General features: G+C 27.5%; 2 protein-coding genes and 1 long non-coding RNA gene across 3 annotated transcripts; all 3 read left to right on the top strand.

Moving 5' to 3' along the window:
• The first annotated feature begins 24720 nt into the window (after positions 1-24720).
• LOC136074802 (uncharacterized) lies at positions 24721-27477 on the top strand. The gene is made up of 2 exons (XR_010635452.1): positions 24721-24878; positions 27281-27477. It is a non-coding gene; the product is annotated as an uncharacterized LOC136074802 (long non-coding RNA).
• A 9099-nt stretch (positions 27478-36576) lies between these two features.
• On the top strand, positions 36577-40421 carry LOC136075151 (uncharacterized). The gene is made up of 2 exons (XM_065787501.1): positions 36577-36914; positions 38618-40421. The coding sequence occupies exons 1-2, from the start codon at positions 36617-36619 to the stop codon at positions 38695-38697; spliced, it is 378 nt and encodes a 125-aa protein (XP_065643573.1). The 5' UTR covers positions 36577-36616; the 3' UTR covers positions 38698-40421.
• Positions 38741-40247, top strand: LOC136074165 (general transcription factor II-I repeat domain-containing protein 2-like). Its single transcript, XM_065786470.1, has 3 exons — positions 38741-38747; positions 38789-39552; positions 39666-40247. Exons 1-3 carry the CDS (start codon positions 38741-38743, stop codon positions 40245-40247), a joined length of 1353 nt encoding a protein of 450 aa, XP_065642542.1.
• Positions 40422-72089: the final 31668 nt, after the last annotated feature.

The raw sequence follows: 72089 nt of genomic DNA, 5'->3' as shown, positions 1-72089 counted from the left end.
AAAAAATTTTAACCAAAATAATTACTTAATGAAAATTATAAAAAATTTACTAAATTTATTAATTTAAACATAATTTTAATGTTATTAAATTTTATTATAAATGTTGTATTATTTATAATTTATAACATAAAATACACATATATAATATACATTTCACTTTATATAATATAAAACAGATTGATAATTTTTTTAAGTTAGAAAAAATACTTGAATTAATTCATATTATTATTATAATATTTTATTCATGTCATTATTCGAAAAAACTATCCTCATTTTTTTGACATAAGCAGATGAAAAAAAAACGTTTTCAGTGTTTTTATAAACCGAATATCTAAAGAACTTGGTTAAATTTAGGATTTGCAATCGAAAATCTCCTTTAACAATCTTTTACGAGATAAGTTCTGTAAATAAATCGAAAAAAAAAAACAAAAAAAAAAAACGTCAAAGAGTAAGGGTTTAATTAATTGATGATTCGATTTCGACGTCGATTGGAAACATTGAGGAAATTCAATGAAAAAAGAAGATTCAATTATATCTTAATATAATTGCTTCAGAAAACGTTTAACGTTTAATGTTTAACGTCGTTTCATTGGTTACCAGCCTTTGAAAGAGTTCTCAAAATGCACGCGGTCATTGGAGAAAGATCTCTTAAGCGAGGTAAAACTTTTTTACTTTTAGAATTTAGTTATTAATTCAGATATATTACATAAAGAATCATATTAGAATAATTAACCATTGTTAAGATCATATTATAATTGAAGTAAGTATATAAAACAGTTATATATACATTTTTATTAGATAAAATAGAAAGGATTTAAATTTTTATTAGATAAAGTAGAAGGGATTTAAAGTAGAAAGTATTTTAATTTTTTATATACTCTACATTTTGTTTGTTTTAGTTTTTCTTTTAGCAGTTTTATTTTCATTTTTTAGAAGAAAAATAGAGGTGTGGATGTTATTTAAAGATATACTAATGCTTATTGTTTAGCATATATGTTTTTTAATGTGTATCTGTATGTGATAATAAGTGCTCAATAGTTGTTTTATCAATTTGTTTTTATAATAATGTTAAGTGTTTTTTTATTGTTTGTGTATGTGTTAATATGTGTTTTTTAATTGTTTTAGAAATGTGTTTAAATATGTATATAAGGTATATATTTAATCTTATATACATATTTAAATACACATTTATTGTGTTTATAGTTGGTACATATATTTATGTTATGTTGTTTCCGCGTTTTCAAAGTGCTGTGACTTGGTAAACGTTTAGAGCAAGATTTGTCGATACACGATAGTGTATCGACAAATCTTGCTCTAAACTTGCTTGCTTACACGATAGTGTTTAGTGTCAAACTGTTACTGCTTTAGGTCTAACTGTTTTTAAGCCTTTATTATTAATTATTCTAAAAATACATAATAATGTATTTTAATAACATTTTGCGTAATGTTGTTACTTTTCTTCTGTTATATATGAATGTTATCTTACATAAGTTATGTTATATACATATTATATAACCTTATGGTGTGTGCTATTATGTGTTGTTGCTAAGATTTTTTGTTATCTTTTGAGTTGATAGACATTTGGCTTACCTTCACGTTGGTGCCTATTGTTAAAAATAATAAATAGGTAATTTATTAAAAATCACTGCTTTTAATCATTCACTAAAAGCCAATATAAATTATTTTGCCATTTATACAATTTGTTTTATCTCAATTTGATTTTTTGTCTTTAGCGCTGTTTACTACATGATTTTGCTATAAATATTTTGGAATCATGATGTTCCAGCATAAATTATTTTGTAAAAGCTAACATAAAATAGTAATATTTTACAACTACTACTCTGGTAAATCAGAACAGTTTTTTTCTATAAGGTACATTGATTTTCATTTTTTGTATGTAATGTTTTTCTTATTTATTTACTTATTCGTTACATTTTTTGTTTTAGAATTATCAGATGATGTACTTATGTGGTATAGAAGAACAAAATATTGTAAAGTTTTGTGAATTTTTTAAAAACGTCTACTAATAAATTTTTAAGAAGTAATATTTAAGTTTTCAATAAAGGGTTTACAACTTATTTTTTTAATTTTTCTTTGTATGTTTATCATTAGAATTGCATGTTTTTAATAATTTTTTTAATTATTATTTGCTAAGCTATTTTCTAAGCAAATATCTCATAGCTGATATATATATATACATATATATATATATATATATATATATATATATATATATATATATATATATATATATATATATATATATATATATATATATATATATATATATATATATATATATATATATATGTATATATTTTTAAAGAAATGAAAGAGATAGGCTTAGGCGAGATGAAATTAATAGTCAACAAAATGCTAGAAGTGGTGGACGGCAAGCAGCAAATAATTCAAACCCGGATGAGGAGAGTTTGGTTAGGCGAGTTGAAAATAATTGTCGCAGAAATGAAAGAAATTTACTTTGGCGAAATGAAATTAATAATCGACAAAATGCTAGAAATGCTGCTCGGCAAGCAGCAAATAATTCCAAACCAAATAAGAGCTTGGTTAGGCAAGTTGAAAATAATCGTTGCAGAAATGAAAGAGATAGGCTTAGGCGAGATAAAATTAATAATCAACAAAATGCTAGAACTGCTGCTAGAAACAAAAGAATGCATTGTAAAGCAAGTGTTAATACTATTATTAATAAAAAAAATATTAGAATTTATAATGCCTGTCTTTCTTTTGCTTTATTTAAAGCTAATGTAGTTCAACCCATGAATCATGGGCCGCCACGTTTTAGAATATGTGGTCAAGTTTTTTATCGTTAAGGTAATCTTAGGCCAAATCAAGATTTTCCGCCGACATATTGTCAACCATACATCTATGATCCACGTGTAGCAGTAAATTTTAGAATGCAGCAACGTGGTAATGATTTTTGCTTTAATGATTTAATGTTTCGATTGCAAACTATTATTAGTGAAGAGAACCCATTTGCTCTTGCATTTAAAAACATGGCTGAAGTGGAAGATGAAGAAATTAGTCGAGCAGCTCTAAAAGGTTGCGCGGTGTCAGTTGTAAAAATGTTTTTAGTTAAAGGGCAAGACAGACGTCGCTATAATCTCCCTTCTCATAATGAAGATACAGGTGCATTTGTTATTGAAGATGGTGCACCACCTGCGTTTATGGAAGTTATTATTTAACCAAGAGGTCATCCTCTTAAAACTATATCGAGTATGTCTGCCAACTTAGATCCTATGGTTTCTCCTCTATTTTTTCCAAGGGGTGATGCTGGTTAGCATAATCAATTGGTTCACAACCCTGAACGTGCTACATTGGTTTGAAATCGTGTTACATTATCTCAGTATTACAATTATAAGCTTTCAGTTAGACAATTTTTTTCTTCACTCTTTTATGGCAAAAACTGTTTCAGCAATATGCTATTGATTTCATTCACCGCTCAGTCCCACTTCTAATAGCTGACCAAGCTACTCTTCGTCAAATTGAAAATATCATTAATCAAAGTGGTAAAACGCTTGCTGATTTTAATCTGCCTGTTATTGATGAGTTTGTAAGTTTAAATCTAGAAAATTTTGATGAAAATGTTCAACAATCTATTGACAAAGCCAATCGAATGAGACTGTTGCTTAATGTCAACCAACTAAATGTATGTAATGCTATCCATGCTGCACTGAATGAGCAACCCAAATGAGCAAATTCTGCCTGTTGTGAAAAGAGGACAACCAGCTGAAATAGTGGAATCATGTATAAAATTTTTTTTATAGTGGCAATAGGTGCAGAAGTTTGCATTAACTGAAAATATGATAGTACAAGATGGGGAAGGTGAACTTTCCCAATGGCTACTAAAACTTGGGAATGGAACAATACCTGTCAAAGAGGAGGATCCATTTAAAGGATGCATTGAAATACCAAATCAGTACATTATTAGATAAAATGAATCGATTGTTGAAAAAATGTTTTGGAGATGCTGAACAAAATGATTATTCTAAACGCGCGATTTTAACACCAACTAAAGTTGATCACATTTTGTATGTATAACTTTATTACTTTAATTTTTTTCATAGTTTTTGATAAATATATCTGTCATTATATATTGTTATAAAATGTGTTAATATGTGTTATATAAAATTATATTTGTTTACATTTGTATATATGTTAAAATTATGTTGTTTCCATGTTTTCAAAGCGGTGTGACTTGGCATTATGTTGAGCAAGATTGATAACTTTGCCAGCCACGCGGTGTACTTATAGCAGAAGTGTGACTTGGCAGCATTTAGTGCTAGACGATGTTACTGCTTTGGGGCTAGATTGTGTTGTCTAGCCTTTTTTAATTATTCCGGAAACACATAATAATGTCTGTTAATGTTTAGCGTAATGTAGATGAAAGGTTTGCAACCTTTATCTTTAAATCTATGGTGTTTTAATGTCCTAAATTTGAAGTAATTGAACAACTAATGATAAATATAAAAACAAATATACTTTTATGTATTTATATGTTTAGTAAAAAGATAAATATAGTTAACTCTAAATTGGTTTTTTAATATTGCTTTTCATATTTTAATTTGGTTTGTTATTTTCACTGGATTATAGGATCTAGGGTGCAAATATGCTATTGCTATGTGTTATTGTTGTGATGTTTTGTGTTGATAGACGGCTTGGCTTACTTTCCCGTTGGTGTCTATTGCTAAAAATGAATAATAGGTAGCTTCGTTATTGGAACTTACTGATTTTATTTATTTACTAAAAGCCAAGACAATGTTTTGCTGAAAATGCAATTTATATCTAATTTGATTTTCTTTTTTTTTTAGTATTGTTAATTCTTTTCTACTTCGCAAGAGATTTTATTGTTAAATTTTCGATAAATGTTTTTATTAACTGCAATGTCAAAATATGTTACTATAAATAGGTAAATCAATTTTCAGTTTTTATGCGGTGTTTTTTTTGTGTCTCTATGACATCATAATTTTTTATGATGTCATACTTACACAAAAATTTTGACATATATTGACTCCATTATTTTATTTATTTTAGATTTACCATTGACGCATTTATACGATTTATAAAAAAAATAACCTCATTTCCTTTTATTGTATATTTTTGTTAGTTAAAATGATATAAATATGTGCAATTAGTTAAATTTTTTAAAACATTTTCTCTATTTTATGCCTAATAATTTTTTGTACGTAAGTTAGGAGATCTTTTTAAACGGGGATCGTAACTAAAATATTCTAAAAACCTTTAAAAACATTTTATTATTTTGGTAAAAGGTCTTCATCAAAAACTTGATTACTCCTAATAAAATAAACTCTATTCACCTGGCTACCATTAAGGCAAAAAGGGACCTCTTTGTTAGTGTCAAAATATTTAAAAAAATTAAATTTCGAGTAACAAACGGAATTTTTAGTGAATGGTAGCAAGTTACCGTTTACTAAAAACTATTGAAACGAAAAGGCCATACAAATAATATAAAAATTAACTGTGTTGAACAGACTTAACAAGACCCAGGTGTGGTCTGCTTGGTTTACAAACATTAAACTATGTCACGTTGAAAACTATGAACGTAACATAACCTTAAAAAGCTAATTTAAAACAAAGATCAAAGCTTACATGTTTTTTTCAATTTGTTATACACATGTTTGATTGTAAACTAAATTTTTTTTTTGTTTCAAACGTTTTTGTACTCAGTTGCTTAGTTATTTTTAATAAATTTATTTAGTTGTGTGCATTTAACGTTTTAAAGATAATTTTCTTTTTTAATGAAAAATCACGGGGATACCAAAAAACTAATAACTCATGTATAATTTACGTTCACTTATTATTATTTAATTATTATTAAATCTTATTAATTAATTAAGGTTCATGTTATAAATAATATAACAAAAATTAGGCTTTAGTAGTTTGTCACTTAAAAAATAAAAATGTATTGTGTTGAACTTAGTAATGTCGAGGAAAATGGCTCTGCCTTACACACTGATGTGACCTATGTCAGTTGTAAATTACTCAAATAATGTTTAATAATTGGTAAATTATTTTACATCCTCATACTTTTTATGTTAATTTGACAGATGGTTTAAATTTTTTCTATTTGAAAGTGTAAAAAGGTAGGGGAAAGCGTGCATATTTGATCATAAAATCCAGGGCGCATTATGTTAATAACATTCTCCTAAATATATAATAATTTTAAAACTAATATTGACTATAAAAAATATATATATACTTTCTTAAAGTTTATTAGAATATTGAAAACTATATAAATATAGAAAACTTTCTATATAAATATAGAAAACTCTTAAAAAGTTTTATAATTTTGTCTTTCATAAATTTTTGTTTAGTTTTTTTTCCCCTGGATTTTCGGATCAAGGGTGCATACTTTACCCTATTAGTTAATGTTTTGCAACTTTAAATTGTGGAAAACAGCCACTATAAATTAATTACGTAACAGACCAACCATAACCCGTATACGGGTTGCTTTCTGCTAGTTTTTATAAAATTTATAAAATAAAGTATGTGATGCATTTTGCGTTATTTTAAATTAGACTGAGAAAAGTGCTTTTTTCATAGGTATTCAGAGAAATACGAAATACTTATGAAAAAAATCTACCTTGGAGAATAATTAGAACAAAAAAATAAAAAAGTAAAAAAGAGCAGTTGTTCATAAAAAACAAATATTCATATTATGGAGACATATTCGCAGGTCATAGTCAACAGTAGTTTTATCGTAAAAGAATAGGTACAAAATGTATAAATGTTTAAATATAAAAAAAGCAACTAACGTCGCTAAGAGCAACCGATAATCTAATCTATGAATTTTAAAATTTTTTATAAATTATATTGTATGCGTGTTTGTTATAAAAATTTGATAAAATTTTGTTTTAAAAAGAAAAAATTATATTCATGTAACAGTATTTATAGCATAACCAAGATTATAGTTCCGTATTTTGTGGCCAAATAAACATAAATTGTAGCAGGAAATTTAACTTCCGCTGTAAACAAGAAAAAAACCTACTATTAACTTTAGTGTCGCAGTTAGTATTAAAACTCGGAAGATCTGTTGAAATGCAAAAAAAAGTACTCTATTATAGAAATATTTTATATATTTATTCGAATGAAAAAAAAGTCGAATAAAGTTGGTTAAAGTTACACTCTTATAATAAAATAATTTTATATCTTGAAATCAAATTAATATCAAAAACGTTTATATTAATTTAAATGTTTTTAACACTTTTCCTTGTATTTATATAAGATAATTTACTTAATATATCGATATAAAAATAAAAAATAAACTTGTATATAACCCAGTAGGCACGCAACGTTTTATTCACGTTTCAATCACGTGTATTTTAAGTGACTTCGTCCAGCTTACTACTTTACGTGAAAGTTACGCTGAAGTTAAGTGCCAAAATATTGCTCCTTTCGGAATTTTTTTTATTCTCAATAAAAACCTGTGATAAGAAATGTGAAATAATACTTTTTATTATATTAATTATTTTTTTATAGTATAGTTTTTGTAACCATTACATTAGTTATAATTATTTTACTGTTATGATAATATAATTAACTTTTTTTGTAGTTTTATCATAATTGAAAAAAAATAAATTGGTCAATATAATATCTTATAACACAATGCATTTAAAACAGAACTAAAAAGTCCTATATATTTTAAGTTGTAATATCTAATATCCAAGTTATATCAAAATAAGTTAAATAATTTAGTACCAAGCGTCCCTATTTGCCACACAAATAAGATTAAACGCAAATACAAGGTATACTTTTTTTCTACTTTATGATATAACATTTTAGACTGGCGAATTTGTCCATTTTGCTTACTTAATTTAGTATAAAATAAGTTATGTTATAACAAAATTAATATCAAATTAAGTAATGTGGCTTACTTAATTTGATATTAAATTTGTTATAACATAACTTTTTTTGTACTAAATTAAGTAAGCAAAATGGATAAATTCGCCGGTCCAAAATATTATACCATAAAGTAGAAAAAAAGTCTACCTTGTATTTGAGTTTAATCTCATTTGTGCGGCAAATAGAAACTTTAGGAAAATTATAAGTTCTGCTAGAACTTATAATTTGTCCATGTAGCTTACTTATTTTGATATTAAATTTGTCAGCAATAATGTCATTATTTATTGATATTAAATTTTTCAGCAATAATGTCATTATTTATTGATATTAAATTTGTCAGCAATAGTGTCATTATTGGTCAAGAGTCGTTTAGATAAAAACCAAAATAGATTTTCTTCCTTTATTTGGTTTTTATCAACAAAGTTAAAGAATTTATTCAAATAATATCAATAAATAAATGTGTTATGTTATTTATTATTGATATATGTATATATTATTATTAAATAAATTTCTTTTTGTAATATATGACATCTTGATCTCGTACTTTACTTGTTAAAAAAGGTTAATACTTATTTATTTCGTTTTTTTATATTATTTAAATATTATATTATTAATATATATATATATATATATATATATATATATATATATATATATATATATATATATATATATATATATATATATATATATATATATATATATATATATATATATATTATATAACTTTTATTACTATTGTTATTATGTATAATATAAAACAGGTTATTAACGCGGATTTGTTTAATGTTTTCCCTACAAAAGATGATTATGATGCTATTGTATTTGAAACTGCATTATACTTATCTTTCAATGTTGACGAACTTCCACTATGTAAAGCAAGATTCTCTCAAGTATGGGTAATTGCAATATTTTATTTGTTTATTTGTTCATATACTATATAGCATTGCTGTTTTAAAAATTGTTTCATGATTTAGATCAAATAAATAGCAACACCATAAAATCTTGTTACAAAACAGTTGGCGACTCACCATGTAAGATTTGTGTTAAAAATTTGTGATTTAAGATAACTATTTAATAATCATATTATTATTTAAGATTGATAAAAGTTCCAAAATATCGTGTATTTTGGAACTTTTTTTATTCACAATAAAAACCTATGATTAGAAACTTGGAAAGATATTCTTTATTTTATTTACTACTTTTTTTCTAATTTAGTTTCAGGAATTACCTTATTTGGGGTTTTCCCATAGTACCGAATATTTTTCTGAAATTTATTTTTTTCTAAATATGTGAAAAGTTTTCCAACATACAAGTTAAAGTATATATTATTGTCATCTATTTGTTTTTATGTTGTTTTAGTCATCATTCATACAAAAATAAAGAAATGTTTTTAAAAAATTGAGAAACAACTTGGTAGAATGCTAAATTAAGAGAAAAATGAAGGAAAAAATATTCTGAATTTTTTCAGGATATTCTCCGCAAATGATTTTCCTGATCTTTTAAATATAATGATTAAATGAAATATGTAGTTTCTATATTCATTATTGTAATTACTTTTTTTTTTACTTTTATAGTAATATAATTATTTTGCATTGTAGTTTTATAACAATTAATAAAAAAAAGTTATTTAGGGAATAAGATATCTTATAACGTCACAATGCATTTTTGAAAAAAATCAAATGTCACATATATAATATTTTATCTAAACATATTATACTATCTAATATCTAAGTTTTATCAATTTAGGTTTAACAAATAGAGTGCAAAGCTTAGTTCAAAATCGTGTAACGATATGTCAGATAATTCTCATATTGAAACATGCAATATAAACCCTAGTACAAGGTATGCTTTTTTTTCTACCTATGATATATTATTTTAGACTGTCAAATTTGTCAATGTAAGTAATTTAATAATAAATAAGTTATTATAACTTATTTAATATTAAATTCATTAAGCTAGATGACAAATGATAAGTTCTGCTTAAAATATTATTGACTAGGAAGACCCAATGGTATTGTTATGTTACAGGAATATAATTCTGTAGTAAGGCTCAATAACCTTTTAACTTTTAAAGTTTGAGAAAATTCACTTTTCCCTTTCTTCGTTTTCTTTTGTGATCGCACCCTGTAGCAAGAATTTAATTTAGTTCACATCTTGTTGGAAAATGCAACTTGATTCTGAGTTGAATTTTCAGCATTCGGTATTTATTGGTGACAATACTTTATTATACATACTTTTAGTTTTATAATTAATATATTATATATAATTATAGTGGGTAAATATATTAATATATATTATATAATTATAAGTGGGTAGATAAGGCTCCATGCCGTGGTGAATGTTTCCACAGCAAAAGGAGCCTCAAGGTAAAAATTTGACCATGGGTAAGGAAAAACATGATATAAAATCCCCACAGTAATGTTGTGTGGTTTTGTGGTAACACTTACATTTTTATAAATTGCTTTAATTTTACTGTGTGCATTCTAAAATGACATCTAATGTTGTTCAAAACTTTGTAGATTACTTATTTAAAGCAACTTCGTGGGCTGTCAACTTTGCATCTAGTAAGTTAATGTATAAACACGGTAATGCTGAAACAGATGCACATATAACAAGATGGAAAACAAAGAAAACAAATTGTTTAATGTTATCACATTGGTATATTGGTAACAATACCCAATGGTATTGTTATGTTATGTTATCACACAAGGTGAGTACAGGTCTTTTTCTAACCACGCGCATCAGCTAGTAACTTTATATATAGATAGAGATATAGATATATCTATAGATAGATATAAGATATAGATATATATAAATAAACAATATTTTTTTAAACTTGTATTTTTTATTTTGTACTTCTTTTTTTCATTGTCTGTCGACTTTTTTGTTATATTTTTTTTTTATTAAATCCTTTTTTATTTTTTAGCAATCATAGTATAAAATTAAAAGACAAATAACTTTTTTTATTTTTTTACATTGTGTGTAGTATTGTTTTCTTAAACTTATTTAATGATTTAGATAAAAGAAAACAATTAGCAACACTAGAAAGTGTTGTTGCCAAAATAGTTGGCGACTCACCAAGTAAGATTTGTTTTAAAAGTTTGTGAATTAGATAATTATTAAATAATCATATTATTGTTTAAGATTTTATTTGTTTCTTTTTAGCTAAATCTGGTTCATTAGATAAAGTTTGATGCGTGCTATTATTGGAGAAAATATCGACTGGTTCGTTAGATTATGTTTGAAGCGTGCTTTTATGGGAGAATATATCGACTGATTCGTAAGATTAAGTTTGAAGTGTGCTCTTTGTGGATTAAAGCGCGCTCTTCGAAAGTTGCAGATCTATGGCTTTGTACTTATTACTTATTAGATACAAGGAGGATATTTTAGCTTTTATTACAAATTCAAAATGTTTATGTCAAGAACTAATATACTGACTAATAAAACCATGTAATTTAATACGTCTTTAATATTTCGTAGGCGATGAGTTTTTTTTCTTTACACGAATCTAAACACTTTGTAATTATAAAGCAAATTTATTTCCTAAATATTACGTGCCAAATTTAACGTAAAAAGCACGTCTTTTGGACAGTTCATGGGGACCGAAAAATCACTTAAATATTACGTGCCAAAAGTAACGTGAAAAACACGTCCATAAATCACGTGAATTGGTCATTTTATGGGGACCAAAAAGTCACCTATTTGTTACGTGCCAAAATAACGTGAAACTCACGTTTTTGTCTCGTCGCTGTGCCTACTGGGTATCATCAATTCTATTCAAGAGATTATTCAATTTAAGCTTCAAAATATAATTTTTTTTTAAAAAAACAAATAATTAAATATAAAAACTGAAGTATACTTGCGAAAATTTACAAGTTTTGTTACCAGTGAGAAATTTTATAAACAATGGTAAGAAAATGATTTTGTAAAACCTTTTCAGAAAAAAATCAAAAAGTGAGAACTTTTGTATATAAGACTCGATCATCGGATTTCAAAAAATCTTACTATAAACTCGAAAAAAGTAATAGCAGTATACAAACAAACGCATAACTTTCGTAATGATATCGTAACTATCGCAATCATTTGATAATGGTAGCAGATCGTTAAAGACAAAAGTTTAAAAGCGAAAAGAATTTATTTTTTCTTAATCATGTTGGTTTTTATCTTTGTTAATAAAACGTTGCATTAGTTTTATTAGCTTCAACTTTTTATTAATTATTTAGATTATTACTTATTTTTAATAATTATTTAGATTACTATTTATTTTATTAATTACATTAGATTATTAGAAGTTTTATTATATTAATTGTACTACTCCCGACATATTCAATAATGCTAAATTTATATTTGTTTAAATAATCTCACTTATTAAATGGTAGTAGACTCTATTAACTTTTTTGCTCTTACGGGTCGTCCGTTAAGTACGTATGCCAAAAATTTAGAAATTTTACTTTCCCCTTCCTCTGTTGCAATGCGTACATTATAAGTACTTTACCCCCCCCCCCTCTCCCACCTCCTTAAAATACGTACGTTTTTGCCTTTCTTTTTTTTTTTTATAATTCAAAAAGTTTTAGTTAAGAAAATATTTTATAAATGAAAAAATATTTTTTAAAATAGAGCGTGCGACTTTTCAAGTTCATTATACCCCTTCCCTCATCATTACTTTATTGAATGCCTTTTGCAGATCACCACTCCTCTTAAGACATATGTCTTAAAAGTTGGGATTACTTAAAAAAATGTCTTTAAAGTTGGGAGCCTCTGCCACGGATCCTTGGAACCTCGGCACAGAAACCCAACATTGAAAATATGTCTTTAAAGACATATGTCTTCAATGGAGGACCTTTTTTTTTAATGGAGACGCAAATGTGATACAAAATACAAAAATAATTCAACATTTTTTTTTTCTTATGAACAGTTCTACAGCCATCTTTCAAAACACCTTAAATTGCTTTTGAAAAATATATCGATGTATGGAAATTTCTTTGAAAAGTAATATTATGACTTTTATCAAAGTTAATATTTATTTAATTTCAAAATGTAGCTATTTTGGGGTTATATTTTTTTAAAAGACCACACAACATTTGGAGCAATTATTACAGCTAGCTCCAGATATTTTGCAATCTTTTTATAAATTTTTACACTAAAGTCATCTATTTAAATCAGCCATTCAAATATAACAAAAAGACCACACAAGATTTGGAGCAATTATTTTACATGTAGCTCCAGATGTTTTGCGGACTTTTTATCAAACAAAGGATAATTTTAAACAAATCCTATTGGTTGTTAGTGGCAAACCAAACAACTTTTTATTTAATAATATTTAATTTATGTACACAAAGTATTCTTAATTAATAGGAAAAACAACCGGAGCGTCTGATATAACAGTTTTGCAGGAGATATATCAAAATATTTATAAAGATATCTTGAAGTGTTTGTTTGACATAATTTATGAACCTATTTACAATTTCATACATTTGTGTTGGTATATTTTAAAAAAATATGCTACTTTTAAAAGCAGTTGGAATAAATTATGTAATACATATTTAATTTTGCGCTGTGCTAACAAATATATATTACATAACTAAAGTCACATTCATTGGAAAAATCAAATCCATAGACTTTCATTGAAAACTAACACCAATACGTGTTTTTATAAAAAAATCAAATCGATCTTAACTATAACAAAGCCCTAAGGTACTTTATTTTGAAAACTATATATTTTCTAAATAAAACTGCGCTTGATAATTTGTTAGAACCCCATTATTTTAACCAGTAATTTGTTTGTGTCGCATTACTTTTACCAGATTATAATAGTGGTTAAAATAATATTTTCAAACATACCAAATACGTCATACTTTTTGATGAAAAAACTGATATTGTAAATGAAAAAACGGTGTGGCGGAATAGTGTCGCAAAATTTTTACTGTCACGAATTTGATTGTCGAAAATGTAAAAAAGGAATAGTGTCGCAAGTTGTCGCATGATTGACTGTCAAATAACAGAACAAGGAATAGTGTCGCAAATGAATTTAATGAATCGTGTCAAAAATAGAAAAAGCAATAGTGTTGCAAATGAATTTAATGATTAGTATCAAAAACAAAAAAAGGAAAAGTGTGGCAAATGAATTTAAGGAATAGTGTCGAAAATAAAAAAACGGAGCACTGTTGCAAATGAATTTAAGGAATAGTGTCGAAAATAGAAAAAAGAATAGTGTTGCAAATAATTTAATAAATAGCGTCGAAAACAAAAAAAAGGAAAAGTGTCGCAAATGAATTTTATGAGTAGTATCGAAAACAAAAAAACGGAATAGGGTCGCAAATAAATTTAAGGAATAGTGTCGAAAACATAAAAACGGAAAAATGTCCAATAATTATATTTACTTTAACAGATAAAAAAACATTTCGCTACAATTTCGTTTTTACTATTTCAACACTATTCTGTTTTTACTATTTGCGACCCAATTTCGTTTTTACTATCTGCAACACTATTCCTTTTTCACTACTTGCGACACTATTCCTTTTTTATGTTTACAACACTTTTCCAATTTTATTTTTTGCGACACTCTTCCTTTCAATATTTGCGACACTATTCCTTTTTTTTTTGCTTTTGACACTATTCATTTAATTCTTTTGCCACACTATTCCTTTGTTTTATTTTCGACACTGTTCATTAAATTTCTTTGCAACATTATTCCTTATTCGACAATCAATCATGCGACAAATTGCGACACTATTCCTTTTTCACATTTTCGGCAATCAAAATTTTGCGACACTATTCCGCCACACCAAATTTAGTTAGCGCGCTTCTGTTTTACGTTTTACATCTTATTTGCATTAACAAGCAAGGAGAAATATCGCTGAAAAGGTAGTAGAAAAAATGCGAACCACAAACCGCTAAAAAGCGAATTTTTTTGCGAATCTGTTTATGAAAAACTTAAATTCTGCAATTAAAAAAGCTTTATCTAAATTAATCATTTTCCTTATAATCTCTCTCATTTATATTTACTTGTATATATATATATATATATATATATATATATATATATATATATATATATATATATATATATATATATATATATATATATATATATATATATATATATATATATATATATATATAAATATATATATATATGTATATATATATAAATATATATATATATATGTATATATTTATATATATATATATATATGTATATATATATATATATATATATATATATATATATATATATATATATATATATATATATATATATATATATATATATATATATATATATATATATATATATATATATACCAGGTCTATAAGTATGAAATTTCAATATATAACACTTTTTCCTAAGGAAAAGTAAAAATTATTTTATTGAAAGTGTTTGCCATTGCTTTCTACACATTTTGATCACCTTTCTGGCAATTAGTTGATACGACGCCAATAAAACTGATCGTTTTTCGAGGCAAACCATACGGAGACTCATTTTTCGACTTCTTCGTAGAAATTGAAGTGTTGCTCATTCAATGCTTATCCTATCGATTAAAACAAATGGTTGTCGAAACGAGCCAAGTCTGGTGAATACGGCGGGTGAGGTAACTCTTCCCAAGCTAAGTGATGTTATTGTTTTCTTGACCGCTTTTGCTGTATGACTCGGAGCAATATCATGCAACAAAATTACCTTTCCGTGTTTTCTGGCCAATTCTGGTCGTTTTTCGATCAATGCATAGTTCAAATTGATCATTTGTTGTCGGTAGCGTTGTTTATCAACAGTTTTGCCAGGTTTTAGAAGTTCATGATACACCACTCCCTTCTGGTCCCACCAAACACAGAGCATTGTCTTTTTTCCGAACCGATCAGGCTTTGCAGTCGATGTTAATGTTTCTCCTGGATTTACACATAATCTTTTGCGTTTGGTATTCTTAAAATAAATCCATTTTTCATCACCAGTCACGATTCGATGCAATAGCTTACAACATTCAGCAACAATTTACATGTGGTTTTTCGTTTTTCCATCTTCCTTTCATTCAAATCATGTGGCACCCATTTCTGCACTTTTGGATCTTTCCCATAGCTTTTAAACGGTCAGATATTGCTGGTTGTGAAACATTTAACATTTCTGCCACTTGACTGGTTGTGAAACATTTAACATTTCAGCCTGGTTGTGAAACATTTAACTGGCTGGTTGTGAAACACTTAACGTTCCTGCCACATAACTTAAAGTGTCATCTTCATCCAGTATTCTGTGTCTTCAAACATTTCTGGTGGTCTTCCACGTTCTTCATTTCGCACATAAAAATCATTATCTCTGAACCGTTAAAACCATCTTTTGCATGTTGCTTCCGATAGAGCATGATCACCATAAGCTTGGACAAGCATTCGATGGATTCTGAACACTATTCTTCAAATGAAAACAAATAATTAGTGCTTTCCGCAAATCATCATTTTCTGGTACAAAATTCGACATTTTTAACACGATTAAAAAGTATGATGTTGTTTATACAATTACTTGATTTTTACTAAATATGTTTGACAGATGTCATAATGAAATAATAATAATAATAGCTTGGTAAAAAAGACAATATTGTATAACATTGTTCAAGACCATTGTTGGTAAAACTAGTAAATTATTGTCAAAAAAACTTTGTAATAAAGAATCTGAGTAAATTTGCAGATGCTAAGATATAAATCAATCAAAGAGCTTCATAATTTGACAATAAAAGAAAACAAAGATCTTGAAATTCTAGTAGCTGAGGCAAAGGAATAACAGCAAAAAAAATGTAGGGGAACAAATAATTGTGGTAAGACAGATCAGAATAAATGAAAACTGAATTCAAGCAAAAATTGTATAGTGTAAACACATTATTGGAATAACTTAGAGTTGAGCTATAGAAAACTCTATAGAACTCTTAACTTAAATGTCACTAGTTGTCATTAGTTGAACAATAATATTTTATGAAGCTAACAAATTCTAATAAACTAAAATTATCATTTTAGTAAGATGTCATATATATATATATATATATATATATATATATATATATATATATATATATATATATATATATATATATATATATATATATATATATATACATAATTTTAAAAACACTTATCAAAATGTTTTCTACAGTTTGTTTCACCTTCAGCAGGTTTATCAAGAAGCTTCCTGATGATCCTGCTGAAAGTAAAACAGACTGTAGAGGATATTTAGATGAGTGTTTTTAATAATTTAAAGCAAAAATATCTTTTAAGTCACCCACAGTGACTTAAAAATTACCAATGGAAAGGAGATTCTGGTACAGTTCAGGATGTTGCTCAATGCAATGATTTGTCAAGTCTTGTGTATCAGTTATTCACTTGCAAATTTTCTGATGGATATTTTGTTAAGCTTGGAATTTATGGTGTAAAGGTTTTCTCAAGTTTTATCTAAGCATTGTTGTACTACATTAAGAGTAGATAGCAGCTTACCACCTCAAAATCAACCTCTCATTCAAAGGACTGGTAAAGACACTAGTTAAGAGATATATTGTTGTTGTGGTATCAGAAATTTGCCAGAAATTTACTCCAACATTGAACAAATCTAGTCATTGAAAAATGCAAATAGAGTCAAATTTTAGAATACACTAGCTTACATAGTGTATTTTACAGTTAGATCGCTCAATATTTTTTGAGAAGAGATAGAGATTCAAAGAAAGATCTTGGCAGTAAGATAATATTTGTTGACATCCTAATAGTAAGATAAAATTTAGTTATAGAAAACTACATCATTTAAAAACTTAATTTAATTTTAACTTTTGACCTACATGTATTTAACTTTATTAGTTAATAAAACAATTTAATAGAGAATCATTAGTTAAAGAATATAATTTTATGAAGCATATCAATTTAACTTTTAATTTTATTTTGAACCAACAAACCTCTGATTGAAATTATTGCCATAGCTTAGAATGTAAAAGTATTGCCTTAGTAGTAGCGTGTAAAAAATTGTGTTGCTTTGTTATTGTAAATGTATAATAATACATGTTAATTATTGTAAATGTATAATAATACATTTATAATAATTAATCTGAGTGTTACACACAGGTTAATTATTAAATGCAATAATGTAACAGGTAAATGTAATAGGTAAGTGTATTATAATACACTTACCTATTACATTTACCTATTACAAACCTGTGTGTAACACACAGGGTAACTATTGCAAATGTATTATAGTACATTTACAATAACAAAACATATTATTATACAATCAATGTGTTAATAAAAAACACTGTATTTTAATAAAATACAGTTATAAATATATAAAATTTTTTATTATTTAATTATTTATAAAATTAATAAAATAAAAATTAGTTAATAAAAATAAAATTTTTATTTACACATTGAATGTATAACAAAAAATAATATAATTTTATGTTTTACTCTCTGTACATGTTTTACTTAACACTCTCGGTATATGTTTTACTTAAGAATAACATAAAAACAAATTAACAAAGTTAGTAAACTATATTACTATAAACAAATTAAAAACAATAGCGGTAAATAAAGTTCAGGTAAATAAAACCTAAAAGGTTGATGCATGTTTCCATACCGCAAAGTCAGGTGTTGTCTTTAGGTCCGCAAATTTCGAAAATATTTTCAACATAATTATTTTAAGCCTGAATAATAATTTGTTTTGATACAGTTACAGTATTTGCTTTTGTATAATTACGGTACAGAAACATTCACTACGTAACGAAATAACATTGTGAAAAACGTAATTTTCATATTTTTTCATAAGTTTGCCTTTAAATTTTTGAATTAATGAACTTTAATGTAAATATTTATTTGGATTTATGACGAAAAGTATCCAATTTGCTGTATTTGTACATTTCAATATAGAAAGAAAAAAAAAATGAAAACGGTTATCAGTAATTTAAATTTTTAAAATTTAGTTTATTATTTATTTTTCATAAATTATCCATACATATTGTTCTATTATTTGTTATTACTGTTAGCATTATCCCTTAAATTTCTTAAATAAATTTATTTAGGCAAGTAGAAATAATAGTAATCAAAACACTGATAATAAATTTCTAAAAAAGCAGAAAAATCTCTTTTTTTAATGCATTCAATAAAATGTTTTCTAATTTTGTCTTTGTCTAGAGTTAAAGCTCCAATATCAAATTTGTGAAGTATGTTTAATGCATTAGCAATTGCAAAAATGCCACAATCCACACCATTAGTTTGTTGTTGACATTTGCGTACATGGATGGTTAAGATTTTCCCTTTAGTTTTATATGTATTCCATATTTGCTGCTTAACATGATCCTTCACTTGGCCATGGAAAAGACTGTCATAGTAAAAAATTGTGTCCGCTGGACAATTCACATTAGAAATGGTAATCCTATGATATTGTCCAATATATAATACTTGAACAAAATCATTCTTTTCCTCACGAAACATATATTTTTCACCTAAAATTGTATCTTTAAACCCAGACTTCATATGAAACCTATTCAAAAGAATTTTTGGGCAGCATTAATACTTACATCTGTCAGCATATCATTGTTCTCAATAGCGTCAATTTCAGTTTGTGTGGTAACACAGGCAGGTTGTTGTCAAACATAATCCATTCAATACTTTCTTCTGTATTATTTTGCTGAGAATTATATTTTCACTTGCATCTGTGTTCGGACTTAACTAGGACTTTATGATTTTTATTTGATTTAATTTTTAAACTGCTTGATGCCCTCAACTTTTCTGCACCAACTCCATGCCTCCCCAAATATAATGCAACCTTCTTTCTTAAAGGAATGCTTAATGCTTGTAGCTGACGCTTATTTTTTAGAACAGGCTGCAAATGAATACCTTTTTCATTTGGAATGCATTCTTGAAATTATTTTTCAACTTTTTTTTAAATACCAATTCCATTATCTAATTTCTCTTCATTTTCAAAAAGATATGATTCATTAATTAACTGCTTAGCTAGTTCTTGAAACAAGGATGCCTTAGTGTTTAACCAAGTTATTTGTTTGGGAAGTGATTCCAATGTTTTTATGCTACAATCTACTTCTCTGTCTTCTGCTTTGTTGTTTGTAATAAACAGTTCATTTCGAGGCAATAAAGGTTTTCTTCCAAAAGAAATTTCTTTATCCAAGTTCATAAACAGTGAGTAAATGTATAATTGAGTTAAATTGTACTAAGACCATGAAGGAAATTTATTAAAAACTGCAAAGAAATGCTTGAAAAGTTTATTTTGGATCTTGGAAAGTGCAATTTGGCATAGTGACTGAATCGCCAAAGCTAATATGTTGGAACTCAGCAGAGTTTGCAAAAGATGAACATGTAAACTTTCCAGTCTCTTTAACAAAAACTCCAGACAGATCAATACTTGAAGCTGGACACATCTTTTGCAAGCAATGTTTAACAAAGTGTCTTGGTCTATGATGCAAAAATGTGGGTAGGTATGAACTATACTGGCAGAAATTTCCACTATGTCTTGTATTGATGACACAATACCTAAAAAGTTATGTTTTAATATGTTGTGAGTTGATGTTTTAAAAGTTATGTTTTAATATGTGTGATGTTTTAAAAGTTATGTTTTAATATGTGTGTCAAAAATAGTGTAGCACCAGTGTACTTTGCACAATAAGTGAAAAATATTTGACATTTGTTATGTTAAAGTTAAGTTTTAATATGTTGTGAGTTGATGTTTTAAAAGTTATGTTTTAATATGCATGATGTTTTAAAAGTTATGTTTTAATATGTGTGTCAAAAAATAGTGTAGCACCAGTGTACTTTGCACAATAAGTGAAAAATATTTGACATTTGTTCACTTTTTAAAATTTGTTAATGGTAGTTTGCCTGAAACAAAACTTAAAATTAAAAAAAATAAAAAAAATCTTTTTTTATGTCAGATATTCCCTTTAAAATCTCCCTTTTAACTATTTTGTGCTCACTAGAGTAGACTCTTTATCAAAATGTATATTAAGTTATATTTAAGTTATGTTATATTATTTCAAATTTTTTAACTTTATAAGGAAATAATGAACACTAAAGTAAATAAAGAACACTTTTACATGTTTTGATAAAGAACCTTTGCATAATAATATTCTAAATATTCTATTCTATTAAGAAAAAAAAAAAAAAATACTAAGTACCTATTATATAAATCTGGAAAGTAGTGTTCAATAAGAATAGTAAACATGGTTGATAAACAAGAGTTACTATGCTTTTTCAGGTATGAATGTTTGAAGGTTTCATTTTGCCGTTCAACTCCATTGTTAGTATTAATACTGACCATTGATCTGTCTTTACAATACAAGTATCCCCACCTCTATTAATAAAATGGTACAGAATTAAGTATGAATTTAGTATAGAATTAAAAAAAAAATTTTAAATAAAATAAAACCTCAATGTGGTAACCATTGCTTTTCAAGCCAATTAAACATATTTTTATGGTTTAGATTTAAATAATGTTCACATTTTTTTAAGTTTTCAAGGGCTTTTGCTGAATCAACATTTGATTGAGCTCTGGCAACTTTCCTTAACTTAGCTAGCATTTCTACTTTAATGTCACTGTCAATATTATTTACTTTATTAAACCAACGTTCCTACACTTGTTCCCGATGAAAGTCACATATGAGAAATTGGCACTCTATAAATTTAATATATAAGTTGAAACTTGATTTACTTAAACATAAAACCACTTAAATATAAAATGATTCAGTGAGGGGACTTAATAAAATTAAATAAGCAGCTAATTAAAATCTTGAAATACCTCAATGTAAAGATTAAATAGCATTAATCTCTTCAGCACAATAATCAACCATAAAACATAAAGGACTCCAATTAGGATTCCATTCTTTTATTTTGGCAAGAGCACTTTGAATATTTTTTGTTGACTCTCCTTCACAAATAAAGGGTATATGATAGTCATTGTATCAAGCTATATGATAGTCATTGTATGTACTTTATGCTCTCAATAAAAGATGCTTACGAGGACATTTAAAAAAAAAAAAATGATGCTTACGGGGACAAAAAAAAATAACTGATACTCAAAGGTTTAATTGGTACACAGGTGCTCTTGATAATGCTAATGTCCCCGTAAGCATTCTTTCTTTGTAAAATCTGTTCCTGTAAGTGATAATATAGGTATTGTAGTTAAAAAAGGTATTGTAAAAATAGTTTCAGAGAAGGTTTATTAAAAGTAAATATCATTTAGTAATGAGCTGAAATAAATTAAATGATTTATTTCCAAATTAAATATAAATTTAAAAAAATAATAATTAAACATAACGTTTAATTTATGTTGGATACCTGAATGTCAGTTGTGGAGGTCTTTTTATCTTAAATTTTTTTTAATGGATTACTTCTAAGACATTATAAATATTTAAAAAGCAGTGATTAAAATGATTGAAAATTAGTTATGATAATTTTTACTGTCCTATGCAATCAGATTAGAACAAGAAATGCAAAAGCAAAATGACACGTTATCTTGAAAATGAAGGATTGTCTTTTTATTTAAAAAAACAGTGAGTATCTGTTCAATCAGTGAGCCCTGTTTTAAATACATATTTTATCGGAAACTATAAAATGTTATCAAAATAAAAGAACAGTTATTTATATAGTGTATTTGAATTTTTTTTTAAAGTATTTACCTTAATGTGCACTACAAAAATATTTTATAAAAGCCTATTATTTAAATATAGTGTTCAAAATAAATATATTATTTTATTATTTAAACATGCACATGGAACACAAGGAAAAAAAAATATACACATTCATTTCTGTATATCTTGGTGAAAATTGAAGTTAAGTAAAGAGAACTCACAGTAAAATATTAAATACATACAATTTTTACTTATCCTTTAGGTCAATGATAAAATCTTCTGTGAGGATTTTCAACTTTCCATTGTTCTACCTTTTTTAAAAGACATTCTTGGTCAATGTTTGAATACCTTTTCTTTCTTACTGCTTCCAACATGTAACACCGAATAGTTTTTTTCGATGGGAAGAATCTTTTATTTGATTTAGATGATCATTTACTATTTTTAAACATTTCTCTTGTAACAATGATTTCTAATCTTTTACGCATTTCATCAACACTAGTTATAAATTCAGATGATGTAAATATTTCTTCTTTTAATCTTGCATCAAATGGCTGGGATATACCAGCAGCCTTAAAAAAAAAAAAAAGAATTATCAGAAAATTTAAATAAAAAATGTAAAAATCTGAAGGTGGTTTAAAGGTTGATTGGTTTCAATTAAAAAAAATTAATTAAATAAAGGAAAAAGCCACTTGTTAAGTGCCTACAATTTTTAAAAAAGAACTTTTAAAAGAAAAATGTTAAAGCTATAAAGTAAAAAATAAAGAAATTAAAACATTAACAATTTTTACAACTTGTGATTAAAATTGGTTAATGTTAAAATCAGATTATGTTATACAAAATTATTTACATCTCTAGTAAAGTGACCAGTGTGAGAACTCATTGATGGAAGAAAAATTAATAAAATATTTATTAAAATTAATTTATTATTTTTTAAATTATTATTGTTATAAACATGTAGTGTATTTATATTCTATCTATAATTGAATTATTAAAGTTTTCAAGTTTATTATATACTTATATAATATATAACTATAAATAAATAAGTATATGATATACCTTATATAAATATTTAAATATAAATAAATATAGCACATTCAAAATACCTTTCTATTATTGCAACTCATTTTATATTCTTCTTTAAAAGATATTTTTCTATCACTTCCATGCATACAATCAAGAACTTTACTTCCTACAATCATGAATGGAACACCATTAAAAGATACTGAGTCATCCTCCCAATTTTTAGTCAATTATGTATAAAGTAACTTAATATCACAAAAAAAACTATGGTAACCAGATCCTCGGTAACTGACAAACTTTTTCTTACCTATATTACCAAAATTTTTGTCAGCAGAATAACATGTAAACTTTGACACAGTTTCTGTCTCATAGTTTTGAATCAAAACGAGTATTTTCTCGTATGATTCTGCACATATCCACTTTTCCGCTCAAAATATCATATCCATAATGACTTTAATAGTTCAAAATAGTAAAAATGAAAAAGTTTCAAATTTGGAAAAGTTACAAATGCACAAAATACATAAAATTATATAATATATATCATAAATTATATAAAACCATAAAATTATCTAATTACCCTTAATAAGACTTGAATCTTCTAACAAACTTAAACTCTTATCGTCTCCCGATATCTTATCATATGAAAAAGAAATTTTTTTCCATTTTGCAGTTATTATTTTCTACTTAATCCTTTAAGTTAATGTAATACTTTAGGCTACATAGAACAAACAAGAGAGCCTGGCTAAAATTATTTATAAATTTAATTATATCAAATAAAATGATTCATATAAAAAATAATTATGCGGAATAGACTTACGAGTTTTGCGGACTGTAAGACACCACCTGACTTTGCGGTATGGAAACATGCACCAACCAACCTAAAATCTAAGACTTTTACAGGAATGGCTCCCAAATTTGATTGGTCAAAATATTTGCTCCGATCTAAAGAATATATTCATAATATTTCATATACATGTTTCATATATAACATATACAAGTCACGATATCCGGTAAACGAGAAAAAAAGTTTTTCGGACTTTGTGAAACAAAATTTTATCATCCAATCAAAATAGGGAGCCGTTTCCTGTATTTAACGGTGTCGCGTTAAATAAGTAGATCGTTAAATAAGTAGACAGTCAGTTCTGCGCAAGCGTAACGCCTGCGCAGATACAGCGCAAAGCTTTCGTTAGGTAGGTTAAATCTATCGTTAAATAAGTAGCCTTGTTTCCGTTAGGTATAAACGTAAAAAACAAAAATAATCATGTTTTAAAATTTTTTAAAATTATATAATTAAAATGCGAGTCTATAATTACTTTGTTGAAGATGTTTAGCAGTCCCTGATGGAATAATAAATTATTATAATAAAAAAGTGTCAACTTTGTGGTATGTGTATATATAACCCACTATTTAAGTTAAACTTTTATATAATTTATGATTAAGAGTTAATTATTATTGTATATTTTATATTATTTTATGTTTCTGAAGTTAAATTATATGATGTCTCAGCATCTCAAAAATCACTGTTGTTTTGGGACTTCCATTTTATGCATTGACTTATTTGTCGATTTTGCTCAGAACTATTAGTCAATTTTGTTATGTATTTAAAAGTTGCAATTAAGTATTACTAGAAATACTTATTGAAAACAATCTAAGACCAAATTAACTGTAAATTTATTATGGATTTAAATCTAATTTTCAGAAAGTGACCCTAGGTACAGTTTAAAAGCTTGTTGTACCTAGGGCCACTAATTTTCAAACCCTTTTACTTGATGGAATTTTATTAGTATAAGTCAATATACTTATACTAATACAAAGTAATTAGTATAGAGATGTGATCGTATCAGTTTTGCCTTCTTTAGACAAGTCTGGGGACTTGAATTTGGGCACTAAAAATCTGGCTATAGGTACACAAACTTCCCTTAGACCTTATTCAATCTCTTGCCTTAATTAAACTTGAAAAAAATATATTATTACAATTACTGATAATTGAAGTAAATATATTGAAAAATTAACAATTTGTGCAACTACTTTATTTTATTGATTTTTGGTACTCTTCAAAAAACTCTAAAATTTTAGATTATTTGATAAAGTCTGCTTATTTTCCTTAAACCAATCAATGAGAAAAAGGTTCAGAGTTTAAACTGGTAGCGGTAAAGGTTTGAAAAAGCTATTTGTTAATGATAGTATCGTTGTAAAAAGGCTGTCGAAGTTCAAAATTTTTCTAAAGTTTTCTTTAAAGTTTGTCAATACAGTCTAAAGACAAGGCCTTAGATATTTTAAAGAAGACTCACCTTGCTGGCTTGATGATACCTTGATTGATATAGCACAAAGTTTGTTTTTATATCAGTTTTCTAAAATGTTTGGGTTTCCAAGTTTAAAAAATCTGGATTTTTTGCATTTTTAGTTGTTTTAATTATGTGGTTTTTCAGAAAGTTACAGTTGTATGCAAACGATTAATGTTAGAAATCATATTGGGTGTTTCTAAGTAAATGCGTCCTATGTTGTTTTACATTAGTAGTGTGTTTAGTTTTACGATTCACTTTTTAATAGTTTAAGTAAAGGTGATGCGCCATTGTTAGTGCATAGAGTTGCACATGAAAATGATTGTGATTTTTTCTTAGAAAGAATGTAATGGTTTTGTGTAGCAGTATCAACCTAAGTTTAGTTATGTAAAAAGATAATGACATGCGGTAGCATTACCTGAAATGTATTGAGAATGGTAAATTAGAGATGTTTCCTTTTATTACTGTGTTATACTGTCATAAACAGTGTGTCTTTAGTACTATCAATGTTGTGAATATATCCTGTTATTTCTACTGTTTTTGTTTTATGACATATTTGAATATTTAAATTCAATCAATATACATAAATATGTTTTTTTTGTTTTTTATTGTTGATTTGTTTATGTACCTTATGTTCTAGTTAATATTTAAAAAATTCATTACTTATTTTATTTTTGTAAGTGTCTTATAGATGTCTAAAGTTATACAATTGGCTAATTTAGGTCAACTATTGTTTGTTCTTTATTTTGTTATTGGCATGATGATTTGTTTTGCTCACTTTGTAGTTGTTTTTTTCTTACTGTCATCAGTTATTCAACTAGGGTTATCGATATAAGATATAGTCAATAGGTACAGTTATTAAAGTCAGTTCTTTATTTACATACATTTTGTTGCAGTTGATTATAGCTACTATTACAACTACACTAAAAGTAGTATTTAAAAATATGGCTATGTAATTTTTAATTATAATGAGATATTTGATCAATTTTTTATAGAATATTGTGAAAGTATAGACTATTCTGGCATGTTGATATATCTTTGATGGGCGGACATAAGAGTATAACTGCATTTTTGACCATTTAACGATTTATATGAGAAAATGTGACTTGTGTATGCCGGCATCAATGGTTTTAACAGTATAGTTACACCATTCGGTTCAAACAGAATAAAAGTAATAACCCATTTCTCAAAATATGACTTCTGTAGCAAAATAATTGGGTTCATAATATTGTTTTTTTGCTCTACTGAAAAGTTACACTTTTGCAGTTATACTCTTATGCCGCCATCAAAGATATGGCTGTTTTAACATTTTTAACATTTATTTGATTTAAAAATTCAAATCCTTCAATTAGAGTTCATTTTGTAAATCAATTTATTGACATGCATTATTCAATGCATTTATTAAGTACTCTTCTGGCACAAAGGCATTTTTATAATTATTTTATTTATTCGTTGTGATTTCATGATACTATTTATATTATACTATATTTCTATTCTATGTAGGCTTGTAATTCCATGTGGAAAAATCGAATTTCTTCCGAAAATGCCCAAGTTTCAACCAAGTTAAATTTTTTCAAAAGGACTTAAAAACCATGTTGTTTTATTTTGCTATTTATATTGTGTAAGGATATTATTTTTCTCATTGATGTGTAAGGATATTATTATGTTGATTTTATTTTCCAAATAAAGTTTTAGTGTAGCATGAAGTGTGTCGTTTCTTTAATATCGTATGTATTTAAAACATTCTCATTGTAAGAAATAGTAAACTAAGTTTAGGTCACATTTTATTATTATTGCGCTATGCATACATTAAAATCGCTAAAATCGTCGAATAATACCCGTCTAGATTGTTATTCAACGGTAGTACAGTAGTGGTGTTGTGGGAGACGCTCGCCTCATAATTAAAAAGTTCTGAGTTCGATCGCTACCGCGTCCCTGGCAATACCGCGCTCAACTTGTTTCTCCACGTAGCGATCTTGATCGTCATGGTTTGTGTTTCGAAGTTATAGACTTGAGAGAGGGTTGTAAAAACAACTAAAGCAGCCTCCTTGACTGTAGTGTCTTTTTCGGCTTTGAGGAGGTAAATTAACACACAAAAAAAGGCTAGACACGAACTAATAAATTCTCTTCTTTTCTTTTTTCTGGGATAATATCAGAATGCTGTCCTTACTATTTATCTGCGTAGAATCAAGTAACAATTACAAATTTTACAATCATTAAGTTTAAGGGTTAAGGATAAATAATTTAACGTAAAACATTTTGCTAAAATGCACAGTTAAATTATTTAGGAATACAATAAACTTCCTTGTGAGATGAGTATTTTATTTGATATCATTAATACGGGTGAATGGCCTATCAAAAAGCTTTTTCTTAAAAATGTGTTTCTTGTCATACTATACTATAAAGATATAAATTGCGACTAGAATATACGTCGTGAGTTAAATATTATTAAAAGTAGTAAATTATCACTATAAAAATGCCCTTAAGTAATAACAATTCGCATGGCAAAGGAAATGCTTTTAGTTCGGTTAACGTATGTTTTTTTTTAAATTTGTTAGTCTGGGTTAGCAAAATGCCTCGATTGTTCAGTTTGTCTACTTATTTAACGATCTACTTATTTAACGTGACTTAATACGTTAAATAAGTATCCGTAAACTAACGCATGCGCAGAATATCATTTTGTCTACTTATTTAACGATCTACTTATTTAACGTGACAACGGCTCCTTTAAGTTTTTGGTAGTTTTGAGTTTAATTTTTTTTTTTATTGCAAAAAGCAAAGAAGATGTTTGCCTTATATGTGTCATTGCAAATAACGTAAAGAAAATTAAAACTTCCAGCGGTTTATTCATTTATTTTTTTTGCATCAAGTTAATGTTTTAAAGCTAAAAAGATGATTTTCTTTTTCTTTCTATTTCTCAAACTTAAAAGCAAATCTTTCTAAAAATTTTTTATCTTAACCCAAATAAGTACTAACATTTAAAACCATATTTTTTTATGTTTTATTTACATAAGTTTATCTAATTATATGGCTTTTATGTAAAACTAACCTTTTTTTTCATGACCCAAACATGTCTAAAACATTATAATAGTTTAAAAATAAATTAATTACATTTTTTACATATGAAAGTATACAGGAAAAAGTGTTACACCAACACTTGTTTTAAAAAGTATCTATATACCATCTATAATCTATGTTTATCTTACTAAAAAAATTTATCTACAGTGGGAGGCCAATTTATTAGTTAAGTGTAACTATAATATAAACCATTATTAGCTCTTTGTTATGCTAAATTTTTATACAATTATTAGTGTTACTAGCTTAAATGAATATTTTTCTTTAAAATAAAACACATCTAAACACTATTACTATTTTCAAGCATTTATTTAAGAAAACTTATAATACAAAATGTTTTTTTAGTGTCTGTTTGGGTCACCTTTTGTATCAATTACTGCTTTTATCCTGCTTGGCATACTTTGGATAAAATTCTTTACATTTGCTTTCAATTCCTGATCATTTTGCTAGGCATTATTTAGTGCCTCTATGATATTTTTCATGTTGGTTATCGTTTTGCACCCAATTATCTGCTTTAAAAGTTCCCAGGAGTTCTCTGTTGGGTTTAAGCTAGGAGAATTGCCAGGCTGTGGTAAAACAGTAACATTTTTTGACTTATATATCTTTATTTTTTATTTATTTATTTGACTTATATTTCTTTATTTTATCCTTTTTGACTTATATATTAAATATCCTGTCACTGATTTAACTTTATGGCATTGGGCAGAATCATGCCTAAAGGTGCATTTGGATGGACCAAGAAACCAATTATGTAACTGCGGAACTAATTTGGGAGCTAATACTTTTTTATGTTTTTCCTGGTTCATCATCCTTTCAACTATACAAAGAAGGCCACTGCCCTTACCACTTATGAATGACCACACCATTACTTTTAGATGGTGTTTTAATGTCTCTATAACACAGTCTGGGTTATATTTTTCTTCTTTCTTTTTATCTAACAAAAGAAAACTTATCAATTAATATTTCAAGTTGGGACTCATCTGAGAAACACCTGAAAACAAATAATAATAATAATGTAAATACTCATATTAATGTTTCATTCAGTGATGCTGTTGCAATAAACAATTAAATAAGTATTTACTTACATTTTCCCAATATTCAGCAATATTTTTAAAGATTCTATTAACTTTTTTAAATCTTAGATTATCGTATCTTGCTCACACTTGTAAGTGTTGAAATTAACCTCCTAACTGCAAAATAGCCATTTGAATTACTGGATAGGAGGGCTACCACCCTAACTACCGGAGGATTACCTCCTGTCAGTGAATTTAGATTGTTATTATTATTAGTTTTGCTTATTAATACAATAAAACAGAATTTGTTAATGCGTTTTTTTCCGACTTAATGCGTTTGTTTCCGTATGTATGTATATAATGAATGTTTATCTTACTAAAAAAAATGACCACAAGCTGACCAAAAAAAATACAAAATGGAAATTAGGATTAAATTTTGAAAAATGTAAAACTATGCACTTTGGTTCAAACAATTAAGAATATTCTTATTTTATGACTAATAACAATTCCAAAGTGGGCGGAGGACCTAAACTTCATTAAGTAATTTTGGCTTCTCCTGTAAGTTTGGCTTTGTAAGTAGATAAATCTTTACAACAAAAAAAAGTCTGTAAATTTTTCGTTGTTGAACTGATGAACATTTTTTATGCTTTTTCGAAGCTGCGTGTTGAATAATATCACATTTGCCTTTATTCACATTTTTATTAGTTTTTGAAAAGTTTTATACCTATTTATATGTAGTATTTAAAATAACTTGCCTTATGTGCCAAAAGTTCAAGGTTTATTGCTAACTTTTACTCTTGATTAGAATATTAAAAAAGTAAATGATAAATTTTATCCGTATATCCAAATATGACCAATACATATGTCTACTAAGGTTACTAAACAAATTTTTTACACAATTTTTTTACATTTCTAAGTTGAAAGTTTTATTACCTAATCACCTTATGAGGCATAGTGGAGTGATTTGTGATTTTATTTTAACAGCCTAAACTTTAAAAGTATGGATCAATATGGTTTTACCTAAATAAACTTTTTTTTCAAATCTTCTTGTAACATGAGATCTAAGTGTGATTAATAATTAGGAAAGGCTATCAACAGATTTAGCAGGTTTTGCATAAACATTCAGAACCGTTCCACACAAATAAATGGTTGCTAAACTAATGGTTTTATCAAAAAGTTTTTTAAGAGTCTTTATACACAAATATTGTATGTTAAATAAAACTACTTCTGTTCAATTGTAAGCAGTGTGTGGTTTTTTGTTAAACAGCATTAGCGTAACAAGTAGAATAGGTCAACAGTTTTTAATAGACTAGCTATATATATGTATATATATAAACTAGTAAAAACACTGATCTAACTTTTATCTTCAACAGCATGTTTCACCATCAGTAGGCCTGCTGATAGCGAAACATGCTGTTGAAGTTAAAAGGTTTTTACTAATTTAATAAAACATGCTGTTGAAGTTAAAGGTTTTTACTAATTTATTATTGCTTTGTTCTTTAAGAATATTTAGCACTTTATTTGTAGAATACACTGACATAATTTAAATATATAAATATACATATATACGCACACATGCAAACACCACACACACGCAAACACACATATATACATAAAATATATATATATATATTTCTTTATTTAGATTTTCTTGTTGAAAAAGGTCTCCCACATACTATATCCGAAGAACTTTTCTTCAAATTCAACTCTCGTACCTTAAGGCCAATCTCTTCTGTTTTAATTTATAAGTTAACCTCATTTTAGACATTTAAATCACTACAGCTTCTGTTGCTAAAGTCGTGTCTCCATTAAAGTCTTTTACGGCTTGTGGTCCAGACAATATTCCTGTCATAGTCTTACAAAATTGTTCTCCAGAACTCTTTTCAATTTCCTTTTATTAATATTATAAGTTCTTGGCTGCGTCTTGTTTTCCTGCCTGCTGGAAAATGGCATCTGTTATTCATATTTCAAAAACTCCAGCTCTTTGCTGATCATTCAACATTATACTCCTGTCTTGATAAAAAGCCTTCTCTTTTTGATCGCTTAGAACAGTTAGCAGGCCTTGTTAAGAAGTGTTACGCAGCTCGCATTTTGCTTGCGAAAAAGCGATTAGCCTCTGAGTTCAGCAGTTTTGCGTTCTGCAAAAACTTTATCTTTTAGAATATTTAAAATATCTTTTGACATCCATTTATGTGACGTTTATTTAGGAGAAATAAAGTTGCAAGTAAAAGCATTTAACCGCAATTGTAAACTAATTGTAAACTAATTGTAAACTGTTTAAGAAACAAAATTTCTATTAGTTTACAATTGCGGTTAAATGCTTTTACTTGCAACTTTATTTCTTCTAAATAAAGAAGTTTGTTTAATAATTTTTTTATTGTTCTTAGTTAAAGAAAATAAAGTGTTTTAAGTTTTTTCTTAAGGAATTAAATATATAAATTCCTTTTAAATATAAAAATTATTTGTTGTCATTATAGTTTAAAAAATGCACGATTTATTTTGATGTAAATATTTTATTGATAAGATTTTATATATAAGTTTATTGTCAATTCAATAATGTAAAGTTTTAATGACGTTCGTTTAATTTATGAAAATAAACTATGATCACAAATATGATATTAGTAACTGATGAAACTTGTATTGTATAAAAAAACTATTAAAAAGAGTTCACAAGATAAATAAGAAAAAATTTATCAACAGTTAATGAAATAACCAAAACCAACTGTTGAATTATAAGAAAATTAACAAATATTATGTTACGTTTTATGAAAAAATTATTTTTATCAAAATAAAATTTAGTTCATATTTATAAAAAATGAAAAAAATGAGTTTTCAAATTATGAACTAAGATTTTATTTGTAACTTTTGTTATAGTGAGAAAAAAAAACTGTTTGTATGATTTTTAATGCGTTAATAAAATAAATTTAATTAATATGCAGTACTTAAAAGTGTGCTAGTGATGCAATGTAATTTCTAACAATGCAAAATGTAATTGCTGAGTTGAGTTACTTTGAAATGCATTACGTGTTTTCGTTACGCAGCGAAATCTCGTTACAAGGCCTGAGGTAGCCTATCTTGAATCTAATCTCACATATGAAACAGATTGGGGCTTACAGTGGCTTGTAAATTTTTAATACAGCAAAACCCAGTTATTTACTGCAAACAACTATCGCAGTACTGTGGACATTTCTATATTAATGGGTGGCAACCCTCTCGCTGAGTCCTCTTTTTTATTTATATATATATATATATATACATACAACCCTCGGAATTAGGAAAAATGAGGTCGGCAAAAATTTACCGACCTCAATTTTTTTGAGGTCAGCAATAATTATTTGATACAAAGGTCTAACCATGAAACATTAAAACGAGGTCTGCAAATTTTTGCCGATCTCAAATACTTTCAGGTCGGCATTGCCGAATGCCGACCCTAATTCCGAGGGTTGTATATACGTAACTATTATATGGATACATATATATACATGTATATATCAACTCTCAGAATTAGAAAAATCGAGGTTGACATTAATTATAATATATAAAATTAATGATATTATTTGAATAATAATTTTTGTAATGACGAAATAAGTTAAACAAAAGAATAACATGGTTTCTTTAATAAATGTATTTACTGCATTTACATGCATGTCTGAAATTGTTTTTTTTATAACGCGCAATTTACAACATAAATTAACATAACAAGTCAGCATAAATTAAAAAATATATATATATATGTTGTATTATATGTGTATATATATATATATTGTATTATATGTGTGTGTATATATATATATATATATATATATACATATATATATATATATATATATATATATATATATATATATATATATATATATATATATATATATATATATAGCCTTCCTGCAAAGAGCATGCGGTTGCATGCCTTTTTTGTGAACACCTAAAGTAATTTTTTCATTTAATTTGACAACGTTTTTATGTAGTAAGCGTTTTAAGAATTTGCGGCCAAATAAAGCTATAAAAAAGTAAAGAAAATAAAATAGCAAAAATCAAAGAAAAGAAACAAAGACTATACAAAATAGAAAATCTAAATCAAATAAGCTAAAAAAATGATATATTAAATAAAAAAATTTGTTATCAAAAAAATTATATACCTAAATACTTAACTGTTTTGTTTTCTTATATTTTAGGGTATTTCTTATTTTCCCCTACCAAAATTAAAACTAGTTGAAGAGAAATGTAGACAGGAATCTAACAAAAATAAAAATATTTTTTAATGTAAAATTTTTTCGCAAATTTTTTCAATCAGTATATTAAGGAATAACTTTATAATTTGTGCTAGAAACGCTAACAATTTTTGATTTTTTTCTTAATTTTCATGCTAAACTTAACTGTGTTTGTCGATGCACGGGAAAGCATAATAGCTAATTGCTATTTATTTGTAAAAAAAAAAAAAGTTTTTAACAAGTTTTTTATGTAAAAATATAAAAAGTCTTAAAATACTAATATTTAAAATACTAATATAATATTTAAAAATACTAATATTTAAATATAAAATATTTGGTTGTTTTCAATACCCTCCTTTTATTAGTCTGCACTTTTGTAGGATTACCCAAATTGTATATTTTAACCTGATAGCTTTTTTTCTGATGAACTATTGTTATTGAAAGCTCCCAAAGCTTGTTGGCTAGTACATTGTTACATTACTGAACTTTTTTAACAAAATATTTAGGAGCCTATTTAAAAAAATATTTTCGAGTTTTTAAAAACAGTTTTTTTAACAGAGCAATTTTCATTTTTAATATATCAAGTAATTTGTATTAACATTGGAAATTGCGCGTTATAAAAGAAACAATTTCAGACATGCATCAAATGCGGTAAATACATTTATTAAAGAAACCATGTTATTCTTTTATTTAACTTATTTCGTCATTACAAAAATTATTATTCAAATAATATATTTTGTAAATGAATAATTTATTTTCTTATTTTCCTACTAAATAAGTATTGAGAAATAAACATAAAGTATTGCAAAAACGCTTTTTTTAAAAAGCGATAAGGCATACCTAACGAATAAACATAAGGAAAAAAATTAAGCAGTTACTCAAAGTTTTAGCGTACATTGCAAATTAGTCAAACAAACAAGGCTTGCGATTGCACGCGATTCCTGGTAAGATTTGATATAAACATATATATTTTTTTTTTTTTAATTTTAATTCACCTCTCTAAGGCCATGAAGGCCACTACAGTTGAGGAGGCTATTTTAGTTGTGGTTACAACTTATCTCAGCTCTATACTCCCAAACAAGAACCTTGACAAACAAGGCCGCTGCATTTGTTTAAATTTTATCAAGTCTTTTTATGAAAATATATGAAAAGTTAACTCTTTACTTTTCTTCTTTGCGAAGAAAAGTAAAGAGTTAAGTCTTTTTTTTTAATTTGAAAAGTTTGAAATTACACTGAAAATGGCTCCATTCAAGCAAGTATTTATAAGAAAAAGCTTTTGTAGTTCAAACTAAATTAAATGAGTTCAGTCCTTTTATAATTAAAATTTTTTAAACTCTTTATAAAAAAAGCTTTTCTTTAAATTATTATTTATGTGTCTATTTATTATTTTTCCTTTGCTTGAGAGGTTAAGGCTATCGCTCTTGACATATCTAAAGCTTTTGATAAAGATTGGAATGCTGGTCTTCTCCATAAGTTTTCTTCTCATGGTGTATCAGGTAATATTTTTAAAATTATTTCATGCTTCCTTACCTATCTTAGTTTTTAGAGTGCTGTCCTCGATGGACAGCACTCTTCTCTTTATATCCTGTCACTTCAAGGATTCCTCAAGGTTCTATCCTTGGTCGTATACTTTTTTAATTTACATGAATGATCTTTCAGATATTTTCTTATCTAAAGGTGGCAATGTTCGCTGATGATAGTAACATTTATTCCTGTCTTGATAAGAAGCCAACACTCTCTGATTGCTTGGAGGAGGCATTTGAGCTTAAAAAAGATCTCACTTCCTCTTTTTATTATTATTTGTTATTATTATTTTTGCTTTGATTAAATTGTATTTAAAATACAATTTAATTGAATAAAATAAAAACGCAAGTATAAAAATATTATAAAGTTCTTTTGTTTAAAGAATAGTTAGTTTGTGACGGTTAAATTTTATATTTTATTTTAAATATGTTTTGAATCAAAAATATAAAACTAAAAATTAGCTTTTTAGAGACCACTGAAGCTTTTTTTCATTTTTTTAAACAAGTTTTTCAATGAAATTCTTATACTGGTCATTTAAACTTATTAAGTTTATTTAAAAATAATTAAAATGTGTCAAAACAATAAAAAAATATCTTTAAAAAAGAGCTTTAAAGGTATAAACCTTAAAAAAATAATAAAACCTAAAACTTGCTAACATAAACGTAATAAAGATTAAAGATTTTTTTGCTGTTTTCTCATTATTGTGCAATTAGGCAATACTTTTGATAGTGATGTTTTACTTTAAATTTGCTAGATACTCTTTGCTATTTTTTTTATGTAAGTAAAATAAGACATTAATAAGTTTTACTGTTTTTTGCTGCACTTTTTTTCTCCTATGTAAGCTGATTTTACATAGTTGTTAAAGCTGGCGCAGGTGATTGTCTGCCCTTCCTGCCAAAGGCTGTATATATATGTATAAATATAATTATATATTCATTTAGATTTGCATATATATGTATATTATAATATATTCTGGTATTATATTAAATCTTGTACTCTTTTTTAGAAACAACAAAATGGGTCAACTTTTTGCATATCTGAAAAAGGATGAAGCCACTGTTTTTAACCAAGTGTTTAAATTAAAGTTTAGTAATAGTGTTGGAGTAGATTGGAGAACTCTTGGACGTTGGTTAAATATTGAAGAAAACGATTTAGACATTATTGATAAAGATAATAGAAAAACTGACGAGAAAGCATATTCAATGTTAACTAAATGGTTGCAAATGAATGACAATCCAACACTTGAGGATTTAAAAACAGCTTCAAAAGAAATGAATAGGATGGATCTAGCAATAAAAGTAGACCAATTCTCAAGTAATAATTTTTAACATTTAATATAATGAGAAACAGATTTTTTTTTAAATTAAACTTGAGTTAATTTTTTCCATTATAAGTTTGTTTTTTGTTTATGTATCTCTTCTTTTTCTCTATGTGAATAGCATGTATAACAAAATATAAAAATTAAAATTATATTTAATTTGTAAATATTTTTAATATTCGATTTAAAATATAAGTAGAAAAATTCCAAAAACTTTAATCATTTTAAATTAGTTTAAAAAACTCTCTAATTATTTTAAAAATATAATAGAAATAATAGAAAATATAATATAATAAATAATAGAAAATATATAATAAATAACTTTAAGGGGATTTGATCTAATTACAAATTTAATAGAAAATTAGATCAAGTTATAACTAGTTCTAAAGGTTGAAAATGAGGTTTGAATTATTTAAATACTCTAAAGTTGAAAATTTTTCAAAAATTATCAGGTAAACTTACTGCTTGCGGAATGTTTACCTGATGATACTCTGAAACATAGGGTCATGAAGAAATATTACTTGAAAGATGTCGGTCAATAGTTGTTAATATGATTACTTGTTTGTTTCCTATTTAAGCACACATAAAGCAAGTATGAGTCAAATAGAAACTGAATTAATATTGGATATTCGTATATAGTTTTAACTGACGTGGCCATCAGATTTGCATTACGCATTTACATAACTCTTCTGTGTCGACATTTTTTTTGTAACTCTTTTTTTTTTTCACCCTGTCATTTAGTGAAGTATCAATTATTCTCCGTGGAAGAATTTTTTCCTAGCTATTTCCCATTTCTCTGAAATACCTATGAAAAAAATACTTTTATTTCTCAGTCTCTTTTAAAATAACGTAAAATAAATCGCATATTTTATTTTATAAATTTTATAAAAATATATAAATCATCTATTTTCATTTAACTTCTTCGTAGTTTCCAATCGACGTCGAAATCGAGTTATCAAATAATTGAGCCCTTACTCTTTGACGTGTTTTTTTTTGTTTTTTTTTAGCAATTTATTTAGTGAATTTATTTCGTAAAAGATTGTCTAAGGAGGCTTTCGATTGTAAATTCTAAATATCACCAAGTTCTTAAGATATACGGTTAATAAAAACTCTAAGCCTTTAAATCTGTGTATAACTAAGACACGTTTTCTTTTTATCTTCTTATACCAAAAAAATGATGATATTTATTTCAAATAATAACATGAATAAAGTATAATAATAATATGTATAAATTAAAGTATTTTTCTAACTTAAGTACATTATCAATTTTTTTTTACTTTCGATCAAGTAAAATGTATATTATATATGTTTATTATATGTTTTATAAATTATAAATATAACAACATTTATAGTTTATAATAAAATTTAATAACAAAAATTTTGTTCAAATTAAAAAAATTAGTAAATATTTTCTAATTTTTATTAAGGAATTATTTTGATTTAAAGTTTTGTGTAACTTTTTATATAGTTTTATAATTTAATATTAATGTGTTTATGTTTATAATATAATGTAAATAAAATGTATTTTATAATAATAAAAAACTGCATTTGATTTTTTATTTAATTATTGTTAAATGTTATTAAATGTATATATATAAAAAGAATAATATAATATATATAATATTACAATTTTGATTGTTGTTTTAATTATTGTTAGATTTTTGTATATAGTTATATTTAAAATTTAATTTTTCTTTAGATCTTTTATTGTTTAAAAAGCAAGAAATGGATATTTCATTTTCAAGAAATGAAATAAAGATTATAACAGAAGCAAGTTAAATTATAGCGTGGAACATTGCAAAAAGTCAACATCTTTACACCGATGCAGAGTTTGTAAAACAAAATCTATCTGATGTAATCTCAGTTTTAGATCCTAATAATAGCAAAATTCAAAGGTTAATTTCAAATATTTATGTTTCTCAACATACAACTGAAAGAAGAATATCTGAGATTAGTGTCGAAGTTGAACAGCATTTGTTAAATGACTTAAAAAATTGTGAAGCATTCAGTTTAGCATTGGATGAATCAACAGATATTGAAGATAAACCTCAAATGGCAGTATTTGTTAGATATGTAACATCAGATGTACTTGTGAAAGAAGAGTTGCTAGATTTAGTAGAGCTAAAAGACACAACTTGTGGAATTGATTTAAAGGAAGCCCTTGACACTGTTCTGGTGAAAGCCAATGCTCCTAAGAACAAGCTTGTTAGTATTGCTACAAATGGTGCAACAGCAATGGTTGGAAAACACATTGGGCTTATGGGTTTACTAAATAGTGATCCTACGTATCCAGAGTTTATCCCAGTTCATTGCGTGATTCATCTAGAACATTTAGCAGCAAAACATTTTAATTTTCCTGTTGTTTTTAAATCGGTGCTGGAGATTGTAAATTATATTCGATCTAATGCAAAAAATCACAGACAGTTTAAAAATTTCATTAGTGAATTGGTTCTTGCTGACAAACCAAGTGACTTGTTGTTTTACTGTGGTGTAAGGTGGCTTTTTAGTAGTGATGTTCTTTATTGGTTTGTAGAACTATTAGAACCAATTAAATGTTTTTTGCTTGAAAAGCAGAAGACATTTGAAATCTTTGACGATGTGAATTTTTTGCAAGATCTTTTATTTTTAACGGATGTAATGCAACATTTACAAAATCTGAATATTTTTCGCTTCAGGAAAAAGGAAAAAATATATGCAATCTTGCTCAGACTATATTAAGTTATCAAAAAAAAATTACTTTGTTTCAGAAAGATCTTACCTCTAAAACTTTTAATCATTTTCCTCAAATGAAGAAGATGATTCATAATACTAATCCTACAATTCAGTATGATGATCATAAGATTGAATCATACCGGGAAAAACTACAGATTTTATTCGAAGACTTACAAAACAGGTTTAAAGATTTGTATGTTCTTAAATCATCATTAGCATTTTTAGTAAACCCTTTTTTATTTGATATTATTAGTCATGGTTGTCCAATACCAGAAAATATACTTAAAGAAACATCTCAATTTGAAATAGAATTACTAGATCTCCAAGAAGATCAAAATCTTCAAATGCAGCATAAAACACTAGCTTTATTAGATTTTTGGAAAATGGTTCCTGAAGTTAAGTATCCTCAACTAAAAAGGATTAGTATAAAACTTATTTCAATTTTTGGATCAACATATACATGTAAATCTTTATTTTCGACTATGAAATCTGTTAAATCAAAGTATCATGCCAATCTAACTAGTGAACATTTGCTACAGTTGCTTAGAATATCAACTACAAGCTTAAAACCAGATTTTAAAAAACTTGCCAGTAGTGTTAAAAATCTTAGTGCCTAATAAATTAAAAGTAAATTATGCAAGTTAATATACATTAAGAACTTTCTAATGGTCTTTAACAAAAAAATAAACTGATGTTACAAAAAGAATTCTCTCTGTTATGTCTAATTTTTTTGCTGAATGATGTAAAGATATTTTTCAATTGTTAAAGTAAAAGTAATTTTGAAGTAAAATTGAAATTTTTTTTTTATTGTGTAGTCGTTTATTTATTTGATATTTTGGAGTTTTTAGTAACTTATGCTATTAAGTGGTAATAATTCAATACGAATAAAAGCAAGTTTAATTCAAATACATTAAAATAATTTTTTTTTTTCAAAGAAACCATTTTATCTTTAAATTTTTATATCTTGTTTACAATTCTTTTTATAAGGAAATTTGTGGTTGTTGTAATTGTGTTAATTCAAAAAAAAAAAGAATGATTTACAGATGCTTTCTCAATTTTTTCTACAAATGGATTTCTAGTATGAATAAAAAGGAATCAGATTTTATGTAGCCAAGTTTACATTTAAAGAATAGCGTTTATTTTTTTTTATTGTAAAAAAACTAAATACTAATTATAAATTGTGTACGTCCCAATTTTATTTATAAAAGTACGATTTCCATTTAAAAAATCAAAAGATTGATGTATAAAAAGTCTAAATTTACCTTGACCAATTTTTTTTTTTTTTTAAAGAAGAAGTTGGCATAGCAACATATTTATTGCGGCTCTTTGGCACGTCATTAGTTATATGCGGCTCTCGCGTCTAAAATTGGCATAGCTCATTAAATATAAACGTGTATGTATTCACATTTTACTACCTTTAGCAGAAAAAACATCCTCATCCACTCTTTACACGGACCGTCCGGCGTCGCACAGTGACTCAAAACAACAAAAGAAATGGTAATAAACCCCTCGCAACTTTTCTCTAAATTAAGTGCCCTTTTTTAAATAATATTAAATTGCAATAATTTTTCATTTCAAAAGTATATATAATTTTTTAATAAAGCTTTTATTTTGTATTTTATAGTTAAAAAGAAGTGAAAAAATTTGTTATTAATTTCAAAAAAATGTGAGATAATTAACTAAAAAAGAGCAGTTTTAAATTAAATAAAAGTGTATATTTATTATGAAGTTAATCTTTTGGCTCTATATATTTTAAATTTACTAAAAAGAAAAAAAGTCTGATTTTTTTATTTAGTTTTTATTTTTTTTATTTAAGTTTTTATTTAAGTTAAGGACTTTTTGAAAAAATAGACAGCAAGTAATTGCATTTTTTTGGTTTATATATCAGCTACAAAAATGTTCCAAAGAGTTCCAAAAATGTATATATTTTTTCCTAGTTAATTAACATTTAAAATATAAAGGGATTACTGCGGTATCCTACGGTTATTGAAAGTTATAAAAGAAATACCTTGTTTTCCGCCATTTTTGAAAGTGTTTTGTTATAATCAAAACAAATGAAAATGGCGGGAAACTTAAATTTTAATTTTTTACTAGTATTATTTGCTCTAATATAGTTTTAAAAAACGTGCTTTTGTCGTTATATACTATTTAAAAGTTTGTTAAAATATTTATTGACAATTTTAAAAAACGATTTATTAATCGATAAGTACAGCATGTTTGAAAAAGCTTAACTGAACAACTTTATTATTTCCTTTAATATAAAGTTAACTTAGTAATATAGTGTTTTTACACGATGTAACAATGTGACAATTGTTAAAGCCATAACAAAATAAAATTTTAAACAGAGTAAAGTAAAATAATATATAATGTAATTTAAAATGTTTCTGATATATTAGTTTTATTATATTGATGGTTCCTTAAAACAATGGCAATGAAAAGATTAGATTTTATCCTAATTATACGTGAATTAGGAATGGATAAATTAAGATTACGGAAGGATTTACTTAATGAAATAAAAAATACTGAAGAAATTCGCAAAGAAAACTCAAATAAAGTAAATGTTGCTTTAGTTATATTTATTTCAAAGGTGAAGAAAAAACTAAAACAATTTGGACGAAATTATGATACATTTATACAAAAAGAAAATCGTTGGCTCCAAAAAAATCTTATGAACAATAAAAATAGCCATTTTGGTTCTGGAAGGCCTCATAAACAATGGAGTGTTCTTGGAGAACGAAGCAAAAGAAAAAAAAAAGAAAAGATCTAGCCACTGAACATCATCAAAAAGTGCAAATGCTGCTGGAGAAAAAAAAAAGCCTTCTTTATAAAAATAATATTTCTAATGTTTTAAAGATAGAAAAAGTTGATGAAACTTTGGATAAAACCTTTCCCATTAATATGAGTGAAGAGGAAGCTCTTGCGTTAAAAATGAACACTGATCTCAGCAATAGACAATATCCAATGATCAAAAACTCAGCTCTTGTACACAATATGCGTATTTATCCTACCTTGCACGATATTTTCAAGGAAAAATTGAAATGCTATCCTGAGAATATACACTTTTCTGAAATTTCTGCACAGTGCACTCTTCAAAGCATGTTAGATCACACTGTGAGTAGAATAACTGAAATGATTGATGTGCCTAATTGTGGTCAAGGTAACAAAATATTTGGAGTTTTAAATGGAAAGATTGGTTTTGATGGAGCATCAAACCAAAGTATTTATAAACAGAAATACGAGACAAGCAACACAAGTATAGAACTTAAAAGTGAAGAAAATCTTTTTAGTACAGCTTTTGTGTCTCTATTGCTCAAAGTAGAAAATGGCGAAATTTGGAAAAATGGAAAACCTTCAAGTTATCACTTCTGTAGACCTCTTCATCTACAATATAAAAAGGAGAGTCCAAGTTTATCAAGAGCAGAAGAATCAGGTCTAAAAAATCAAATAAATACCTTAAAGACGTTTCGCAAAGTTTTTGATAATGCAAAAAGAAAGGTGACCTTTAATATCAGCTATAGAGTTGATTTTACAAAGTTTGATAATAAAGTAGTTAACGCACTTACAGAGACAAAATCCACTCAACCCTGCAATGCATGCGATGCTAAACCCAACGATATGAACAATATTGGTTTATTAAAAGCAAAAACTGAGAATGAGTCAACCTTGGGGCTCGGAATTTCAACTCTGCATTGCTGGATAAAATGCTTGGAATTTATTCTCCATTTGAGTTATAAAATTGAAATTAAAAAATATAAGCCAAAAACAATTGAGGAAAAATTATCTGTAGACTTAAAAAAAAAAGAGATTCAGGTACTCTTCAGAGAATCGTTAAGCCTATATGTTGACATGCCTAAAACTGGGTCTGGAAATGCCAATGACGGCAATACTGCCAGAAGAGCATTTAAAAATAGTGAAGTTTTTTCTGAAATTTTTTTTTTTAATTATTATTATTCAGTGATCTAATACAAATACAATAATCTATTCATAATTTGATGAGGTAAATAAGAGGTGATACACCAGGCCCCTCTATGCTGACGAACATGGAGATACAGACGCTACAGACAAAGCAGCAATTGTATCTATAAAGTTACTTTCTTATGTTGTTTTTGAAAACGTTGATGGATTGAGAATTCACTGCTTCTTGCGAAAGCGCATTCCATGGGGCGACAAATTTATTTGAAAAAAAGTTATATCGCAGTTTTTTACCATCTGACGTTCTAGTTTATGGTTATGGCTTTTTAGAATATACTTATCTTTACTTTTTGAAATTTTTTGCGGGACGACAAAACTAACAAGCTCGAGTTTAGGAGTGATTTTGAATTGCTCGATAAGATCTGCATTTTTGCGGTGTTCTTCAAGAGTTGTTAAACCGAGCCGTTGGTATGTCTGATTTTAAATGCGGTGACCAGGCTTGTACAGCAAACTCAAGATGGGGGCGAATGTAAGTGAGATACAGAGTGTGCCATAAATAAAAACTGCGACTGCGAAATGATTTTTTGAGTCGCTCTAGCATTCTATTTGTTACTGATTCGGCTGACTCTATTTGCGGTGTAACGTTAAGGTCATTCGAGACCATCATACCAAGGTATCTTTCGACTGCGGTTTCTTCGAGAGGACGACGGGTGCCGTCGACGTTAGACATTGAGTATTTGTACGTTGACTTGTTACATCCGCGCCCAACATGCATTACTTTGCATTTCTCAACGTTGAAATGCAAGAGCCAAATATGTGACCATTTACTAAAGTTGATTGTGATATAATTGAAAGATTGCATAATATTCTCATAACCATATCTTGTGGATATCCTATTAATATCAATAAATTAGATTTATACTGCACTGAAACAGCTAAACGTATAGTGAGTTTGTACGACTGGTATGTTATGCCTCCTACTGTACATAAACTGCTACTGCATAGTTCTTCTATATCACATAAATTACCTTTGCCAATTGGGGTATAATCGGAAGATGCATTGGAGAGTTTAAATAAACAGATAAGAAATTCTAGACTAAAGCACACGGCAAAAATATCAAGGTTAAGCACAATGATGAATCAGATGCACTACCTTCTAGTAAGATCAGATCCAAAAGTATCAAGCATATCTTTTAGAAAACATAAGAGCTATCGAGGAAAACCCTTACCAGACGAAGTTATTAAATTAATTGTAATGTAAAAAGTAAAATAAATGTAACAAAATATAGTTTTATTATATTATATTTTCTCTATCTATCAACATCCTTTAAAAACCTTTTTTTTCAAATATCAAGTAGAGTAATATATCAAGATAAAGTGTTTGTCTTGAAGATTCTAAAACTTAAAAAAAAAAATTTTTGTACGAGTGTAGTGCGCGCACACGCGTTGAAGCTGCGCGTTAAAAAACAATTTATCAGCAAATTTGAAATCTTTGACCCAAAAAATATTATTTTTATATATAACATTTTTTATTTACAATTTAAATCAAATTTTATTTAATTTTTGCCGTTTTTTGATCGTCCTGAGTCACTGTGCGTCGTAAAATACGTCAATAGTTCCTGATGGAACTCGCTTATACAAGTAACGGAGAGATTTGCTCACAGTCTAATGTAAGGTAAAGTTTTTATTTTATTTTACACTTCAGCATATTCCTAATTAGTAAATTTTTCAAAAACAGTCTCATAATTTTTCTTGAGTTTTTTATTACTTCAGAATTGCTTGCATCTTCTTATAGAAAAAATACTAATAATAAGTAATATTTATTAAGCAAAAAATTTTCCACAGTAGATATTATTTATTAATTAACTATTTCTTTATTTCAAATACATTTTCTAAACTTTTTCTTTACTTTAAAAGCAAAGGTCTTGTTGAGTAGACCTATGTTTTTTGGTGTTTGTGTGTTTATATAATGTGAGTTTTTTAAGAGATATTTTGTATTTAAATTGGTAAACCTCTGTTTTATATATTTATGTTTTCTATTTTATTTGTTGGTAGAGTTATAAAGATAAATTGCAGATATAAGGATAATACAAGCGGAACCTTGAGGTATTTTACATCTGGTTTTCTCTTATATTTTATATTTTCTTATATTTTATAAATGTTATATTTTCTTATATTTTATATTTCTTAGTTTTGTATATATTTAAATACGGCTGTCTACCATCGAGGAAGTTTATTAAATTACTACACAAAATTCCAAAACTGACAGTCAACAAACAAAAATACTTTGACAGTAATTTATTTATCAAGTTGTTCAGGATCTTTTTCTGAAAAAGATGATATAAAATTTTAATCCAAAAAAAAAAAATGGTTTTCGGTCGCGTAATATTTAAAATTGGACTTAAAATTTTCGGAATGAAATTTGTTGGATCTTTTTTAAAAATTTTCTATTTTCGGTAAAATGTTCCGAATTCAAAACAAAAACGGTGAGCTATTAGGTTGAATGAATTACGCTTTTTATTCGTTCGGTAAGTAGGGTTGTTATTAACTATTTATGTCTAAACTAACCAATGAATTTTTTGTTCAAATTTTTAATCGAATATTAAGCTATTACATTTGGTTTTACACATAAAGGAGAACCAAGCTAAATGATAAATGCAGTCTCTCTTGGATATGATGGAACAAAATTATTTATAAATGGGAAGCGAATGAAGTCTGTTGATACGAATTTAAATTTTAAATGAGTTCAAAATTAAGTTTTCTTTCAAAACACTTACAACCTTTATAACGGGTATGAAAACACAAACTGGCTAAAATGTTAAGCTAAGCAAAATCTTTAATAAATAAAACGAAAACAAAAGCAATCCTTAACAAATATAGAGCGGGCTTAGCAATTTCTTTGCAATTGGATCTGAACTAAAGTTTATGAGTAAATATGGAAGAAGCGCCACAAGCTAAATGCAGGCTTTGCTTTCTGAGCAAGCTAAACATACAGAAGAAGTTTTTATTTTGAAAGAAGAAAAAATGAAAATAAAAAAAAAATTAACCAATAAAACATGAAAAAATAAAATAAAAAAACTTATTCTCTTGATTTTAATGATATTAAATAAAAAAAAAAGGAAAAAATTTTACTTATGCTTTTATTGGAGTAGTAGGAATTGCAGTAATATTATTTTTTATGCATAATTAATTGAACAGTTGTTAAACAGAGTGAGCTGGCAACTAAAACCGTTAGACTGCTATACCCAGCTACAAAAAATATATATATTACCCTTTAAAAGATTGCTGGAGTGTTTTTATCTTATTTTTATCAAAGGTATCTTTCCATGAGACTGCGGCCGTCTCATAGAAAGATACCTTGAAATGTTTCTGAGTGGTTATCGGCTTCCGTTACTTGGATCTCCTGGTCGACTAACCGTAAAAATGTTCGAATTATTTTTAAGCGTGGTAAACTATTCAAATAAAAGATCGCCATTACAGAAGGCCAAAGAAAATAATTCGTGGAAAGGTAATCCAGTTTCAGCGGCCGAAGTATTCAGCATGTTGTTGCATTTCCTGTTGTTATTGATTTTTTGATTAAAACTGAGTAAAGCTATAATAACTCACCATCCAACACCGTCTCCAGCAAGCTCGATGTTGACAGGAGTTTCAATGTCTGTCTCTACAAGACTGACACAATCAAGTCTTATTAAAATGACAGTTTTATTAAAACTTGCTACATCTATAGATAAATGTTTAGAAACTTTTTTACAAGGTACACTCTTTTTCTGAATTTGTTACTGAGCTCATGAGCCCTCAAAACATTTAAAAAAGCTGTTTGAAATTGCATAGTCAGAGTTGTGTTTGGTACAGGCTGAAGCAGAACATCTTCTAACGAAGGAGTCGTAGCTCGTTAATCTTCGCCAGTTTTGGATATAATCGAACTTCACGTTTACCGATAGTAATATTTATTACTGGTTGTTATTATTTAATTCACAGCGACATCCATTCCAGATAATAAAACTTAAATAGCTTGGAAAACAATAATAGCTATTCCGTCCTAACCAGTAAATTTAAATGATCAAATTAATTTCTTGCATAGGCTAGAAAGGAAACCAGTTTAAAATTTAGAGGCTGAGCAGTTGTTAAACCTAACCCGGCGGATACAGTAATTGAACCCGTCATTTCAAAAAGGGCACAAGTCCATTTACTAAAACTTTTCAAAATCAACAAAAATATGATTTTTATTAAAATAATGTCTAGGCTGCTAAAGAAATTAAACATAATAGTAGATAAGTAAAGAACGTATATTACTTATGTATTTTTTAATTTTTTTATAAAAAAAACATAAGTCATACAGAAACTTTTAATTCAAACTTGTAAACTAACTGTTAAAAGTTTTGGACTTATGTTCTTTTCGAAATGACAGGTTCAATTGTAGTGTCTAACAATTTTCGACGTTTTTCTTATAATATTGCCGCTGATATATAATGTGATTAGATATATTTAAAAATCATTTAAATATATCTAATCACATTCCGCTGTATATAATGCGCCAGGAATAGTTCTACTACCTATTTAGTATATAAATTTGTGTAAAGCTATTTTAGTGTTTGCCTATATCGTTATCGGTACCGTTAATGTAATTGCCATAGTGCAAGTAATATTGATTTGGTGAGCTTTACAAGTTTATTTCACTTTTTTTAAAGCTGTTTCACTTTAAGCCTAATATTTTATAGATAAAACTACAATGACTATGTTTATCCCCCCCCCCCCCAGCACCTAAAAGCGCGTTAGCTTCCAAGCTTTCAGAATTTGTTGTATCAGAATTTTTTTGCTCAGGATCTTCTTTGGCTTACTTTTATGTTAGCTCGTTAGTAATGTCAGGTAATTGAAAGTCAGTTTGATTTATTATAAAAAGAAGTTTTTTTCGCCATTCTTTGATAATTAAAGCAATTTTTACATTTTTGCCTTAAAATTTGCATTATAGTATAACATAAATAAAAATAATACCATGCCTAAAAAATGTGTCAGTCGAAAAAACATATCTATGTTTACTCTACACACTTCGAATGCTAAGCTTATATCAAAATTAGGAGTCCAAATAAAGCCGTTTGGATAAATATCTTCCCAACTTTAAGGTTCGTGTGGATCAGTAACAAGTAAAAATACAGTTTTTGTAAACAACTTTATAACTAAACAAATCGCAAACGTATTTTATTGAGTTTTGTATATTTTCAATTGTTATTAGGCACCTTGAAAAACCATCCGTAAAAGTTAATTTGTTATCAACCTTTACATGATCAATAGTAAGAAGAAAGTTTGGAAGCTCTGCTTCAAATTTATAAATAAAATTTGAATTAAACAATTTATATGGGTACCAAAGTTTGTCAGCGTAGTGAAAACTGCAGTCACTTCCAGCCGCCAAAGTCGAGATCAAAACTAGCCGCCTCGCCTCCTTTTCATTAGATATTCTAAATCTTTTTGACCAAATATATTTTAACAGAATTAAAAACGGAAGGTGGTACACAGTGGGCCTGTGGCTGGACAAAAGTATAAAAACCAAAATCTGAATTTTGATGTCTAAATGCTTTCAAACCATTATAAAGATATTATAAAACAATTTAAAACCGTTTATATACACTTAAAGTTTTAAAGTAGACGCGAATGTGAATTAGAAAAAAAAAATTATAAAAAGAAAAATGTTTAAAAAATCGACGGAAATAAATAACAATTACATAAAGTATTGGGCTTTTTAAAATATTATATTATAAGTCTATATATCATCTAGATTTTAAAAATTGTTAGAATTAAATAGGTAAGTAATTAACATATATATATGGCAATTTTAAATATGCCTAATATTTTATATTTTAAAGTCTAACTTTTGCTTTTAATTGACTTTTAATTTTTTTTATTGCTACATTTTGCTTTTACACTCACATATCTTGAAGCTTACATATGTTTGCTTTAATAATTTCATAAATCTGGTTGCCACTAAGTGCCAATTTGGTTTTCTTTTACGTTTGAACTCCGTTACCAAACAAAAAATGTGTAATTGCGCTCAAAAATTTTTATTTGCTCAAAATTTAAAAAAACACGGAAAACAAACAAAAGAATCATATTTCGCGTATTTTAAAGCATGACATTAAGTCAAGGAAAAATTTCTTTATCAATTTTATAAATTTTTGACTTGAATCAGCCAATAACCAATAATCAAGTGAAATACTCATTGTAAATTATTTACTTTGTTTTTTTTTTCTGAGTTTAAAAAGGCTTTCGACACCATTTTCAATTTTCCGAAAAATTTAGTCAAGTTCTAACATCTAATATCTAGAGAACCAATTTGTATTTTTTGAGAAAATTGTGGAATCGAGCTTATAGTATAAATATTAAAAAAATAGCAATTTTGAATTGGGTCACTTTTTAGCTTTGTCTGATTCTTACAGAAAGTTGCTTTTAAATAAACAGAAAAGCCAGGAGTGCAAAAAATAACTCAGTTTTATTATCTTACTGTTCAAATATCTTTTCTTTCTTTTTCCATATACGAGTTTATTTTTTTCCATATACGGTTGTTCTAATTACGTCATTTGGCTGGAAAAACCTTTTTTTAAAATGCTTTTAAATGTTTTTTTGTTTAACGTATTAGAAAAAAAAAAAGGAAGCTTTGATGATGCCACAATTTACCTTGAGAATGCCTAATTTTTTCAACCTTTTTTTCAATTTTTGTTTTCTATCCAAGTCAGTACAAATAATTTAGTATTCAATGGACAAACAAATAAAATTCACTGCGTTTGTAAAATTGTCGAATAAAAATTAACAATCTAAAACAAAGATAAATTAGAAACAAAAAACTTCGCACGTAAGTTTTGCTCTATCAATGTATACAAAGGTTGACAGAGATTACATGTTAATATCTATGGTTTAAAACTGTTACCAGTGGAAACATTTTAAATAAATTTAACACTTTGAAACATTAAAGATAAAACAATGTTTAACAGAACTGCCAAGTGCTAAATAAAACTACGATCTCGGAAAAAATTTCATTTTTAATTACATTTTTGAAAAGCTAATCCTCATAAATATTACATTAAACTAATAAATGGTTTAAAGTTATTACCACAAATTATATCATGTTAATTAAATCTTTAAAATTAAATAGTTTTAAAGGTGGCATTTTATTTGTTTACTACTGAAATTTAATATCTTTAATAGGACGATACTTTTTTGTCTAGTACTGAAATATTGATAATTTCCTGAGACTAAATATCTTTAACAGGATGATATTTTATTTGTTTACTAATAAAATATTGATGTTTTCCTGAATCTAAATATCTTCAATAAGACAATGCTTTGATTGTTTACTAATGAAATATTGTTGTATTCCCGAAACTAAATATCTTCAATTACATGATGCTTTATTTGTTTATCTAATGAAATATTGATAATTTCCTGAAACTAAATATCTTCAATAAGATGATGCTTTATTTGTTTATCTAATGAAATATTGATGTTTTCCTGAAACTAAATATCTTTAACAAGTAATATACTGCCCTTATGAGATTCAGTTCTTCAAAAATGTTGACAAATTTTTCAAATGTTGACAAAATTTATTCAGTAATTGTACTCTTATTTAGCACTTGGCAGTTCTTTAAAGCAGTAACTTAGTAATACATGAAGAATATTATTTTATTGGTATCATTTTAACTTCGTAAAACCTCGTTTAATTCAATTACTATTTAAAAGTTAATCAAAGATGCTGAATTGAAGAAACTACCCATATTACCCCTCCACTAGAAGAAATTAAAGAAATTGCTTAAATTAGTATAGGCATTTAACACTCACGTAAACTTATGTATTAAAGTGTGTATACATTTTATATACAGTGGTTTTTTTACATATATGTTAGGAAATAATTAAAAGTAAAAATAAAATAAAAGTGCTAACACTATGTTTAATACATAATTTGCTAGAGGAAGTGAAACTCTATTATAGAGTACCTTTATTTTTTTTACAGGATGTTTATTACTCAATCTATACCAATTAACACAAAAAAGTTAATTGATAGGCTTGCTTTTATTATATTCATAAATTTAGACGCACAATCAAAAAATTCTTAAATCTTGTTAACTAATAGTTAATTAGTAGTTTTTTTCCCATATTTCTCATCAATAGGCCTAAATTAATTAATTTTGTCGAAAAACCTTATATAAATTTGACTTACCTGGATTAAGTTAATCATTATTTAATAAATAAACAAAAGTTAAGTTAGTTTTGCCCTAAAAGATGCGAAAAATGGGAAAAAGACGTATCACTCAAGGTGAAAGATGGCAAATTATTGCTCACATCAAAGAAAGAACCAAAAGTAATAGAGAAGTTACCAGATTAATTATAGTTTCTGAGAAATGCGTTTGGACAACGAAGCAAAACTTTCTTCACACTGGTGGTGCCATCGAGAAGACGAGGCCAGGTAGACCCTTGTAAACCACCAGAAAGGACGATAGTGCCCTTTTTAGAGTTATCAGAACTAATCCAAGAACTATATACACAGAATTCAATACAACGCGAAAAAAATCTATTTCTCAGAGCACAGTCCGCCGAATACTTATCAAATACAAGATTGGAGTCTACTCTGCTTTGAAGAAACCGCTCCTGCGTCCATATTATAAACAAAGGAGACTAAAATGGTGTCGTGAAGGAAGGTGTTGGACAAAAAATTGAAAAACATTGTGTGGAGTGATGAGAGTAACTTTGAGCTTTTTAATCACAAATCTAATATAGCAGTCAAAAGAATGGCTCACAAAAAGTATTATGCCAGGTACATTAGACCGACTGTACAAAGTGTAGAAGGGTCGATAGAGATCTGGTCATGCTTTAATTACAAAGGTGTTGGTATGTGCCAAACATACACCAGAAGAATCAACTCAAGAATACTCGTAGAAATTCTGGAAAACAACCTAATTCCATCAATTGATCTGAGTATGCTCAATGATAAATCATGGAAACCTGCAACAAGTCGGCGCTACTGCACATATATCCTAATGTATTGTGCGTCAAAAGTTATGAACAATTTAATTTGTCTTATTTTTTTAATACCATGTAGTTGTACCTACTTATTATTTAATATTTGTATTTTTTTTGTAATTTTTTTTTAATTATGTATTCTATATGTATTTATTTAATAAATAGAAAAAAAAAACTGAACCAAATTCTTTTTTTGTTATTGTTTTATCGTTAAAAAACTAAATATTTCTATTCTCAAATACGAATGCGTCTAAATTTATGAAAACCACTGTATTGTATTTATATATATATATATATATATATATATATATATATATATATATATATATATATATATATATATATATATATATATATATATATATATATATATATATATATATATATATATATATTATATATATATATATATATATATATATATATATATATATAATAGGATGTTTCATTAAGACGGACAATAGTTTAATGCAAATTTTATTTGAACGGTCAATAATTTTTTCTTCTTCTTCCAAATTCAAAAACTACAGCTTTTGGTAATTAAAATAATGAAAAGATTAACAAACGAACAACGCATTAATGTTGTTGAAGAGTATTACAAAAATGGTTGTTCAACCACAAATGCATCGAGAGCACTTCGCTATTTCTTTGCTTAACATAATCGACCAACCATCAGTGCAATTAGAAAAATTGTGGTAACATTTAAAGAAACTAGATCAGTAATAGATGTGAAAGCACCAACTCTTTCTCGCTTATGCCGTTCAAATAAGAACTTTGCTGCAGTACGCGAGAATGCGGCCGAGAATCCAGGCACCTCAATTCTTTATCGTGCACAAGAATTGAACCTCTCAACAACAACATTTTATCGAATTTCGACAAAAGATTTGTGTATGCACGCTTACAAAAATCAATTAACTAAAAAACTGTAGCCTGATGACCATTTAAAGCGCCGTACGTTCGTCAAATGGGTACAAGAGCAAAGGCAAATATTTAATTATTACTTTATTACCCAGTGGGCACGGGATATAAAAAGAGGTCTTTTAAACGTCTTTTAAACGTTTCAAACGCCTATTTTACTATTGATATTAGTTTATTTTTTAAATGTTCAGTTTTGTGTTTTTAGATTTAGTTCAATGTTGGTTATGAAAAAACGGTCGCGCCAAAAATGCATATATTCCATTATTGCATTTATTATTTTAATCATATTCTTTTTGAATTTCTCACTTCTGATCCTAAGATTTGCCTCAGTTGGATTTCAGTCATTGTTGTTGTGGTCTAATCTTGTGTGTGTGATTAAGCGTTTTAACTTATATTTTTATAAACTTATTGATTAAATTATTTATGATTATTATTTAGTGTGAATTATTATTTAGGTCGATCCTGCTTTTTCGCAAAAAATCATCTTTAGCGATGAAGCCAATTTTCATCTCTCCGGATTCATTAATAAACAAAATTGTCGCATTTGGTCTGATGAAAATCCAAAGAAAATTGTTGAAAAGCCACTTCATGCACAAAAGGACACGGTATGGTGCGCAACGCCTGCTAACGGAATCATTGGGCCATATTTCTTCGAAAATGATGCCGGGAATTCTGTTACTGTGACAGGCGAGCGATACCGTGATATGATTACCAACTTTTTATGGCCTGCATTGAATGATGTGGATTGTGAAGATATGTGGTTCCAACAGGACAGAGCCACCTGTCACACAGCTAGTGCTGTGTGACAGGAAATGCTGTGTGACAGGTAAAATTATAATGATAATTGAAGTATTAAAAGAGCAGACGCGGCGCAATAATTAGAGATCTGAATCATAACCCAGAGGTCCCGGGTTCGACACCAGCTCCAATTCAAAAAGAGACATTGGTAATGAAGGATGCTTGAACCTCTGGTTAAATGCTCTCCCGCGGTGCTCCGTTTAATAACCAGCTAATGTAAGATAAGCCAATAAAAATAAAGTAATATATGAAAATTATTTAATATCTTTAATCATTAAATAAACATTATTCTATAATTTTAAAAACACTGCACAGTATAAGGTGTAACTTATTATTAAAAAATTTATATCAAGTTGGCAGGAACAACTATTCGCTGTTTTGGGATATTCCACCAGGTGTTTGTAAGTATAGTGAATTAGCAACGGCTTGTTGGATTTGACATACAAGCCAACATTATTAATATTGTCAAATCGACTAATATAATACCTAAAGATTGATAGAACTAATGTGCAACATATACTATGCTCCCTTAACACACTGCAACATATACTATGCAAAAACTTTAACATTTATAACAAAAAATACACATTCACTCAACAAACAGACAGCAAACATAACTTGCAGCAAATACACTCAATACAAAACAATATATATATATATATATATATATATATATATATATATATATATATATATATATATATATATATATATATATATATATATATATATATATATATATATATTTTCATGTATGTATATATATATATATATATATATATATATATATATATATACATACATAAGTATGTATATGTATACATATATCTATAAAAAAATATATATATATATATATATACATGAAAATATATATATATATATATATATATATATATATATATATATATATATATATATATATATATATATATATATATATATATATATATATATATATATATATATATAATTGTTGTATCTATGACACATGCGTATGCAACAAGCAACACACTTATTTATAAATTGTTTTTCATGTCAGCCAAAACCACTCCAGGGATTTTTTTGTAAGAACGAAGAACTCGTCAAAATGATGCAGGAGGTAAAGGCTGTTTTAATGACTGGTTAACCACATCAAACGGTATAAAAGCATTTTCAAAAGATTCTTTTGTATACATTAACATTCCTTCAACCAAAAAATAAATAAAAGATATTAAATTTAAAAAAAAAAAAAATTAAAAAAATTGTTTTTGTTGTTATTTATAATTAATTTTAATTTCTATTTTATTTAATTTAAAAAACTATTTTAATATTTTATATTATTTTAACAATTTATTATACTTCCTCAAAACTTCACAGTTAATAGTTAACAGCCAGTAAAAAACAAAGTACTCAATAGTCATTAGCTTTAATAGTTATGGGTAATTGATGCTCGATTTAATAGAATAGTGATGTTCTTAAAAATTCAGACAGTATGAAAACTATAAAATAATTCAAATACTAATTTCTGACTGCCATTCATTTGTTTTTACATCTTTTTTAGCTACAACAGATATTAAATTGGTACAAAATAAAATTTTATGGATTAGAAAATGACTTAGTTTGTTATTTTATTATAATTAACTTTGAAAGAAGACTTTTTTACAAAAAGATTTCAAAGCAGTCACTTTCTAAAATATTTATTAACCTTTGCAGTTCGCAGGTTTAAAATGTTAAAGATTTGTTTGAGAAAAAAAATTATTAACGTATTAAAATCTCAAGTTTGTTTTGTACTTTCCAAACGTAACACGTGACATAATATAAATTTATTTTTTACTTATATCTATTTAAAATAAAACTTGTAAATAATTTGAGAGAGAATTTTTTTACCATTAAAGCCTATTTTGACTACCATATATGTATATATATATATATATATATATATATATATATATATATATATATATATATATATATATATATATATATATATATATATATATATAAATATATATATATATAAATATATATTTAAATATATATATAAATATATATATATATATGTATATATATATATATATATATATATATATATATATATATATATATATATATATATATATATATATAAATCTTTATATATACATATATATATATATATATCTTTATATATACAAATATATATATCTTTAGATACAAGTAAAAAATAAATTTATATTATGTCACCTGTTACGTTTGGAAAGTACAAAAGAAACTTGAGATTTCAATACGTTAATATACTATATTATTTACATTATATAAGTATATTAATAATTTTCTAATTAAAGGAAAAGTTTGCATGATTTTAATATTTTTTTAAAATATAATTTGATTATAAAAATGCAGTATGATTTGGTGGCTATTTAAAATCTATCTAGTAAAAGTCCACATATGTATGTGATGTATGCGTGTGCCTAACAAACATCATAAAGACATTTTATTCTATTTTAAACATATGAAACATAGTACAAGTACTTAACTGTGAAACATAGTACAAGATCAACTTTATGAGTAATAGCATTAGTTAAGCTAAAGTTAGAAAGATCCAGCCAAAGCTTTGTAAAATTTACCTTAAGAAATTTGTCAGAAAGTTTTTTCATAAAAAGCCCTTTATGAAAAGCTCTTTGAAGTTTACCGTTATGAAATTTCTCAGAAAGTTTTTTCATAAAGTTTTGATAGGGCTATTAAAACTTTATAAAAAAAGTTATGCAAAGGCCTATTATAAACTTTAAGACTTTTCTTAGTATGTCTTAGAAGATTGCCAAAAAAGTAGTATAGTCTTCCAAAAGACTTTAAATTAACTCAGATTCCTGTTAAAAAAATAGTTATAACTATCATACTATTTCGATTGGTTTAAAAACTGTTGTCTCTCATTTTGATTGGTTTGAAAACAGTTATCTGTCATTTTGATTCGTTTAATGCATGAAAAACAAACAAAGATCAACTTTAAAGCAAATTAAAGCAAAACAATATCAACGTTTCCAACCGTTGTGTAAAGTTGTCCAATCAGGTTTTGAGTAAAGTTTTATCTTATCCAATTAGGTTTTATTTTTTGGGAATAACCATGTAGCCACTGCTAAATAATCAAAAAGTCAAATATCTTTAGTAGAACAAAGACCACCAACATTTGACATATAAAGCAAATCAATTTAAATCACCGTTTATTTCACATACCGCTTATCATATATTTCACACATTATTGTTACCCTTTGCTATCTAAAATCTTTAAAAAATTGAGTTACTAATTAAAATCGTTTGCTATTTTGATCCAGAACATGCACAGTTTCTACTTAAGAGGTGTATACTAGTTTTTTAGAAGTTTGAGTTTTGACACCTATAGACATTGTGCAAACTCCAAACTTTTGTATGCTCATGCTTGTGTCATATAAGAATGTTTTGCGAAGAATCGCAGTGATTGGAGCTTGTAAACAAAAAAACCTGAATTTTTGGCCCACCCAGCCTTTAACGTGGGAGTAACAAATTTATACATTTTTTTTTTTTTACTATTTCTATATAAATTTATATTTATCAACAAATTTCAAATTACATGCAACAATCTCTTATTTTTGAAAATTATGACCAAGTAAAGTTTTTACCAATTACAAGGGGGCTGTAAACTTTGTAGGGTCATAAAAAATGAACACAATTTGATTTCACTCCCAAACAACAATTGTAGAAAACAAAAAAAGGTTTCGTTTCGCTGAAAATCCAGAATTGAAAAAAAGCAATAATTCATAATACTTTATAGTTTCTGACAAACTAATAAGTGTTTACAAAGAACTTTATCTATGTACTCTATATATTGATGAAAAAAGTGTTAACAATTAACAACAACAAAAAAACAAAAACAAAAAAAACAGTATCACCTCAAAGTATGAAAGAGGTTAAGTTCCAAGTCAAACTAACCCTAATTAGAATGAAGAATAAACCCTAATTAGAATAAAGATTCTGCACATCACCATATTCAAAGCATTCCCAGAATCAACAGTCACTTTTTTCGCAAAATTACAAACAAATAATACATTTAAGAAAATCTGAATATGACCATTTTGTATGAGAAATATTGGAAAAACTAGCTTTCTGACAATTTTATTCCTGCAAAAAAAACTTGTATAGATTAATATTTAACACAGAGTTTAACATTGAAGTTCATGAACTAAAAAAGAACAGTGACAAATGTGAAAATATGAAAATGAATCCTCCACCTAACACAAATGAAAAAATAGTACGTGAAATTCACGCAAATAACAAAGCTGCGACTAACGAAGAACAAAATCATTTAATATTTGCTTCGATACGCAAAATGTTTTCAGCCTACTAACTGCAAACGTTTCCAATATTTTTACAAACGAAAGTTGATTGTTTTCATTTGACTGCACAATATCAAAAAAACTTATAATGCAGTCTGGTCAGAACTTGTGGCCTAACAGAAAACGATATTGCTAGTGCTCTTTTTGTTATACTCAATCAATTAGTTGCAGATGAATCTCATGTAAATAAAACTTGTTTATGGAGTGACTCTTACTTTGCACAGAGCCGAAATAGTTTTATGACAATTGCTTTAAAAATTTTCATCCAAAATCATCCACAAATTAAAACAATCATTTAGAACTTTTGTGAGCAAGGACATAATTTTATTCCTATTATAAATAGGAATAAGATTATGTCCTTAAGGATGATAGATAAATTTATCTTAATTTGTAAAAATACTTTAATATGTATTTATACACCTTTTAAAAAATGCATTTAAAAAATGCATATTTTATGAGTTCGAATTGATTTTTATAGTGCTAGGACTTTTTACCGAAGACTTCCTTCGCGAAGCCAATTCTTTTTTTAAGGAGAGTTTGTATCATTCTGTAAGAAACAAAATAAGTTAGCTGCCCTCACCTGCCCCATTTTCAATAATATGGTTTTAAAAAGCTGATTTTATAAAAAAATTAACAATTTAAAAACTAATACGACGTAAATTCACTTCAAATTTTATGTTCTGAGATTTTTTTGTGTCGCGTCTAAGCTATATCTATATATAAATATATATATATATATATATATATATATATATATATATATATATATATATATATATATATATATATATATATATATATATAATATATATATATTCGTACGCTATCTTTTTTGGTTTTATTCCCTTCAAAACTGCATTAAAATATTTAAAAAATAATATACCATGAAAAGCTAACAACTAGGATAAGCAATTTACTTATGTTTTGCCAAAAAATTATTTATTTCAAAACTTTAAAGCAATTCAATATCAAAGTTTCTAACAGTTGTGTAAAGTTTTCAAATCAGGTTTTGTGTAAAGTTCTATCTTATGCCATCAGGTTTAATTTTTTTTACCACTTATAAGAATAAAAACTTTTATTGTAATTAGGCTTTTAAAATCATCAACCTTTATGAATCTCATAAATTTCGATTTGTCAAATTTAGGTTTACCTTTGTTTCTCGCCATAGTACAAAACGTGTTTAAGCATATTAAATCCTATTGAAATATAATTAAACAGTTTTAAAACACACATTTGAAGACAAGCCAGTTTAGAATTAAATTGTTTATTCTTTTTATGCTAAAAAATTCCCATTCACCATTTAATTAAGACCCTCCTCCCTCCTCCTTACTAGAACTGGCAGGTTGCGTGTTCACAACTAGGTTTAGTTTACGACATTTTTAGGTTGAAACAAATTTTTCTTACTTCCAATAAAATCAAGACTTAACTAAAAATTAGACCTGGAAATATAAATAGTTTTTAAAAGAATCAACTGTCAGTATTTGTGCCCTAAAATTTAAAAATCAATTTACTCCGAATCACAAAAAGTGGAGATATGACCCTTGGTTTAAAAAAGATTTGAAATTCTGAAAAGGATCTAACAACTTGTAATTAATTGTTGATCATGAAAAAAATAATATTATAATGCTTATTTGAAAAATTAAATTAGTAAAGTCTTAAGCAAGTAAACCTGGTCCAGAATTTTATTCGCTAACATTACTGCAAACAACTTTCAGTTAGCACAACTAAATTTGGATTTAGTTTGCATTTTTTTATTGGCCTCTCGTAAAAAACTTTTTAAAAATGTTTTAACATATTAAGGTAACAATTTTTAAACATGCTTTATTCATAGTTAGGTTCTCTTTTAGTGATACTGGATCAGCATATATCTTGTCACTCAAACTAACCTGAGGTATTTCCATCAAATATGCTATATTTTTTAGGTTAAACTTGCTTGTTCAAGCTTCATCATCAGGCTTTGAACTATTTTTTATTGTATTACTTTTTTTTGAGCTGTAAGGAAAATTATCTTTCTCCGTATTATATACCATCGTTGATGAACCAATGTAGTCCCACACTTCCTTAAACATAAAACTTATAATAAACAAAAATCTAAAACAACAATAATCTTAAAACAACATTTGAATATACGACTTCTTTTAAAGAAAATATAAGCAGTAAGAAATAAAGCTGAGGAAATGCAATTTATTTAATTATTTAAACTTGCTCTTCGGTATCGTTTTAATCATACAGAGCAAATTAAAGCAGACAAATGTGCAGATATTATTAATAATGGTGATCCTTAAAAGTTCTGGAACAGTGTGTACAAAATTAGTAATAAAAAGGCGACCAATTATGTTGCTAGTATTGGTGGAGTTACTGGAGACAAGGATATTGCCACAATGTGGAAGATGCATTTCCAAACATTGAATAGTTCTAATAATAATGATCAGCATAAATTAGATTTTAAACAGAAAGTGCAATCTTCATTGAGAGACACACATGATTGAGTTACAACTATAGATAACAATAATGCTTTACGTAAGCAAAAAAAAGAAAGCCTGCCAGCCCAGATAATCCCTTTATGTTTGAGTTATTATTAATTTTATTATTCTCTTTAAAACTTCCACAAATAGATATACTCGAGTAAAAATTGAAGGTCAAATTTTCGATGTTGAAACATCGAAAATTTGATCTGCAATTTTTACTCTGACTTTCGCGTAGGCAACAAAAGCAACATCTTTTTTTAATTTAAATATTTTTCTTAGCTAAAGCATCAGTCACTAAATTACAATGATGAGATTTTAAACAATAAACACATGTAATTAAATATGTAGAAAAATTTTCATTACGGAAATTAATTAGCCTTAAATTCTAGTTAAACTTGTTACTAAACCGATTATCTATCCCGTTAGCGTATAAAGTATTTGCAGTTATGGGATTCCTAAAGTTTTCATAACTACTATGTGTATTTTCTCTGGCACTTATTTCATTTTTTAATATTTCTAAAAAGTTAATTATGTTCCATGCTTGATTTCCGTTTAATTCTCTAATTATAATTAAATTTAATTCATATGGGAATTTTTCTAATTTTCAGATTACTGATTTTCATCTACTGATAGATTTTCCAAACTCCGAATTTGTATTTCTAATGTATCAAACATTTTTTTAAATTCGCCTATATTTCTAACATCATTTAATTTTTCTGGTCATAACAGTTTTTTCATATGAATTGAAATTAATAATTGGTCATTGCAAAACCTATTTTTTAATATATTTAAAGCTACTGAATAGTTTTTCATTAGATAAGGTTAATCCTGTAGTTGCAGACAAAGGGTCGTCCATAAAGTACGTACGCTCATAGGGAGCAGGGGAAGGTCTTCAAAGAGCGTACGAAAGTGTATGGAGAGGGGGGAGGTGGATATAAAATAAAAGTACGTACTTTGATTTTCTAGTTTATCATAATTAACCAGTTTAATTAATCAATAGAAAAGTTACAATTCTGACTAAAGATTCTAGTTTGTCAACATAAAAAGATGTATGGTATAGAGAGTAGAGGGTATAGTTTCCCTCTATGCACACAAATGCACGGGCGCCCGCAGGATATTTTTATGTTTCAGATAGAACACTTTAACACATTGTGCAAACTCCAAACTTAAGTATGATTATACCTATGCCAATTGAGGAGTCATTGCAAAAAATTGTGATGGCGGAAATCTTGAAACAAAAAGCCCTACAACGCTTGTTAACCCCCCTCCTGTCCAAACGTCAGGGCACTAATGTAGTAACATTTTTAACTTTACTATTTAAAACTAAATTTGTATTAATCAACAGATTATATATTTCGTAGAAAGAAATGGTAAATAACAAAAGTTATGACCATGCAAATTTTCCAACTCCCTCCCGCCCCCCCCCCCCCCAAAAAAAAGCGTTTTAGGGCTTTTTGTTCCCAAGCCTCTGCCATCCTAATTTTTTGCAAGGTCCCCTCAATTAGCATAGGTATAAACATACCTAAGTTTGGAGTTTGCAAAATGTGTGGACGTGTTCTATCCGAAACATCAAAAAATCCTGCGGGCGCCCATGCATGTGTGTGCATAGAGGGAAATTTTACCCTCTACTCTCTATACCGTACAACTTTTTATGTTGACAAACTAGAATCTTTATTCAGAATTTTAACTTTTCTATTGATTAATTTAACTGGTTAATTATGATAAATTAGAAAATCAAAGTAGGTACTTTTAACCTTGTATATACTGGCCCTGAGTAAAGCGTATTTAAGGCAACCTACTTTTTGAGTCAACAAAAAAACAGATTTTAGCAGTGTCGTGGCTAATGGTACGGAGGTCCCCGCAATAAAAGGTGTCATTAATGTCTAAAAATCGTCAAAATTTTACCGCTAGGTTTTGCAAAAAATTAAAGTAGCAAAAGGGCACAAAATTTTCTGGTATACCTTTGTAAGTATTTGAAAGTAATCAGAAAACAACTTGATTTCTCTCTCAGACGCCTTGTTAGTTACCTTTAGTTAGTACTATCGTCCCATTCCAATGAAGAAGTTTTGACCCATATCCCATTATCTTTTAAGTTGTGAAAATCAATCAAAACTTATTCCCAATATAAGAAAATATTTCCCAGGTCAGGTCAGGTTATTCTGCTACTGGTAACATGTACCCAGTACTATCTGTTTTATGTCCTGCTGCCTTGTAGGATACGTCTTTTTAGGCAAAGGCTAGGAGATGCCAACTCCGACTGAAAACACCCCTTGCCTTGGGGCTCTTGGTTGAGGCTAGAGATTGTGTCTCGATAAAAATACTCATCTTTGGCAGATTTTAAATGCATCCGGCTACTGTCTTGTAGAAGGCCGCCTAGGCAAAGTCTTAAGGAGTAAACAGATTCTATCTGTTGACCAGCCTCGCACCCCATCTTTATCTATTAGACTAGCGCAGACGTATTTTTAATACGCTGTGTCGAGTTTAGGATGTTAAATGCAAGATCTTCCTGACTTAATGCAAGGGTTCATCTTGTATCTCTGTTTTTATGACTAGACAACTCATTCTATTATCTCATAATGTGGGTACAGCTCAAAAATATGAGTTTTATGGTTCTGAGGCCGGCTGGTAGTCTGGTTTCCCGAACTCTCTGGTAGCTCTCAGAGAGGCTGATTCCATCAACAGCTGAAAAATATCAAAGTATTAACAGTGCAATGTTGCGCATGGATGGTGTCCCTGTTTGTACTTTTGGTGTGCATTGCGGAGGCCACTTTTGGAGCTTAGGGTTTATTAGTAGCAATGAGGCAATTGCTTGGGCTATTAAACAGTGTTCTGAGTACTATCTATGCTTTGATTCAAGTTCTTCAATCTAATTTAAAAATGAACAAAGTACCAAAAACTATAAAACACAAAAAACCATCATCATCACCAAGTTCTCTAAGCCTATCATTCACTAATATTCGCGGTCTTCGAAGTAACTTTTCTTCTGTTAAGTCTTATCTCTTGCAAAGTTCACCAGATCTACTTGCTCTTTGTGAAACTAATTTGAGTTCAGCTGTCTCATCCTGTGATCTTAGTTTTGATGGTTATCTTTCTTTATTTCGTAAAGACTCCAATAGCCACATGCTTGGCCTGGGCATTTACATTCGTAAGAATTCACCCATTTGTCGTAAAACTAGGTTTGAATCCACAGACTATTCTTTCATGTGCAAATTTAGCACCACTTCGCTCTATCGCCTTTCTCTTTGTTCTATATCGCTCTCTATCACCTCAAGACTGTTATTTCTGACCATATTGACCAAGCCCTCTCTCTTTATCCATCAGCTAATATAATTATTGTCGGTGACATTAATGCTCACCACTCTAAATGGAGTGGCTTTAGTGGCAGTGTTTCTGCAGGCACTGAAGCCCAAAACTTTTGCCTTTCTCAATCCCTAACTCAAATATTCAACTTTCCAACTCGCTTTCCAGACAACCCGAATCATTACCTTCTCTTCTCAACTTATGTCTTGTTTCTGATCCTAGTCAGAGCTCAGTTTCTCCACATTCACCCTTAGGTGCTTTTGATCACAGTTTGATCTCTCTAACACTAATATTTCATTCTTCTTTATCACCTGAATGAATTTCTTCGTGATGGCTCTTGGGTGGAAACTTTTGTCTTCCTTTCGACAAATGTGCTTCTTACATAACTTCGTGGATTTAGGCTGGCATGGAATCTTTTGTTCCCTCTTGACGATTTCAGGTCAAGCCTCAATCTCCTCAATTGTGTTCCTCACACTGCGCTGCTGTGATTGCCAATCGAAACCGTTACTTCCATATTTATCAGCAAAACAATTCTCTAGAAAACAGACGTCTGTTTATTACTTTTAGAAACCATTGTAAAAAGGTTTTGTCTAACGCCAAAGCCCGCTATTCTCAGGTCATGAAATTTCGTATCTCATCTAAAAAATTAGGCTCTCATCACTTGTGAAGAATCTTTATTAGTATCAATAATAAGAGCAAATCTTTAGTTCCACCTCTCTTGTATGGTTTAGACTTTGTCACCTCACCTTAAGACAAAGCTGAATTGTTTGCTAAAAAATTTCATCAATATCATCTCTTGATTCCACTAGTTGCGTTCTACCTGATATTGTGTTCTACTTGATATGCCATATTGCGGTATCTGTTATTCCTATCTTCGAAAATTCTGGAGAGCGATCTGATTCGTTTAACTACCGTCCCATTAGTCTTCTTCCTATCATAAGCAAGGTTTTTTAATCTTTAATTAACAAACACTTATAGTATCGGACAAAACGAGTGCAACCAAATAATGCTAATTTAGTTTCTTTATATAAAAGTGCTGCATTTTTTCAATTTAGAGAAATAACTATGTAACTGTTTAGAGACAAAGTTCTTCAAGTTTTATTCATCACAAAGTTCATTATTTGTAATTAATAAATTAATCAAAAGTATTAAAAAAAGTTGATTTCCTTCTGGACAAAACAAGTGCAACTCGACAAAATGTTGACCAAGCTGTATTTCGCTATCAATATTTTGTGGCGAATCCTTTGTTGTTAATCACAGCGTTGCATCTTCGAGACATAGATTCGATCAGGTGATCAATGAAACTTTGTGGAATCGCTGCCCAGGCCTTTTGGATTTGTTCTCACAGTTGATCCTTATTACGAACACTTTCACGATTAATTCTGCGGTTGACGATCTCCCACAGGTTTCAATAGGGTTGAGATCCGGAGATTGAGGCAGCCAATCATTCACCGATAAGTGGTTGTCTTGAAACCACTGCTTGACTACTTTTGCAGTGTGTTTCGGATCGTTGTCTTGCTGAAAAACCCATTTTATTGGCATATTCCATTCACATGAGGTAACATAACATCTTTCAGGATATTTTATACATGAAACGGTCCATTATTCCATCGTTTCGATGTATTGGACCTAAACCGTTAGCAAAAAAACACCCCCAGACCATTACATTGCCTCCACCATGCTTCACGGTCTTTTGGCAGTAACGTAAATCGAAGCCTTCTCCGGCCGGTCGACGTACACGGCAAGTGCCATCGCTCCCAATGATGTTGAACTTCGATTCATCACTGAACAGGACAGTTCGCCATTTCTGCACATTCCAATCAATATGAGATGTAGCAAACAGGAGTCTTTTCTTCTGGTTTTTTAGTGAAATTAGCGGTTTCTTTGCAGGGCGTTGAGAAAGCAATCCGGCTTCAACAGCACGTCGTCTGATTGTTCGGTCCGATACAGGAAGCTCTAATTGCTTTTGTATCTCGACGGATGATATCCAGGGATCCTTCTTGACGGATCTGACGATCATAGAATCGTCTCTAGAAGTGGTGGAATGCGGTCTTCCACCTTTGTTATCTGCTGCCAACTTCCCCGTAGAACGATATTTGGAACATAGTCTTGATACGGTCCATTTTTCACGCGATATTTATCACAAATACTTTTTTGTGACATTTCACTTACGTAATCGCCAATAATTTTCTTTCTTAGTTCCAATCCAAGACTGTCGGGAGCCATTTTTGCATTTGAAGTCATAAAAATAATAAAAATAAATAATCACGCTTCTCAAGGCTTACCGTGTTACATTTACCTTGTGATGATACAATAATGCTCTGTGGAACACAACGTCTTGGTTGGATGTGGACTGTATTGATGTAATGAAACACTTGTTGTATTTCACTTCTTGTATTGATGTTCTTCGATAAAACACTTTGATAAAACTCACTTCGATAAACTGTCTTGATAATACTGACTGATTGACTTCCATATACTGACTGAATTACATGTCGATTTACATGATTCTTATATAGTAAAATGAACCTGTGTGAACCTGTTCTGCAAGATTCTAGATGCTTCTTTTCGATGCTTCTGGAAGCTTCTGGATGCTTCTGGATGCTTTTGAATGTTTCTGGATATTTCTGGATATTTCTGGATGCTAATGGATGCTTCTGAATGTTTCTGGATATTTCTGGATGCTTCTGGATGCTTGTAAACATAGTTGGACCTACTCTTGCAGCCAACCTCCAACCATTATCACATCGTCGCAATGTTGCTTCTCTTTCTCTTCATCTTCACGACGACATTGATTTCTTTAAGGACATTTGTGAATGGATTCGTTGTTCGAATATCAAGAAGTTTGAAATCTCGTACCGTGGAAAATATTTTCGTAACTTCGATGAATTAACTTTTTAACGCGGAAAAATGTTTATTATTTTAAATATATAAAATAAAAACATTAATTATAAAATATTAAATGAAATAATTAATTTATTTTTTTATAACAAAATATACTTTAAAGTATAAAAAATTAAGTTAAATTCGTTATAATTGAAACTATAAAGTGTAATAAATCTTATTATATTAAATTAAAATATAATATATTTGTTTTAAAATATATAAATAAAAATAATTACAATGTAAACTAATAAATATATAATTATAATTGTGGTAAATAACTTTTTATAAATATTATTTTTTTTAAACATAATCGATAATAATATTAAGTTAGTAATAATAATAACCCTATAATAATAACCCTATAATAATAAATAATAATAATAATAAATAATAATAACCCTATAATAATAACCCTAACCCTAACCCTAACAATTCATTATCTAACTTATAAATATTCAGTATAAATATTTTGGTATATAATTTTTTATAATTCTTTTTTTTTAACGTTGTTATTTTGTTAGTAATTGTTATTTTTTAATTTTATTATTTTTAAACCATTATTATTTTATTAATTTTTATGATTTTTATTATAATATTATGTACTATTAATATATTATACTTTTAATAATAATTATAATTGTTTGCTTAATGTTTTAAATATTTAACATTTACTTTGAATTATGTGTTTACACTGCATTAAGTTAAATTTGATTAAAATATCTGTTTGATGTTTGTATATGTTGGTGTTAATAAACTTTCTACTTATTAAATAAATTTTTTTACTAAAACATTTCTTTATTATAGTCGACCTTCGTTATTATACATGGTGTTTAAGATAAAGTCATAAGGTTTATTGAAACTTAAAGAAATTATTTTTCATGTTTAAAGTGTTCGCCATTTGTTTCTTTATAATTTTCGTTGTCAACGAAATATAAATACTCGAAAGTTTTTTTTTTAAGTTTATTTTTTTCGAAAGTTAAATTTTATTTAACGTTTATTTATTTGTAAATTAGACATTAAATTTTATCTTATCGATCTTCGATCAGAATGATAAAATAAAATTGTTTTCATTTTAGCTATGCACAAAAAACATTAATGCTTTCATCAAATATTTTTCAAATTTAAAGTTTTCTCCGTTTGTTTCTTTGGGGTTTTCGTTGACAACGAAACGGAAAAATTGGAAATTTGTGCAGGTTCCTTATTGGAAAAGTTTTGTTCGTCAATTAAATTTTTTTTAAAGTTTTCTTACTTGTGAATTAGGCATTAAGTTTTATTTCGTTAATATTCGATCAAAATGTTTTTTATGACAATTGCTTAAAAGCATTAAACTTTACTTAAAAAACAAAAACTTGAAGATTTCTTAAATTTTATTGCAAAAAAATGTGAAGTATGCCGTTGTAAAATGCATGATGTTTTACCGTTTTTTATGGTATAATAAATGAATTTCAATAAAATGCTGTAATTAATTATACAGAAGTAAAAATATATACTTATATCCGAATAGAATCTAGACTTAATAGAATATTTAAGAGTTAATTAAGATTTAAATAGAATATTTAAGTTAGTTAAGATTTAAACTAATAAAATGTCTATAAAAACTTCTAAAACATGCATAGCTCATTAAAATATAAACGTGTATGTATGCATATTTTTCGTATTTTACGCAGACCTTCCGGCGTCGTAAAATACGTCATTAATTCCTGATGGAACTCGCTTAAACAAATAACGGAGATATGTGCTTACAGTCTGATATAAGTGAAAGTTTTTATTTTTTTACACTCCAGTGTATCCCTAATTAATCCATTTTTCAAAAAAAGTCTGATAATTTCACTTGAGTTTTTTTAAATTTCAGAAATGCTTGCATCTTCTTATATAAGCAATACTAATAATAATTAATATCTATTGTGGAAAAACTTTTCCATTTTAGATATTATTTATTAATTAACTATTTCTTTATTTCAAATACTTTTTCTTTTTCTTAACTATTTCTTTAATTCAAATACAAAGGTCTTGTTGAGAAGACTTATGTTTTTTGATGTTTGTGTGTTTATACAGGGTGTGCCAAAAGTCACTGAACCATTTCAATTTTAAATAACTTTTTTATTTTAACAGTTATATGCATGAAATTTTAGTATTATAAAGTCAAGATGATGGAAATTGATTTTCTATCACAAATTTAATTTTATTCTTATCACAAACTTACTTTTCGTAAGCTTTAGAAACTTTATCGTTAAGTATGAAAAAAAACATCCTGCATATGCCTTCCATTTTCTGCTTCACAAATTGCAGCTCTTTCGATTACCTCTGCCATAACCTTTTCCAAATTTTAGTAAAAGTCCTTTAGCTCCATTAACGATTGCCATAAGAAATTTTAAAGCATCGATCTGTATCTTTCTCCTGTCACAGTCACAGCATTTCCATCAGCATCTTCAAAAAAGTCCCGATAATTTCATTTGAAATAACTGATCACCATACAGTGCACTTTACAGGGTGAAGTTCTCTCTGATGCACAGCACTTGGGTTTTCTGTTGCCCAAAAGCGACAGTTTTGTTTATTGACGAACCCATTTAGGTGGAAGTGGGCTTTATCAGACATGATTAGTTTATCCAAAAAATTTGGTTCATTTTCAGCAAGTTCTCGTAATCGAACGGCATACTGTAGTCTAGGCTAAAAGTCCTGTGGCTTCAGTTCTTTGATAAGTTTCACTTTGCATGGATAAAAATTTAGACTTTTTATAACCCTTCTTAAAGATGTTCGAGAAATTCCAAGTTTTAATGATCGTCTTTGGGTGGAAGTTGTTGGATTTTTTTCAAGATTTTCACGTAACCTTTCTTTGTTTTCATCCGTACAAACAGCTCTAGGTCTTCCAGAACGTGGCAAATCACTTACAGCTCCTTGATCTTCAAATCTTTTAACCATGCTCTTAATTGCATTCCAACTATGAGCATCTCTTATATTGAAATGCCTTCGATAAGCTCTTTGGGTTTGAATTATTGAGCCTTGATTTTGATAGTAAAATTTTACAATTTGTGTACGTTGGACGGTACTGAATTTCTCTATAATTAGTTTCCAGGATCTGAAAAAAATAAAAAATATTAAGAAAATAAAAAGTATTAACAAATAAAAAAGATAATAAAAAATAAAAAGAGTCAGTGACTTTTGGCCCACCCTGTATAATGTGAGTTTTTTAAGATATTTTGCATCAAAGCCCTGAATTGGTAAACCTCTATTTTATATATGTGTTCTATTTTATTTGTTGGTAGAATTATAAATATAAACTACAAACAAAAGGAGACCTTAAGGTATTTCACATCTGGATTTTTCTAAGTTTTAGTTGTTATTTTTGTATATGATTATAATAATGTTTTCTATCATCGAGGAAGTTTATGAAATTATTACACAAAATTGCAAAACCGACAGTCAACAAACAATAATACTTTGACAGTATTTTAAACTGATAAATATTAGAAAGTATTTTTTTGATCAAGTTATGAAAAATCTTTTTCTGAATAAGATGATATAAAATTTTAATACAAAATGAATTTTTTTTTTTCCAATTGGTCAAATTTTCGGTCGCGTAATATTAAAAATTGGACTTAAAGATCTCCGAAGCGAAATTGTTGGATCTTTTTAAAAATTACCTTATTTCAGTAAAAGGTTATGAGTTCAAAATGGAAACGGTGAACTATTAAGTGAATGAATTACGCTATTTATTAGCTTGGTAAATTGGGTTTTTGTTAATTATTTATGACTAAACTGACAAATTAAATTTTAGTTTAATTTTTTAATCGAAAATCAACCTACTACGATATTAACAGGAAAAAATTAAGCAACTATGATGTTAGCAATAATAAATTTATTTTTTATTAGCGCTTTTAAAATAGGTATAGTTACATATTATTTGAAAAAAAGTATTTATAAATATATAACGCCTATGATGGAGAACATTTTAGAGGATTTAATGGGTGGTTCAATGGACGATGAAAACACTCACACACCTGAGTAAAAAGCATAGTATGGTTAAAAAACACTTTACGGATGAAAATTTTCCGCGGCAACAAGCGGTAGTAACAGTAAAGTTACTCACCAAGAGCTGACTAAAATGCCTGCTGTTGATATTACAGATCTTTATCAACACTAAACAGAGCAAATGGGTCGTAACATGGAGACTGGGTTAAGTGAGATTGCTACACTTACTCCGTACTCGTAGATCGTTTCTAAAATGAGATCATGATGCTTTAATAACAGACCTTAATAATAAGCCATAACTTTGGCAAGCTTTACGCGTTCTTGCAAAAGAGTTTTACTACATGTTAGGCATAGGTTTAGCACCTTTAACAGTCGCTTTATCATCCGCCATTCACGTCGAAGGAAGTTCGTCCTAGACTATTAAGATAGTCCAGGATGTTTAAGTGTTTCATATCCAGACATCAAAAACTTAAACAGCTTAAAAAACATTAATAGCTATTCCTTCATAGCCAAAAAATTTAAATGATCAAATCAATTTCTTGAAATGGCTGTAAAGAAAACCAGTTTAAATTTAGAGGCTGAACAGTTATAAAATCTACCCCGGCGGATGCAGTAATTGTAGTATCTAATAATCTTTGAGGTAAACCTTTAAATATTGCTGCGTTTGAAGATATCTTGTCACATTTCAATGTATATAAGCCGCCAGGAATAATACTACTACTTGTTTAGTATAGAAATTTTTGTAAAGTTCTTTTAGCGTATGCCTATATCATTACCGGTACCGTTAAAGTAATTGTCATAACACAAGCAATATTTACTTGGTGAGCTTTGTAAGTTTGTTTCACTTGTTTATAAGCTATTACATTTTAAGCCTAAATTT

Source organism: Hydra vulgaris, chromosome 01 (genome assembly GCF_038396675.1).
Source record: "Hydra vulgaris chromosome 01, alternate assembly HydraT2T_AEP".
Classification (NCBI taxonomy): Eukaryota; Metazoa; Cnidaria; class Hydrozoa; order Anthoathecata; family Hydridae; genus Hydra; species Hydra vulgaris.
The sequence above is the reverse complement of the archived record's forward strand: the minus strand, read 5'-3'. Positions and strand labels throughout refer to the sequence as shown.

Coding starts and splice junctions, on each gene's coding strand:
- LOC136075151 (XM_065787501.1), top strand. CDS start 36,617: ATGGGTCAACTTTTTGCATATCTGAAAAAGGATGAAGCCACTGTTTTT. Junction 36,915..38,617: donor AAAAGTAGACCAATTCTCAA/GTAATAATTTTT, acceptor ATTTTTCTTTAG/ATCTTTTATTGTTTAAAAAG.
- LOC136074165 (XM_065786470.1), top strand. Junction 39,553..39,665: donor ATCTTTTATTTTTAACGGAT/GTAATGCAACAT, acceptor ACTTTGTTTCAG/AAAGATCTTACCTCTAAAAC.